General features: G+C 45.2%; 2 long non-coding RNA genes across 2 annotated transcripts; both read left to right on the top strand.

The window, feature by feature from the left end:
• Positions 1-18,975: 18,975 nt before the first annotated feature.
• LOC120993335 lies at positions 18,976-33,034 on the top strand. Its single transcript, XR_005777220.1, has 3 exons — positions 18,976-18,985; positions 21,528-21,531; positions 32,892-33,034. It is a non-coding gene; the product is annotated as an uncharacterized LOC120993335 (long non-coding RNA).
• Positions 33,035-57,416: 24,382 nt separating this feature from the next.
• On the top strand, positions 57,417-59,215 carry LOC120993334. Its single transcript, XR_005777219.1, has 3 exons — positions 57,417-57,811; positions 58,673-59,037; positions 59,126-59,215. It is a non-coding gene; the product is annotated as an uncharacterized LOC120993334 (long non-coding RNA).
• Positions 59,216-72,089: the final 12,874 nt, after the last annotated feature.

Raw genomic sequence — 72,089 nt, 5'->3', positions numbered from 1 at the left:
TTTCTCCTCCTCATCATCCAGATTGTCTATATTCCATCCACTCAAAAAAAAATTATAGGGTCAGCTCACCAGCAGGCCCTCGTCCCTAATATTTTAGAGGGTCAGCTCAGCAGCAGGCCCTCGCCCCTAATGTTTTTAGAGAGTCAGTTTCAGCAGCAGGCCCTCACCCCAAATGTTTAGAGAGTCAGTTCAGCAGCAGGCCCTTGCCCTTAATGTTTAGAGGGTCAGCTCACCAGCAGGCCCTCGCGCCCCTATGTTTTAGATGGTCAGCTCAGCAGCAGGTCCTCGAGTATAACTTTTTAAGGGTCAGCTCACCAGCAGGACCGCACCTAAAATATTTACTTGGTCAGCTCACCTGCAGGCCTGCAACTCAATGTGAATGAGGCCCTCTTTATGTGATATACAGGTTTGTATTAGAATGCCTCTTCATTGTAATTTTGGCAGGACTTTATATACAAGTAAATATACAAGAAAGATTTTTACTTTGGTTTTATGCTTAAAACCTTAATTAGATTGTGAGCCTGGTGATCACTTTAAGCCCTTTTAAGCTGAATCAGCAGCAGCATGGTGATAAAATGAGTGGCAAGGTGACATGGTGTGGAGATGGCAGCATGAGGAGGCCACATAGTGGCACTATGACTGAGTCTGGATAAAAGACTGAGGCCACAGATTGCTTAGAAAGATGCAGATTGAAACAATCTGTGAGCTGTATCACGGTCACCTGCAGATTAATGCAGACCAGGGCCGTAGCTATAGGGGAAGCAGGAAAAGCTTCAAATTTGGGGCCCTGACCCAGAAGGGGCCCTTCCAGGAGGAGGAGGACTAGAGGATTTGGTCAGGGCCCCCTCAACAGTATTACACAATGAAATTAGATGGTTGGGTTTATCGATTACAAAACCTTAATTAAATTGTGGGCCTGGTGACCAGTTTAAGGCCTTTTAAGCAGCAGCAGCATGGTGATAAAAATGAGTGGCAAGGTGACATGGTGTGGAGATGGCAGCATGAGGAGGCCACATAGTGGCACAATGACTGAGTCTGGATAAAAGACTAAGGCCACAGATTGCTTAGAAAGATGCAGAAGGAAACAATCTATGGAGCTGTATCACCGTCACCTGCAGATTAATGCAGCCATCAAATTCAAGTTGGGTTTGTCGGTTCCACCTTAGCTCACCAGCAGGCCCACACCTAAAATCTTTTACTGGTTCAGCTGACATACAGGCCCGCAACTTAAATATTTTACAGGGTCAGCTCACATACAGGCCCGTAACTCATGCTGCCTTGCTTTGAAGTAGTAGCCGTAGCCGTTTATCAGGCTCTCTCTCCGATATCGCACAATGATTCCCCGTTATCGGTGATCACCATGGTAGGCGCATAAAAGAACATCGAAAGTTGATAGAGAAGATATCCAAATGGATCGTGGACGTCACGGGGACGTGCGATCAGGCAGAAGTTATCTAGAGTCAACAAAGCGGCAACAGGGCCTCTCCTATATAACGTTTCCTCATCCAAAATACCGCAGTGACATGAAGAGGGCATTGGCTATTTGTTCAGTCCCCTTAATTCAACCATCATCTTACCCCCAGCCCAACACCCTATCCCAGGAAAATAAACACACCACACCACTGCTTGGATTTAATCGGCCACAGCAGCCGTTTATTGAAATAAATACAAAAATATATAACATAAGTTAACCAATGACGAGGGAGGTCCTAGAAGCCCCAATAACTCCATAAACGCTGGAACACCTGCGTCTCCATCTTGCCCCCAGCCGTTGAACCCAGCTCGGAGGCAGCAACTGATGGACGCGTAATTAGTTCCTACCAGCTCCTCAATGAGAGTCCAGCCCCTCCCGCGGGGCCCTCCCATCCTCAGGTACCACCATATTCCTCCTTTTCAAGGACCTCCCCCGCCTCCAAGAACGTGCAGCTTGACCACATCAACCCTGCGCGTCCCTCCACATACGCAAAGCAATTTCCACCCCACTCTGGAGCCCCAGAGCCCACAAATCCGTACCCACCGCATTCAAGTGCACTCCATCTGCTCTCCAAAATGCACCCTCCCCCTTCTCCAACACCTCATGCCGCACCACCACACCGCCATTCCTTGCCATAAACCGGCCCACTGCTCTATTTACCTTAATCCGAGCCTTATTAAGGCTTTCCACCGACCTCGCACCCCTCCACGCCTTCCGCGGCACAATGTCAGACCAAACTGTTATCAAACCCGGAAACAACGCCCAGATCCTGAGCAAGTCAAACTTAACGTCACGAACCAATTCTCTAAAAGGACGCTTGCCCAAATCATTCCCCCCCACGTGCAACACTAACACATCTGGAGGACGATCCAACCGCACAAAATGATGCACCTCCCGCAACACCCCACCCCACAACATACCTCTCACACCTAACCACCTGACCGTAGCACACTCCGGACTAATACCCAACTGTCGCCCACTCGGCCTCACATCTGCTCTGATCGCACCCCAGAACACATAGGAGTGCCCAAGAATCCACACCAAAGCCGCCACCGTCCGACCTGTGAACACAAAAAGCACAATTAAGATCCACCTACCGCCCACCGTACATCTACAATAATGCAGGCCGTACATATGACTTAAAACGCACCGACTCCCAACGCCCAATCTTCCTAATAACCTCCTCACTGGCGCCCCACCTGGCTGCCTCAGTTGCCGCACAAATTCTGAACGAATGACCAGAATAATCCCTGACCGGCACGCCCAAGAACTTCAAACACTTTTTAAAAACCGCCAGGAACTGAAACCTAGACAAATAGGAACCATTCTCATGCCTAAGAAAAGGAACCTCATTACGCTGTAGCCCTGCCCCATAAGCCACTGCACACCGCACCGGACACATACTACACTCTGCTACCGGAAACAAAGTAAAACGCTGCCCCCTGCCCTCCTGATCAGTCTTCGACCTCCGAATACAGACATACACCCTATCCCCCGCCAACTCCACATCCTCACTCCTAAGTCCCCCCGCTCTACTAACACTATCACACACCAACTCCCCCAAGCGAAAAGCACCGAAAAACGCCAAAGCAAATGCAGCCCTAAACAGCACTACCTCCCATCCAGAGCTACAAACACAACTCAACTTCTCACCCATTTGCACCAGCAACTCAAAAGACACCGGCCTCCGACAGTCCGGAACCCTGCCTGCCCCCCTACGCCAACCCTTCAACACCTGCCTAACCAAAAACCCCTTAGTCAAATCCGGCAACTTAAAACCAAACGCCACACCAGCAATCAAATGATTCACCTTTGACACAGACCACCCCTCGCTTTTCAACTGACCTAGCAACATCAGCAACCTTACATCACCATCCCCAACACCAGCCCCCCAAGATCCGTTCCAAGTTTCCCAGGTCGTCCACGCCTTACCATACTCCCTCCAAGTACCCGGGCTCAACGAATCCCTCAACAACCCCATCACTTCTCCTCCAGGATCCCCCACAGCCACGGCGGACACTCCAGACCTTCCAACTCCGCTTCTGGCGCAAGAAGCCGGAACCGCTCCCACTGTAAACGAGAAAGAGAATCCGCCACTGAATTAGACACTCCAGCCACATGTTCCGCCACCAACCACATGTTAATCGACAAACATCGCAATACCAGAAACTGTAACAGCCTAACCACCGGCGGAGAAGATGCGGACAAACTGTTGATAGCCTGAACCACCCCCAAATTGTCACAATGAAAACGCACCTTCCTGTTTTCAAATTTCTCACCCCACAACACCACCGCCATCACAATGGGAAAAAGCTCCAACAACGCCATGTTCTTCACCCACCCACGACTTATCCACGAATCCGGCCATCCTCCCGCACTCCATTGTCCCTGGCAATAAGCCCCAAAACCCACTCCCCCCGACGCATCAGTATATAACTCAAACTCCACACTATCACACAACTCCGCCATCACTAAAGACCTGCCATTGTACTGACCCAAAAACTCCGCCCACACCCTCAAATCCCCTTTCAACTCCTTACGCAACCTGATAAAATGATACGGCGCTGACACCCCTGCCGTAGCCGCGGCCAAACGTCTACAAAAAATTCTACCCATTGGCATAATTTGACAAGCAAAATTTAATTTACCCAACAATGATTGCAACTCCCTTAACCTAATCTTCTCCTTGACCAAGGCCCTACCAATCTCCATACGCAAATCAACCAACTTATCCTGTGGTAGCCTGCACTCCATCCGCTCAGTATCTATAACAATCCCCAAAAAGCACAACTCTGTCACCGGCCCCAACGTCTTCTCCTGTGCCAACGGTACCCCAAAACGCGCAAAAACCGACTGCACCGTGTGCAGCAACAAAGAACAAACCCGTGAATTCGCCGGCCCTAAACACAAAAAATCGTCTAAATAATGTATAACGGATGAACAACCTGAAACTTCCACCACTACCCATTCCAAAAATGAGCTAAAGGTCTCAAAATAAGCACACGAAAGAGAGCACCCCATAGGCAAGCACCTATCCACAAAATATTTTCCATCCCAAAAACAACCCAACAAACTCATGCTCTCCACATGTACCGGAAGCAAACGAAAAGCCGCCTCCACATCCACCTTCGCCATAAACGTCCCCCGCCCCAACCGCCTCACCCATCTTACAGCCGCATCAAAGGAGGTATACACCACCGAACAAAGTTCAGGATCTATACCGTCATTGACCGATGCCCCTTTTGGATAAAACAAATGATGAATGAGCCGAAACTTGTTCGGCTCCTTCTTCGGCATCACACCTAGCGGGGACACCCTCAATCCCAGAATGGACCCGTGAATGGACCCGCCATCCGCCCCAACTCCACCTCCTTCCTCAACTTCTCCGCCACTATACCCGCGTGAACAAGCGCAGACCTAAGATTCTTAAGAACCGTAGGCCCCGCCGTAGCCACAGATGGAATACGAAAACCAAACCTAAAACCATCCCACAACAAACCGTCCGCAACCCGATCCGGATATCTATCTAGGAACACCTGCATCTCTTCCACCCGGACCGGCGTCCGTCCCCTTTCCAGCACCCTCACCCCCCCTATTCCTTCCCCCTTTGAAGCAACGGTTAGCTCCATGGGCTCCCCCACACCCCGTGCACTCGTGCTTAAATTTGCACTTGGCCCCAAATCTGCAATTTCCTTCATTAAACAGGAAGCACAACCCTTTTGCCGATGCCGCTGCCAAAGCCCCCGGGGATGACCCCCCGGACTCCCCACGAAAGGACTGCCCAGCCCTAGGAGGCGCCGTCACCCTCAACCACAACCCAATATCCTTATGATCCCACCGGAAATCGGGTCTCACCGCCTTACGCTGCCGAAACTGCTCGTCGTAACGGAGCCAGCCCACACCCACATAAACCCTATAAGCCTCCCCAATAGCGTCCTGGTAGCAAAACAGCGCCGAACAGCATTCCGGAGACCTTTCCCCAATAACGCTTGCTAATATGGCAAACGCCTGTAGCCAATTAGCAAAGGTACGCGGAATCAATCGGTGCCTACGCTTATCCTCATCCTCCTTTTTTCCTTCATCCTTCTTACCCCTATCCAAGTTAAACCTTTCCAACGGGAGCAGCGAGAATATCTCCACATACTCGCCCTTCCAGATCTTTTCTCTCACCTCCTGCTTTAAATGAGCCCCCAGCGGCCCCTCAAAGCACACGTACACCTCACCGCGAGCCCTATCATCCAACCTCTGCACCTCCTCATCCCCCCCCGCCTGCGTCTCCACCGACACCGACTCCGCCGCAGCCACCTGCGTCCCTGCCCCTAATCCCGGCACCACTCCCCACCCCGGCAACGGAGACCCAGCACCAGCACCCATACCTGACAACCATCCCGCCAAACCACCCAAAAACTGCCCCAAACCCTTACCAAAATCACCCGCCACCCGGGAAACCCTGTGCTAACACGGACCCCCAAGCAATCTCACCAGGCACCACGGGCGCTGTGACTCCCGCTGCTGTAGATCCTGACTCCCGCCGCACAGCCACTTCACCGTCAAAGCTCCTGGATGTCGACGGCTGTTCTTCTTGGACCTCCTGCACGACCCTCTGCACCACGCTGGACGGCCGCCTGGACGAGACCGCGGAGCCCACCACTGCAAGGGGATCTTCCTCCATACCGCTCCCATCTTCACTGGGCCTGCCCTGGTATACGTCTCCCACCAGCGCAGCCCGAGGCACCCGGATGCTGTCTGAAAGCCGAGTGGACCGCCCGCTGAAGGAAGGACTGGGCCGGTCCACCGTTCCTGGTCCCGTATCCATTTGAACTGCCGCAGGGAACGGGGGAAGGGGCGTCCCGCTCCTATCAGGGCCCCGCCGAGAACCGGAATTCCTCCCACGGCGAGAGCGGCTCGCGGAAGGCTGAGCGGCTGCTCTCCGCCGCCGAGGGTCCGCAGGGGGGCTCCCTCTTCGGCGCCGGGCCCGGGGGGTGATTTCAGGGCTTAGGCGCGCCGGCGGTATACTCCGCCACGGCCGGGCAGCCTGAGCAATGGGGGTAGCCACAGGAGCAGGAAAAACTATGCAGGCACCCACCTGCTCCTGCAGCCAGCCAGGCCCCCTCACCTCCGCCTCTCGCCGCAACCTCTCCAGCATCTCCTCTACAGACATCACCGGCGCCGACATCCTGGAGTCCGTCCTGCTCGTTCTGATCCCCTGGCCACAATGACCTCACTTCCGCCTCCTTCCTGCCGTCTCCGCTCTGGCCACGCCCCCCGCCGCCCTGCAACTCGCGCCTCTTCTCCTGTACCGCCCCCACCAACCACTAACCCTTTCCTCACCTGTCCCTCAGAGCCAAGCCTCTTCATGTACGTCCTCCCCCACCGCTGCGCTCCCGTCCGGCCTGACTTTCCCTGTAATTTTTTATTACTCATTCCAATAACAGGGCATCTTAAGAGTCCTGTATTGTTATTTATCGTCACTACCTCCCCGAGTCGGGAGTGGGTAATTGCCGCATGCTAGCTGCCTTCCTTGGATGTTTCTGCTTTAAAAACTTGACCCACCATCTCCACCCAGATTTCAGCCATTGACCTCCCTTGGATGTGGAATCCCTTTCTCAAGCTCCCCCTCCGGCATGGAACCCTGATTCCCCGTTACCCGTGATCACCATGGTAGGCGCATAAAAGAACATCGAAAGTTGATAGGGAAGATATCCAAATGGATCGTGGACTTCACGGGGACGTGCGATCAGGCAGAAGTTATCTAGAGTCAACAAAGCGGCAGCAGGGCCTCGCCTGTATAACGTTTCCTCATCCAAAATACCGCAGTGACATTCACTGTAATTTTTTATTACTAATTCCAATAACAGGGCATCTTAAGAGTCCTGTATTGTTATTTATTGTCATTACCTCCCCGAGTTGGGAGTGGGCCTGTACTAGGTTGCGAGTATAACTTATATATGTATACAGCTAGACCTGCCATTAGCCTTAATACAGTTCCTATGTGTATGTGTTAAAGACAAAAGCAGAGTTATTTACTGTGACATCATGTTTTGGATGTCATATAACTGTTATATTTTGTGTTCACAGAAGCAGAAAAAGATAATATGCCTTTAAGATTAATTTTGTAATGTAAGGTAAACTCAGTGATACAGCAGAAACAACAGAAAGCATAATGTTAATCTGTTGTTACTGGGCAGAAGTCTAGACCAATCACAGCCAGCCTCACACACAGCCTGTCTGGGAATTCCCCCAGCTCCTGCTGCTAGAATCATTATTCACCAGAGACAAGAGCTGAAGAGACATTCACTCCACTGAGAGCTGAGTTTTATGGGAACAAGAGGCCAATAAAGGTATTTAAAACAAGGTATATAATGTTCATATTGTTAGTATTGTGTTTAGAACTGTATACTGAACTAGCTATATATGTGTTTAGTTACAGTTCCACCAATTACAACCATACCAGATCATACTCAACCAATCTGCAAATAGTCACTGCTAACTGCATACTTAAAGTGAACTATTAGTTAGACCTCAGATATACCTCTCAGAGAGATCATAAAGTGCTTAAATAACTTGAAAATGAGAGTACAGATACTCAAGAGAGAAATATATCCAGCATTTTATGTTGAATGACAAGATTGAACAGTTGAACCACCATCTTATGCATACCGCCATTTTGTGATATCAACACGTGTTTTGTACATGGAATATCTGCTGCGGAGGTGGCAGTGTTATATATGAAGAAAAGTTTAAATAATAAAAAAGTTATTTGAAGCATTTGGTGTGCTCTTTAAACCTACTGTTTCCATAGAACGGCGCTAGAGGAATTACAGATTAATAGATCATCTGGTTAGACTAAAAGTCAGAGATATCAAAATTCTTCTAATGCCACAGCGCAAAAGGCACTTCATAGTGCTGTGCATGCCACAGTAATTGCAGCGTGCCTGCTGCCTTCCTTCAATCTTTCTACTTTAATAACTTGACCCACCCTCTCCACCCAATCAGATTTCAGCCATTGACCTCCCTTGGATGTGGTATCCCTTTCTCAAGCTCCCTTTCTGGCATCGAACCCTGATTCCCTGTTACCCATGATCACCATGGTAGGCGCAGAAAAGAACATCGAAAGTTGATAGGGCAGACATCCAAATGGATTGTCGCCATCACAGGGTTATCTAGAGTCACCAATGCAGCAGCAGGCCCTCGCCCCTAAGGTTTTAGATGGTCAGATGAGCAGGCCTTTACTCCAAATGTTTTTGAGGGTTACCAGCAGACCATTAATCATAATTTTTTAAGGGCGTGTATGGTGCCCTCCTTTATGTGTAACAAAGGGTGTTTTGGAGTGCCGGTTCCTTGTAATTTTTGGCAGCCCTTTCACTTAGTGCATAGGCTTTATGAGTGTAGGAGTCCCACTACCTGAACAATTGTACCACAATGTGAATGAGGCCCTTCTTTATGTGATATACAGGCTATTTCAGAGTGCCTTTTGCTTGTAATTTTATTGCAGCACTTGCACTTTATATACAATTGAATATACAGGAAAGAATGTTTCCTAACAATTTTTCCTGTAAAATTTATTTTTTGTGGGGTTTTGTGTGTATTTTTGTCAGTCTGTAAAAGTGGCGTACAACTCGGACAACATGGTTCCCAGCAGCGACCTGGGAGTCCAAGATGTATCCAGACATTGTCCCCATGGTGTTCCCGATTGATTTCAGTGGTGTTTCTGTCACTTTCTGACCTTTTCCAATGGACCAAGCACCCTCCCCTCTTCAGAGCAGGGGGTGCCTGGTTGTCTCCCATTGACTTCCATTATACTCGGGTGCTCAGCCGAGCACACGTATATAGCAATCTGTTCGGCCCGAACACCCGAATACTTTGGTGCTTGATCATCACTAATGGTCTATCCTAAGGATAGGCCATCAACATTATAATCCTGGACTATCCGTTTTTGGTACAAACAATTGCATTACTATAAATTCTGTCATACCCTACTGATACGGTAGGTACAATGATAACAAAAACAAGTATGAGGGGAAATAAAGGATTGAGAATGATACGGGAAAGGAAGGTGAGAATAGGGAAAAGGATGGGATGTAGCAAGAATTGTGAAATGTATTTTGCAGGGATAGGTGTTTTACTGATATGAAGGTCATCTGTATTTTCTCAAAGATCTACAGTATAGGGGGAGATGTATTAAGACAGGCGCTTTCTGCCCTGGTCTTGATATCCCCTGCCCTGCCTGAAGATGCAGCAGATTTATGACAAGGCATAGGCTTTTTCATATATTAGGCACATCCTCCAGCAGTCCATGCGCCAAAACAGAAATCTACAATCTACAAGAAATCTAGTTCAGAGTTGCTGTAGATTTCTGGCTTCATTTGCACCAAAAAACTGGTGTAAATGAAGATAAATTTGTCTTGGTTGTTGGCCATGCCCCTTTGCCCCTTTGCCACCCTCCCTATGCCACCTTTTGGAAAAGTGGCGAGGTTAGCATAAAAAGTGAAACTTTCAACTTTTTTTTCCAAAAGACACATCTAAAAAATCTCAAACACACAGCTTGTGACTTTTTAAAACCACTTTTCTGGCACAAGGGAGATGATAAATCTCACCCCTTTTTATTCTTGGTTTATTTTGTAATCAATGGCTCAATAAATAAGTATACTTAGGCCTAGTTCACATGTCAGTGTTTTGGTCAGTGTTTGGTCGGTGATTTCTATCAGTGATTATTAGTCAAAACTATGAATGGGTCCTACACATACAATGGAAAGATTTACACCTGTTAACTGTTTTTGACCCACATTTCATTTTTGCTCACAAATCACAATCACTGACCAAACACTGACATGTGAATTAGGGCTTATGATGAGATCTAAATTCCCAAGCTGTTTCATTCTTGCAATCTGATTTAGTTTATTGATTCTGAGACTGTGGGAATGTATATTTATTTCCATTATATTGGAATAAGAAGGTGTGCAAAATCAAACAGGGTTTTTACTAAGCATAAGGGTTCATTCACATGACCATATGGTCGCCGTGATTCTGTTGAGGACCACAAATAGTGGTCTGCAATGTACGGGCACCGGCCTTGTGAATTCCGTATTGCAGTGAGTACCAATTGACTTCAATGGGTCCGTGATCAGCAAGATATGGCGAAAGATAGGACGGACTCGAAGCACGGACTCGAAAGCCCACAGAAGTGTTTCGGAGTGGGCTTCTGATCCGTGCTTGCACTCCGTAAAAGATAGGAAATGTCCTATCTTTCGTCATATATTGCAGATTGCGGACCTATTTTCAAGTCAATTTGTGGTCCGGAATATGGGCATGGAGCCCTTACGTTCATGTGAATGAGCCTTAAAGGGGAAAATTTATCCCAGTCTATGATATCCCCTGTTCTGCCAGAGGAAGTGCCTAAGGTATGATGAGAGGCAGGCCTTGTCATAAATTAGGTGTATGCTCTGGCAGTCCATGCGCCTAAATTAAAATCTACAGCAGCTCATTGCTGTTGCAGTTTTCGGTCTTCATTTATGCCAGAAAACTGGAATAAATGAAGATTATTGTGGTGGGACTTCTGGCCACAACCCTTCCTGCCCTCACCATGCCCCATTTTGGAAAATGGTGAGGGTGGCATTTAAAAAGTCCAGAAAAATGGCATGGGGAAATGGTAAGGTCCCCCCAAAGTCTCTTCGGGAATATTAGCTGGGAGCAGAGAAAGAACTTTTTCAGGAGAAGCACCTAGCTCTGTGTTGCAAAGCACATTTATGTTATGAAAAATCTGTTGCCAAAATGTGTGGATCTCAGAGCATTCTCTCCAGATGTGCAAAAAGGTTCTTGTATCTCACTTATACCTCCAATAGGTCTCTCTAGTAGTGCTGTACTGTTTTAATCTAAATGGGGTGAGATAAACAGCGCTTCTCAATGCAAACATAACATTGCTGATCACCTGCTTAGGCTAGTTTCACACTAGCACTAAAATGTTCAGAGGAACAGCCTGCTTGAGTTCATCACATCCGGCATAGCCGGAAACTGCCGCAGCATCACCATTGACTATTGACTACAATGGGACCTGGCAGGGATCCAGCCTGTTTCCGCCATTAGTGCCAAGATTCGGCCGGACAAATAACATTGAAAGCAGCATTATTTGTCCAGCTGAAGCCCGGCACTAATGCCGGAAACAGGCCGGATCCCATTATAGTTAACGGGCTCCGGTGGGGAAAGGTAGTTTACAGCTATGCCGGATACAATGAGCTCTGTAAGACTGTTCCTCTGCTGAAACAACCTGCTGGAACATTTTGGCGCTAGTGTGAAACTGGCCTTACGCAGAAGTCATGGGAAATGCCACAATAATTATGAATATTACCATCATTATCTTATCTCACTGAATATTCATTTATACTGATGAAAAAAAAAATAATCTTATTACTGTGTATATTCTGACCATACAGCAATGCACTCTCCTAAACATACAGGGACATTGCTGGGCGCAGTCATTTTTTAAGGGCACTGTGATGCGATAGATATTGAAGGAGACACCATCTGTGTGGTACTAGTATTTTAAGGAGGACTGTTTTCGCAGTATAGTATTTGGGAGCACAGTGGGCACAATATTGGGGGTGGCAGGATGGGGTGTTTAGGAGGTTGGAGGATGATGAGAAAAGTAGGAAACTGAGATGTCTGTTTGTCAAACTCTGCAGAGACGAGAGATGGCTATAAGAAATAATCATGGCGGTCTGGTCTGAATAGAGAAGATGAGGAAAGAGAATATCTACATCAGAGGAGACATCAATGGCTGTAAGAGTTATTTTAGGGGAGCAGCATGGAGCCTGCAGGGGGTACGGGGCCCCCGTTCTCGTTTCTACCGCTGGGACCTCCATTGATCTGATAGTTATCCCCTATCCTGTGGATAGGGGATAACTTGTACCTACCGGAATACCCCATTAACATGGTTAACCACACTCACTTTTCCCCCCACTTTTCAATACTGGAGTGAATGGTCTCACAATTTTTGCACAAGTGACCCTAAAAAGTCACAAAGACCCTATTTTGTGACTTTTTGAAGTAAAAATTCTGGGGGCAGGACTTGATAAACTCCCCCTTTGTATCTGTAAATTGTAATCCACAATGGCAACAAAATAGCGGTCATTTACTAAAGATTGGAATTTGACAGTCTTAGTAAAAATCCTAGTGGTGGAATATCTGACCAGTTTATTTAGAGGCGCACACTTCTTAATAAGTTTGCATCTTATGCTGTCCGGAACTGCAGTAGATTTCTGGTGTAGTGTAATATGCGGCAGTTTTCTGGTGCACATGTTCTTAAATGATTAATGCTGTGGAGCCCCTGCCAGCGGCCCATCTTCTCCTGCCCACAGCCCTCCCCTTTTTGGAAAAGTAGCAAGAATGTTGGAAAAAGTCAATAATTTTGTTGCAAAATTTGCGATTTTTCTACACCAAAAAACTGGCGAAAAACATTTGTACTCCTAATCTCTGTATAAGTCTGATACTGGCTAGTTTTTCAGGTAATGGCCTGTCCTGTCTCAGTCTTTCAATGGTTGCTCCGTAGACATACATGGGTATTGACCCCCTGCAAAGCTACTTAGGCCTCTTTCACACGGGCGTGACGGATTCAGTCTGGATGTGTTTAGGGTGAGTTCAGTGAAACTCGCACCATTTTGAAAGCAAGTTCAGTCAGTTTTGTCTGCGATTGCGTTCAGTTCTTAATTTTTTTCCGTGCGGGTGCAATGAGTTTTGATGCGTTTTTCATGCACGTGATAAAAAACTGAAGGTTTACAAATAACATCTCTTAGCAACCATCAGTGAAAAACGTATCGCACCTGCACTTGCTTGCGGATGCAATGTGTTTTTCATAGAAGTGAATGGGGCTGCGTGAAAAACGCATTGAATCCGCAAGCAAGTATATAGAACATACTGCGATTTCAACGCAACGCACCAGTGATGCGTGAAAAACAACGCTTATGTACACAGACCCATTGAAATTAATGGGTCAGGATTCAGTGCGGGTGCAATGCGTTCACGTCACTCATTACACCCTCGCGGAATACTCGCTCATGTGAAAGGGGCCTTAGTGTCTGGATGTCAATGGAGGCTCTATCTGCTGTGTTCCTTACTTGTTGGTGGTACACTATGTGCTCATTATGTTTACCTCTCTCAATTGACTATCACAGCACACTATCCAACATGCTGGCTCTTCCACTGCCTCATGGCGGTACTCTTGGGGCAGCTGCCAAATGATTAGAAGGCTGCCGATGCCTTCCCACAGGTACTTGGTTCCCTTGGGTACCTCGAGGCACCTCACTGCTCCAAGAGCATCTCCCAGAGACACAGCTCTCTTCTCTAGTGCTTCATTTTGGTCCCACTGTACTTCCATACTTTCAGTCACTCCAAGTTTTCTTCCCTCTGGAACAAGCAACCCTTTTTATATCTCCCCATAATCGTTTACATTTCTCTTCTTCATGTGAATTAATGAAAAGACATTTGCAATAATTGACATGAAGTTGCTTCATATTTTATTCTGCAGCAGCATTTAACTTGAAGGCTTTTATAACACTGACTAATGTTTTTCCAGAATGCCGAATAGTATCTGGATAAAGGATGTCTGCCTTACACCACTACACCCACTTCATTGATCGTTCTAGCCTTCTTCAGCCCTGTTATGGTTTTAAACTTGACACTAGCGCTGAAATGTTCCGGCAGAGGAACAGCCTGCCTGAGTTCATCCTATCCGACATAGCCAGTAACGGGCGCAGCACCACCAGGTCACCAGACTATAATGGGACCTGGCAGGGATCCGGCTTATTAGTGCCAAGATTTGGTTGGAAAAATACTGTTGCAAGCAGCGTTTTTTGTCTGGCCGAAGTCCAGCACTAATGCCGGAAACAGGCAGAGGAAAGGTAGTATCCAGCTATGACGGATACGATGAAATCCAGCAGACGGTTCCTTAGCCAGAAGGGCCTGCCAGAACATTTTGACGTTAGTGTGAAACTAGCCTTACACAGAAGCCACTGGAAATTCCACAATAATTATTAATATTACTGTTATTATATCTCATTGGATATTAATTTATACTGATGAAAATAAAATCGTATTACTGTGTATATTCTGACCATACAGCAATGCGCTATCCTAAACATACATTTATTTTTATTGACTTTATTCTGTGCAGAAACTCAGCAAAATGTCACCCCCAGACCCAGTGACCTGGAGAACCTACCATCCACATTACATCCCAATCACACAGTCCTGAATCCTGAAACATCTAAATCTAGAGCTGAACAAGGTATTTTATTATTGTACTGATCAAGATTACTAGGACTGTTAGATTTTGTAGACTGATAAACTGAGATTTTTATGTAGAAAACACAACATGGCGTCACTTTATAACAGCTGACAATAATCAGACTGGTGGAGCAACTATTGTCCTGTCATCTGTTGTCCCTGCAACTGCTACAAATAGTAACCAAGGTTAGTATGTTATCTTTCTGTAACACATAGTACAGATAATGCCTTTTGATATTATATGGAGTATAACATAACTCTATATATTTGTATTGTCCAATAGCGACTTTTTTTTCTAAAACAAATTGACAAAAATTGTCTTAATAAATTGCTAAGAATTGTCTTTTTGTCTTCAAAAAATTACAGGAAATTGTCTTCTTGTCGTCAAAAATTGTTGAAAATTCTCTTGTTTCCATTATTTCTAAAAAGAACCTGAGCCACTACTAAGAATTGTTGCTGTGTGCTTGGCCTCTCAGGCAGCCAAGCACATTTGCTTTGCTCAGCTCTATTAAAATTATTAGGAAAGAGCTGGTTGCCTGCTATGAGACATTCTGTTTCCCTTTTTGAAAGGAGACAGAAGCATGTGACAAGTATCTTGTTATGCAAAAGTACTGATTGAACGGTTCAAAGCTACCACCAGGGGAAAATCTTATTATGAAAAAGCATTGATTGAACAGTGTGAAGCTACCACTTGCATTCTCCTAAACATACATTTATTCTAATTGAGTTTCTTTATTCTGTGCAGAATCTTACCAAAACATCACCCCCAGACCCAGTGACCTGGAGAACCTACCATCCACATTACACCCCAATCACACTGTCCTGAACTCTGAAACATCTAAATCTAGAGCTGAACAAGGTTTGTTATTATTGTACTGATCAGGATTACCAGGACTGTTAGATTTTGTATACTGATAAACTGAGATTTTTGTGCAGAAAACACAACATGGCGTCACTTTATAACTGCTGACAATAATCAGACTGGTGGAGCAACCATTGTCCTGTCATCTGCTGTCCCTGCAACTGCTACAAATGGTATCCAGGGTTAGTAAGTTTTCTGTAACTGTATCATACAGAGCTAGTAATAGCAAAGTAATAGCTAGTGATAGCATATGTGTATTTTCAAGCCACTGGTAAAGCCCCATTCACACGGCAGTGTTTTGGTCAGTGATTTCCATCAGTGATTGTGAGCCAAAACCAGGACTGGAGCCTCGACAGACATAAGGTATAAGGGAAAGATCCTGTTCTGTGTTTAGAGCCTGGTTTTGGCTCACAATCACTCATGGAAAACAATGACTGTGTGAATGAGGGCTCATGCACACAAGCATGTGTGGCCTGTGACCGTGTTGCGGCCCACAAGAGACGGTCCACACTGCAAAAATATAGGACAAGTTCTATTTTTTTGCAGTGCAGAGGCAGGGACCAAAATCCCACGGTAGAGCTTCATAGTGCTTCCATGGGCTTCCGATCTGTGCCTCCACTCTGAACCACTCCATATCTTGAGGATTGCGGACCCATTCAAGTCAATGGGTCCACATCCGTGATACGGAGCACACACGGCCGGTGCTTGTATATTGCAGACCTACTGTTTGCGGTCCACAATATGGGCACGGACAGGCTATGGTCATGTGCATGAGGCCTAAGTAGGGTGGCCACTGGCTTCACCCTAGAAAGCTGGATTTCACCAGCCACGCCCTGAAACCGCTAAACCACGCCCTGTTCTTTCACGTTCTTTGTTAAGCCACTCCCCCGCTCTGTTCAGCCACGCCCCATCACTGGTAAAAAATGGTGGGTGGGAGAACTTTCAGACCAGAAGGTGGGCTGGGGGCAGCCCTTGGTGCTTCTCTCACCCTCAGTCAGCCACAGGGAGCCATGTCTGTGGGCTCTAGTGACTGACTGGAGGTGAGAGCCTCAGACAGTTAATATGCTGCTGCAGCTCACGCTCACACAGCGCAATGCTGCTGTCTGAGCGTGAGCTACTGAAAAAGAGGACATCCCTGTGTCCGTCCAGAAAACCGGAATGCGCAGCCTAAAACCGGACATCTGGCCACCCTAGGCCTAAGGCATAATATAGTGGAATATATCAGTTCATTCCTACCCACAAGGATAGACACACATCTTAATCATTCTATTATCATGGAGCAAGTTTGGTAATATGAAATGTACAAATCTAAATATCAATAGCTGAAATATCATGAAAACAGTAAGACATATATGCAGGAAGAGCTTTGCTCCAGAACATCCAGTAGGTGGCAGACTAGTAATAAAGAATATATACATTTGCTATCTCCACTACAGACAGCGGCCAAGGTTGGTTTCACTAATGTGTTCTAATATAAGTAATATATGTTGTGCGTATTCTGTGATGTTTATAAAAAAAAAATGTTGGTGACAATATGACTAGAAGTCACAACAGTTAAATCAGACATATGATACTCATATTCATTTTTACATTCCTTCTCATCTCTTTGTGATCTGCAGCACTGTATCCCTGCATAACTGCTGCATATACAGTTTACATTGTATACTGTATAACTGTTTTACTTTTGAGCAACTGGTGGAAACCAGTCATGCAACCAGGATACAGTGGCACATAGGGGGAGATTTATCACACAGGGGGAGATTGATATCCCCTGCGCGGCCAGAGGAGGCATCATAAATTAGGCTGCTTTCATACTTGCGGCAGAGTGATCCGGCAAACTGCATGCAAACGGACAGCATTTGTAGACGGATCCGGATGCGGATCCGTCTCACAAATGCATTGCAAGAACGGATCCATCTGTCCATTTGTCATACGGACAAACGGATTTGTTTCTAAATTTTTTTCACATTTTTAAAGGTCTGCGCATGAGCAGACCAGAAGGACGGATCCTGCATTGCAGTATTTTTAATGCCGACTCCTGCACTAATACATTTCAATGTAAATTAATGCCGGATCCGGCATTCCGGCAAGTGTTCCAGAATTTTGGACGGAGATAAAACCACAGCATGCTGCGGTATTATCTTCGTCCTGAAAAGTCAAAAAGACTGAACTGAAGACATCCTGATTAGAGTTGAGCAGACACCTGGATGACCCGAACTTGACCCCGAACCCGAACCCCATTGAAGTCAATGGGGACCCGAACTTTTAAACACTAAAATGGCTCTAAAAATGTCACGGAAAGGGCTAGAGGGCTGCAAATGCTAGCAAAATGTGGTTAAGAGCATGGCAAGTGCTCTTCAAACAAATGTGGATAGGGAAATGACTTCAAATAACATAAAATACGTACAAATTTATGTAAAACATAAAACTAATAATCTTGATCTAGGAGGACAAGGTCCATATGAAGTGGGATGTTGAGGAGGCGGTGGATGTGGCGGTGTAGGTGGAAGTGGCGCTGGCGGAGGAGGAGGATGTGGCGGTGTAGGTGGAAGTGACGGTGGAGGAGGAGGAGGTAGCCTACACTGCTTTTTGGTTTTAAATTCATTTTTATTTTTTTAAATTCGGGTACACCCCAAAACATTGGGAAATATAGGCCATGTGCCCAATTTGGAGACCCAAAAGTTGCAGGGAGCAGAACCATCAGTCAGTTCGTGTACAAACATACTGCCCCACCATGTCGCACGTCCCCGTGATGTTCACGATCCAATTGGATATCTGCTCTATCAATTTTCGATGTTCTTTTCTGAGCCTACCATGTTAATCACGGTTAGCGGCGAATCAGGGTTCCACGCCGGAGAGGGAGCGTGAGAAAGAGAGACCACATCCAAGGTAGATAAATGGATTACATTTTTTTTTAAGAGCGGAAATATGGGAAAAGTTATTGAAGCGCAAATGTGGGACAAATTATTGAAGCGCAAATGTGGGACAAATTATTGAAGAGCAAATGTGGGACAACTTGTTAAAATTTAAGCATTGAATGAAAGGAGGTGGCGCGCATCAATTAAAGAAGAACTTCTGAAATTTTATTCCCTGTCACCTATGCAGAGCAGGGGTTTATTCACGTCCAAATTTGTGAAATATCAACCCAAGAATGTAACAGAAAAATTTGTGAAATTTATTAACCTGTCTACTTGGTAGAGCAGGGGTCTATGACACCCAAATATTGGTGAATTTTACCTGAAAATGTAACAGACAAATTTTGTTTTTGTTTTTTTACCTGTCTACTAGGAATAGCAGTGGTACATCACACCCAAAAATTGGTGAATTTGACCCAAAAATGTAACAGACAAATTTGTGAATTTTTTTAACATGTCTACTAAGTATAGCAGTGGTACATCACACCCAAAAATTTGTGAATTTCACCCGAAAATGTAACAGACAAATTAGTGAATTTTTTTAACCTGTCTACTAGGTAGAGCAGTGGTACATCACACCCAAAAATTGGTGAATTTCACCCGAAAATGTAACAGACAAATTAGTGAATTTTTTTAACCTGTCTACTAGGTATAGCAGTGGTACATCACACCCAAAAATTTGTGAATTTCACCCGAAAATGAAACTGACAAAGTAGTGAAATGACATAAAATAAAATACATACATAAAATACGAGTTTGAGGAGGCGGTGGACGTAGCGTTGTAGGTGGAAGCAGCGTTGGAGGAGGATGAGGTAGCCAACACTGGTTTTTGGTTAAATTATTATTTTTTTATTAGGGTACACTCCAAAAGAGTGTGAAATATCCAAAATACAAGAATGAGCAATTGCGCTGTAGTATAACAATGGCTCGTTAAGGCCGGTATATATGTCTATTCTGCACAAGGTACAGACAAGTCCTGTGGGATCCATGCCTGGTTCATTTTAATGAACGTGAGCTAGTCCACATTGGCTGTGGACAGGCGGCTGCGCTTGTCTGTGATAACGCCCCTGCCGCGCTAAACACACGTTCAGATAATACACTGGCTGCAGGGCAGGCCAGCACCTCCAAGGCGTAAAGGGCAAGCTCAGGCCATGTGCCCAATTTGGAGACCCAGAAGTTGTATGGGGCAGACCTGTCATTCAGTACATGTAGGCGTGTGCACACATACTGATCCACCATGTTGGTGAAATGCTGCCTCCTGCTAAGACGTTCCATATCAGCTGGTGGTGCTGGTTGTTGTGGTGTGCTGACAAAGCTTTTCCACATTTTGGCCATGCTAACCCTGCCTTCTGAGGTGCTGGCGGTGCCCCAGCTGCGTTGGCGACCTCTTCCTCTGTCTTCGCCTTGTGCTTCCACTGTGCCCCCGATGTCAGATGGGAATGCAACCAGCAGCGCGTCTACCAGCGTGCGCTTTTACTTGCTGTCACGGGGTTCCGAAGGTGCACTCGGTCCCCCATTGCCCGCAGAACTGTTGCTTAGCTTTTGGAATGAGGTTCTGTGTTTGACCTCATTCCCAGGGCGGCTTTACTAGCTGGGTGGCTCCTTGCTCCTAAGTCTGCCTTGAGCGCCGAGCTGATCACTCGGTGCTCGACTGGTTGGTCTGTCGGTCATGTGACGCTGGCCACGTCACATGACCCTCACTCCCCACTATAAATACAGGCAGCCTGCTGGCTACAGGTTGCCTGTTAATTTCTAGGTTCCTGGTATTTGTTGGACTGCTGAATACTTACCTGATCCTGTTCCTTGACCATCCTTTTGCCTGATCCTCCTGTACTGCGCATCCGTCCTGGTATTGTGACCTCGGCTCCCACCTGACTACTCTCTTAGGACTCCTCTTGTACTTCTCTGCTCTCCTGGTATTTATGACCCCGGCTTCTCCTGACAATTCTCTGCTTGCTCCATTTGTACTTTGCAGCTTTCCTGGTATTGACTCGGTCCGTTCACGTCCTGTTGTTTGTCTGTCTGTCATCCCTGTACTTACTCCAAGTTAGGGATTGCCGTCCAGTTGTCCCCTGTCATTAGGACTCGCGAGGCAAGTAGGCAGGGCCAGGAGTAAGGGTGGAGCGCAGTGGTCACTTCCCTCCCCCCTGTGTGTGTGTGTACGCGACCATTACACTTGCGCATCTTACGATCACGCCCCAGTGAGGGAATTAAGGACGGTACATTGTCCTTGTAACGGGGATCCAGCAGAGTGGCCATCCAGTAATTAGCACAAGTTAGAATGTGGGCAACTCGGTGGTCGTTGCGGAGACACTGCAGCATGTAATCGCTCATGTGTGCCAGGCTGCCCAGAGGCAACAAAAAGCTGTCCTCTGTGGGAGGTGTATCGTTTGTGTCCTCTGTATCCCCCTAGCCACGCACCAGTGATGGCCATGAGCTGGTCTGGGTGCCACCCTGCTGTGAACATGGTTCCTCTTCCTCCATCTCCTCCTCCTCATCCTCCGCCTCGTCCTCCTCCAGAACTGTGCCCTGCCTGGACAATTGTGTACCTGGCGTTTGTGGGTGCAGGAACCCACCCTCTGAGCCACTTGTGAATGACTGGCCGGAAACCCTACGAAATGATCCCTCTTCCTCCTCCTCCTCCTGTGCCACATCCTCTTCCATCATCGCCAGCAGCGTTTATTCAAGGAGGCATAAAAGTGGGATAGTAACGCTGAGAATGGCGTTATCGGCACTGGCCATGTTGGTGGAGTACTTGAAACAGCGCAACAAGGAACACAGGTCTCGCATGGAGGCCCAGTCATTGGTGGTGAAGTGGTGCTGTTCCGCAGAGCGACTAACCCGTGCGTGCTGCAGCTGAAACTCCACTATCGCATGCTGCTGCTCGTACAGTCTGGCCAGCATGTGCAAAGTGGAGTTCAACTTGTGGGCACGTCGCATATGAGGCGGTGAGCGGGAAGGCCCGATTTACGCTGCAGCGCTGACAGGCGAGCAGCAGCAGGGTGAGAACGCTGAAAGCACGCACAGACGGCCCGCACTTTCTGCAGCAGCTCTGACATATCGGGGTAATTTTTAAGATATCTCTGCACCACCAAATTCAGCACATGCGCCAGGCAAGGGATGTGCGTCAAACCGGCTAGTCCCAGAGCTGCTACGAGATTTCGCCCATTATCGCACACTACCAAGCCGGGCTTGAGGATCACTGGCACCAACCACTCATCGGTCTGTTGTTCAAGGCCCATCCACAGCCCCAAACAGATACATTTTAAAACTTCCTGCTGACATTTACCCCTGGCTGTGCTGAAGTTAGTGGTGAAGGTGTTACGCTGAGCAGATGAGGAAGCGGAGTAGGAGGAGGAAGCAACAGGAGGCAAACTGAAGCGCCTTGCAATCCTCAGTGGTGGAAGGACATGCGCCAAACTGCTATCCGCCTCAGGCCCAGCCGAAACTGCATTTACCCAGTATGCTGTTATGGAGATATAACGTCCCTGACCGTGCTTACTGGTCCACGTAACCGTAGTGAGGTGCACCTTGCCACAGATGGCGTTGCGCAGTGCACACCTGATTTTGTCCCCCACTTGGTTGTGCAGGGAAGGAATGGCTCGCCTGGAAAAGTAGTGGCGGCTGGGCACGACATACTGTGGGACAGCCACCGCCATAAGGCCTTTAAAACTCTTCGTCTCCACCAGACGGAATGACAGCATTTCAAAGGCCAGTAATTTAGAAATTCTGGCATTCAGGGCTAGGGATCGCGGGTGGGTAGGGGGGTACTTCCTCTCCCTCTCCAGTGTTTGGGAGATGGAGAGCTGAACGCTTCCGTGGAACATTGTGGAGATGCTTGGTGACCCAGGTGGTGGTGTTGCTGGCAGATCCTCTGTTTGCGGGGTGGCAGGTGGCATTGTCACTCCAGAGGTGGATGAAGAGGCCGAGACTGCAGCAGAAGAGGAAGCAGGAGGAGCCAGAGACCTTTCTTGGTTTTTCATGTGTCTACTCCACTGCAGCTCGTGCTTTGCACTTAGATGCCTGGTCATGCAGGTTGTGCTCAGGTTGAGAATGTTTATGCCTCGCTTCAGGCTCTGATTGCACAGCGTGCAAACCACTCGTGTCTTGTCGTCAGCACATTGTCTGAAAAACTGCCACGCCAGGGAACTCCTTGGATCTGGCTTTGGTGTGCTCGGTCCCTTGCTGCGGTGGGCAGTAGCAGGCGTACTGTCTAGGGGACGACCGCTCCGTTTTTGAACCCTGCTCCCTCTTCCGCTGTGCTGGTGGCTCTGTGCAACCACCGCCTCTTCATCCGAACTACATAGGTCACTCGCATGACCTTGATTCCATGTGGGGTCGAGGACCTCACCGTCCTCCACATCATCTTTCACCCAGTCTTCACCCCTGCCCTCCTTGTCAGTCTGCACACTTTCGAAAGCCCCAGCAGTTGGCACCTGTGTTTCGTCATCATCCGAGACGTGCTGCGATGGTCCTCCCATGTACTCATCTTGAAACATAAGTGGTTGGGCATCGGTGCACTCAATCTCTTCCACTTTTGGGGCAGGGATAGGTGGATGGCCCTGGGAAACCCTGCTAACAGAGTTATCAAAAAGCAGAAGAGACTGCTGCATGACTTGGGGTTCAGACTGCTTGGCTGATTTGCAAGGGGCTGAGGTGAAAGACTGATGGACATCAGCTGCCCATTTGCCCAAAATGGTTGTTTTTCAAATAACTGAATAGAACCACAGTATCTAAAGTGTGTATCTCACAATGACATATGCAGCAAAGGCTGCAAAATTAAGTTTTTAGCCCAAAATGGGTGTTTGTTTAATAACAGAATATGACAGCAGTATATAAACCTTGAATTTCACAGGTTTTGATGCAGCAAGGGCTGTAAAATTGTGTACTTTGCCCAAAAAGGGAGTTTTATTAATAGAAGAATATAACCACAAGATCTAAAGTGTGTATCTCACACGTACAGATCAGGACTAGGCCGCAATTAAAGTTTTTTGCCCAAAATGGATGTTTTTCAAATAACTAAATAGAACCACAGTATGTAAAGGGTGTATCTCACACGTACTGATCCAGACTAGGCCGCAATTAAAGTTTTTGGCCCAAAATGGTTGTTTTTCAAATAACTGAATAGAACCACAGTATCTAAAGTGTGTATATCACAATGACATATGCAGCAAAGGCTGCAAAATTTAGTTTTTTTCCCAAAATGGGTGTTTGATTAACCGCCTCCAGACCGCCTAACGCAGGATCGCGTTCCGGAGGCGGCAGCTCTGCGCAGAGTCACGCATCTATGCGTCATCTCGCGAGACGCAAGATTTCCTGTGAACACGTGCACACAGGCGCGCGCGTTCACAGGATCGGAAGGGAAGCGAGTGGATCTCTAGCCTGCCAGCGGCGATCGTTCGCTGGCAGGCTGGAGATGCGATTTTTTTAACCCCTAACAGGTATATTAGACGCTGTTTTGATAACAGCATCTAATATACCTGCTACCTGGTCCTCTGGTGGTCCCCTTTGCTTGGATCGACCACCAGAGGACACAGGCAGCTCAGTAATAAGTAGCACCAAACACCACTACACTACACCCCCCCCCTGTCACTTATTAACCCCTGATCACCCCATATAGACTCCCTGATCACCCCCCTGTCATTGATCACCCCTTTGTAAGGCTCCATTCAGACGTCCGTATGTTTTTTAAGGATCCACGGATACATGGATCGGATCCGCAAAACACATACGGACGTCTGAATGGAGCCTTACAAGGGGGTGATCAATGACAGGAGGGTGATCACCCCATATAGACTCCCTGATCACCCCCCTGTCATTGATCACCCCCCTGTCATTGATCACCCCCCTGTAAGGCTCCATTCAGACGGCCAAATGTTTTTTACGTATCCACGGATACATGGATCGGATCCGCAAAACACATACGGACGTCTGAATGGAGCCTTACAGGGGGGTGATCACCCCATATAGACTCCCTGATCACCCCCCTGTCATTGATCACCCCCTTGTAAGGCTGGCTCCATTCAGAGGTCCATATGTTTTTTTCGGATCCACGGATACATGGATCAGATCCGCAAAACACATACGGACGTCTGAATGGAGCCTTACGGGGGGGTGATCAATGACAGGAGGGTGATCACCCCATATAAACTCCAGGATCACCCCCCTGTCATTGATCACCCCCCTGTAAGGCTCCATTCAGATGTCCGTATGTGTTTTGCGGATCCGATCCATGTATCCGTGGATCTGTAAAAAACATACGGACGTCTGAATGGAGCCTTACAGGGGGGTGATCACCCCATATAGATTCCCTGATCACCCCCCTGTCATTGATCACCCCCCTGTCATTGCTCACCCCCCTGTAAGGCTCCATTCAGACGTCCGTATGTTTTTTACGGATCCCCGGATACATGGATCGGATCCGCAAAACACATACGGACATCTGAATGGAGCCTTACAGGGGGGTGATCAATGACGGGGGGGGTGATCACCCCATATAGACTCCCTGATCACCCCCTGTCATTGATCACCCCCCTGTCATTGCTCACCCCCCTGTAAGGCTCCATTCAGACGTCCGTATGTTTTTTACAGATCTACGGATACATGGATCGGATCCGCAAAACACATACGGACGTCTGAATGGAGCCTTACAGCGGGGTGATCAATGACAGGGGGGTGATCACCCCATATAGACTCCCTGATCACCCCCCTGTCATTGATCACCCCCCTATAAGGCTCCATTTAGACATTTTTTGGGCCCAAGTTAGCGGAAATTGTTTTATTTTATTTTTTTCTTACAAAGTCTCATATTCCACTAACTTGTGTCAAAAAATAAAATCTCACATGAACTCACCATACCCCTCACGGAATCCAAATGCGTAAATTTTTTTAGACATTTATATTCCAGACTTCTTCTCACGCTTTAGGGCCCCTAAAATGCCAGGGCAGTATAAATACCCCACAAGTGACCCCATTTTGGAAAGAAGACACCCCAAGGTATTCCGTGAGGGGCATGGCGAGTTCCTAGAATTTTTTATTTTTTGTCACAAGTTAGCGGAAAATGATGATTTTTTTTCTTTTATTTTTTTTCTTACAAAGTCTCATATTCCACTAACTTGTGACAAAAAATAAAAACTTCCATGAACTCACTATGCCCATCACGAAATACCTTGGGGTGTCTTCTTTCCAAAATGGGGTCACTTGTGGGGTAGTTATATTGCCCTGGCATTCTAGAGGCCCTAATGTGTGGTAAGTAGTTTGAAATCAAAATCTGTAAAAAATGGCCGGTGAAATCTGAAAGGTGCTCTTTGGAATGTGGGCCCCTTTGCCCACCTAGGCTGCAAAAAAGTGTCACACATCTGGTATTGCCTGACACTTTTTTGCAGCCTAGGTGGGCAAAGGGGCCCACATTCCAAAGAGCACCTTTCGGATTTCACCGGCCATTTTTTACAGATTTTGATTTCAAACTACTTACCACACATTAGGGCCTCTAGAATGCCAGGGCAATATAACTACCCCACAAGTGACCACATTTTGGAAAGAAGACACCCCAAGGTATTTCATGATGGGCATAGTGAGTTCATGGCAGTTTTAATTTTTTGTCACTAGTTAGCGGGATATGAGACTTTGTAAAAAAAAATAAAAAAATCATCATTTTCCGCTAACTTGTGACAAAAAATAAAAAGTTCTATGAACTCACTATGCCCATCAGCGAATACCTTAGGGTGTCTACTTTCCGAAATGGGGTCATTTGTGGGGTGTTTGTACTGTCTGGCCATTGTAGAACCCCAGGAAACATGACAGGTGCTCAGAAAGTCAGAGCTGCTTCAAAAAGCGGAAATTCACATTTTTGTACCACAGTTTGTAAATGCTATAACTTTTACCCAAACCATTTTTTTTTTACCCAAACATTTTTTTTTATCAAAGACATGTAGAACAATAAATTTAGAGAAAAATTTATATATGGATGTTGTTTTTTTTGCAAAATTTTGCAACTGAAAGTGAAAAATGTCATCGATTAATAACAAAAAAAGTTAAAATGTCAGCAGCAATAAAATACCACCAAATGAAAGCTCTATTAGTGAGAAGAAAAGGAGGTAAAATTCATTTGGATGGTAAGTTGCATGACCGAGCAATAAACGGTCAAAGTAGTGTAGGTCAGAAGTGTAAAAAATGGCCTGGTCATTAAGGGTGTTTAAGCTAAGGGGGCTGAAGTGGTTAAAGAAAAAAAAAAAAAAAACATCCCTGACTCTTGGTAGTGTGAATGAGGTGGTGGAGCAAGCAGGTATGCAAGCTCCCTGTAATACTCGTTTTCTCCTTCCAGCTATGGTGGCGCTAGAATTTTTTGTTGTTGAAGTATTCATTGACTGTGGTGCTGGGGTAAACCTTTTTGATTTTCTTTTTCTTCAAAATCTGGGTCTAAGTACTTGCACTTTAGAAAGAGAGATCTTGGTTTTCGCAATTGATTCTTCCCCTCTTTCTCAAAGGAGTCTCACTTATATTGCTCATGGTATTCAGTTAAGGGTGGGTGATTCACATGTTGAGATCATGTCTTGTTTTGTCATGAAGGACTTGCCCGCTCCTAAAGTCTTAGGTTTACCGTGGTTGACAAAACGTTAACCCAATTATAGATTGGCAAGCAAGACAGATCATTAGTTGGAGTGAATTTTATTCGGACAATTGTCTTGGCACAGCTATCTCTGGTGTGTCTACTACTGCTTTACCTCAGTATCTCTCAGATTTTGCGGATGTCTTTTCGGAGGGTGGGGCTCAGGAATTGCCCCCTCATTGTGACTATGATTGTCCAGTTAATCTCATCCCAGTGGCTAAGTTGCGAAAGTCTCGGCTTTACAATCTTTCTCAACCTGAAAGAGAGGTTATGCGGAAGTATATTGCCGAGAGTTTGGCAAAACGTCATATTAGGCCATCTAAGTCTCCGGTTGCAGTTGGTTTATTTTTTGTAAAGAAAAAGGATGGATCACTGAGACCTTGTTTGGATTTCCGGGAATTGAACCGTATTACGGTCCGTGATCCGTATCCCCTTCCTTTGATCTCCAATCTTTTTGATCAAATTGTTGGAGCCAAGGTGTTCTCTAAGTTGGATTTAAGAGGGGCCTACAATCTGATCAGAATCAAGGAAGGGGATGAGTGGAAAACGTCCTTCAACACACACGGGGGTCATTTTGAGAATCTGGTGGTGCCTTTTGGGTTAATTAATGCACCAGCGGTATTTCAGCGATTCGTCAATGACATTTTCCATCATTTTGTGGGGAGGTTCGTGGTAGTTTACTTAAAGACATTCTAATTTACTCTCCTGATCTGAAGACCCATCAGGATCACGTGAGACAGGTTTTGTCGATCCTTCGGGAGAATAAATTATATGCCAAATTGGAGAAATGTGTGTTTTCTGTGCAGGAGCTTCAGTTTCTGGGATAACTGCTTTCTGACTCTGGTTTTCGTATGGACCCCGAAAAGGTCCGGGCGGTTCTGGAATGGGACCGACCAGAGAATCAGAAAGCTTTGATGCGGTTTTTAGGGTTTACTAATTATTATAGAAAATTTATCTTGAACTATTCTACCATTGTAAAACCTCTGACCGATATGACTAAGAAGGGCGTCGATGTCTCTGTCTGGTCCGATGAGGCATTGCAGGCCTTTTCGGCTATTAAGGAATGTTTTGCATCTGCTCCCATTCTGGTGCAGCCCGATGTGTCTCAGCCATTCGTGGTGGAGGTTGATGCATCAGAAGTGGGGGTTGGAGCTGTGCTGTCACAGGGTTCATCTCCTAGCAAATGGGTTCCGTGTGCTTTTTTTTCCAAGAAGCTCTGGGTCGCCGAGAGGAATTATGATGTAGGACAGGGATCAGCAACCTCCGGCACTCCAGATGTTCTGAAACTACAATTCCCAGAATCCTCTTTTCATTTCTGTGGGCATTACAAGAATAGCCGAGTAGATTTGCATGCTGGGAGTTGTAGTTTCACAACAGCTGGAGTGCCGAAGGTTGCTGATACCTGATGTAGGAGATAGGGAATTACTGGCCATCAAATTGGCCTTTGAGGAATGGCGTCACTGGTTGGAGGGGGGTCTCATCCCGTTACAGTATTTACTGATCAGAATTTGGCTTACCTGCAATCTGCCAAGCATCTGAATCATAGACAGGCTAGATCAGGGCTGGCCAACCTGCGGCTCTCCAGCTGTTGCAAAACTACAACTCCCAGAATGCCCAGACAGCCTACAACTATCAGCCTACAGCATGGCATGGTGGGAATTGTAGTTTTACAACAGCTGGAGAGCCGCAGGTTGGCCAGCCCTGGGCTAGATGGTCACTGTTCTTTACCAGGTTCAATTTTGTGGTTACTTTTCGCCCGGGGGTTAAAAACGTAAAGGCAGATGCGTTGTCTCACAGTTTTCTGAGGGGATGTGATTCAGAGGATCCTGCTCTGATTTTGGCTGATGGGGTGGTGGTCTCCGCTCTGTACCCCGAATTAGAGATGGAGGTGTTGGGAGACCCAGGAGGGGGCTCCTGGTTCTTGTCCCCCAGGGAGGTTGTTTGTTCCTGATGGACTGCGATACAAGGTATTCAAGGAACATCACGATACTGTCCTTGCTGGACATCCTGGTGGTAAGTCCACCTTTGATCTGGTGTCCCGGAGGTTCTGGTGGCCCGGGTTATGTAAGAGTGTTGAGGATTACGTAGCAGCCTGTGAAACCTGTGCATGGTCAAAGGTTGCTCACACTCGACCTTCTGGTTCACTTCTTCCTTTGTCTAGTCCGTCTCGTCCTTGGACGCACTTGTCTATGGACTTTATTACGGATCTGCCGAGTTCCTCCGGGAAAACAGTAATTTTGGTGGTTGTTGACGGTTTTAGTAAAATGGCTCACTTTGTATCGTTAGCTAGTCTGCCCAATGCCAAGACTCTTGCTCAGATTTTTGTTGATAATATCGTGAAATTACATGGCATTCCCTCGGAAGTGGTTTATGATAGGGACACGCAGTTTGTCTCCAGGTTTTGGCGGGCGTTCTGCTCTCGGCTTGGCATTCAACTTTCATTCTCTTCGGCTTTTCACCCTCAGTCGAATGGGCAGACAGAGCGTACTAATCAAAACCTGGAGACCTACTTGTGGTGCTTTGTGGCTGAGAATCAGGAGGACTGGTCCTCATTCTTATCCCTAGCAGAGTTTGCTTTGAATAACCGTAGGCAGGAGTCCACGGGTAAGTCGCCATTTTTTGGCGCATACGGTTTTCATCCTCAGTTTGGTACCTTTTCTGGGACTAGTTCCTCTGGGATGCCAGAGGAGGAGAGATTTTCTTCTGCCTTGTCTTCTATCTGGCGAAGGATCCAAGTGAATTTGGAGAAGATGGGTGAGAGGTATAAGCGAATGGCTGACAAGAGACGTATGACTGGTCCGGACCTGTGTGTGGGTGATCTGGTGTGGTTATCTACTAAAAATATTAAACTGAGAGTACCATCTTGGAAACTGGGTCCAAGATTTATTGGACCTTACAAAATATCTGCGGTGGTCAATCCAGTAGCGTTTCATCTGGATCTTCCGCAGACTTAGAGGATCCATGATGTGTTCTACAGGTCTTTACTGAAGAAATATGTGAAAGCGGTGGAACCATTGCCATTGCCTCCTCCCCCTGTTCTAGTTGATGGAAATTTAGAGTTCGAGATCTCTAGGGTTCTCGACTCAAGAGTTCTTCGGGGTTCCCTTCAGTACCTGGTACACTGGAGGGGATACGGCCCTGAGGAGAGGATGTCGGTTCCGGCTGTGGATGTTAGTGCCAGCCGACTGGTGAGGGCTTTTCACAAATCCCACCTGGATAAAGTTGGGCCGGGGTGTCCGGAGGTCACCCGTGGAGGGAGGGGTACTGTCATGCCCTGCACAGGTTATGTGCGGAGGTCTGCCAGGTTAGCAGCACGTGTGTAGCCTTTTGTTTTTGTTTTGGAGTGAGCTGTTTCCGCCTCCCTTCAGGTGCACTGGGTGGGGTCGTTGGTATCAGTTTAAATTACGCCCACTCCCAGTGTCCTGTGCGGGTTATAGCTTCTGTCTTGCTGAGAGGAAGGAAGGATTTGCTGTTCCTGCTCACTTACAAGATAAGTTGGTTTTGTGTTTCTTGTTCTTGTCTGTCTGGGCTGTTAGAGAGACACCTCCCCCCTCCAGGTCTTGAGGGAGCAGACTGCCTCTTTCCCCCTTTCACCATCTTAGGGATTTTAGGGTATCTTCAGCCCAGGCACGGGGACACGTTCATTCCCACCTTCAGGGTCTGAACGTGGGCATAGAAGTCTAGGGAGAGCTGGTAGGGATTTGTCAGGAGGTGACCTTTATCCCCAGCTTCTTGCCTAGACACTGGTTTGGTTGTTTTCTGTGTATCTTGTATCCTGTCCAGCGTGACACAGAGGCAGACACACAAAAAAATGCCACACTGCTGAGCTTTGCAATGACGGCATTCTGGTGGTGGCAACAGCATGCGTTGATTAGCGTGCTGTCTGGCTGACCCCGGGTGCCGATACATGCTGTCTGACTGTGCCACTAGCTCCTTGCGACGACCTCCCCCTGCTTCCAACTCGTCTCCTCCTCCTCTCTGTCTCCCCATCTGAACTTTCCCCCTGTTCTTCTTCTCTTCGAGCGGGCACCCACATGACATCCACAGACACATCGTCATCATCAACCGCTTCACTTGTATCTGACAACTCAGCAAAGGAAGCAGCAGCGGGTACAACATCATCATCATCACACCGTACATCCATGTGTGTAATGCTGCCTGACTGAGACATATCCCTGTTATGTACATCCTCTGGCAATAATGGTTGCGCATCACTCATTTCTTCAAACTGATGTATAAATAACTCTTCTGACAGATCAAGTGAAGCGGCTGTGGTGCTAGTGTTGGTGGTGGCAGCGGGCGGGTGAGTGGTAACTTGAGAGGTGCCCGAAGCTGAGCTGGATGAGGATGGTGCGTCAAGGTTCCGAGCGGAAGCTACAGAAGATTGGGTGTGCTGTGTAAGCCAGTCAACTATGTCCTCAGAATTTTTCGAGTTCAGGGTACGTGGCTTCTGAACACTGGGCATTATTCTAGGGCCAAACGAAATCACAGCACCATGACCACGACGGGGTGGCCTGCCTCTGCCTGTCATTTTTTTTTTTTATTAGTGGTACTATGCGTGCAAGGTACTGTGCCAGCCTATATGAGTGGTGGGCAGTGGGCACAGTACAGTCTGTGGGCCTGACACACACTGGCAAGCAACTGCAATTATATTACAGAGAAAAAAAATTATGACTTTTTTATCTGCAAGGTACTGTGCCACCCAATATGAGTGGTGGGCAGTGGGCACAGTACAGTCTGTGGGCCTGACACTCCCTGGCAGGCAACTGCAATTATATTACAGGAAAAAATTGAATGACTTTTTTATCTGCAAGGTACTGTGCCACCCGATATGAGGGTAAAAAAAAAAGGTACTGTGCCACCCGATATGAGTGGTGGGCACTGGCAGTGGGCCCAGTACAGTCAGTGGGCCTGACACACACTGGCAGGCAACTGCAATTATATTACAGAGAAAAAATTAAAGGACTTTTTTATCTGCAAGGTACTGTGCCACCCGATATGAGTGGTGGGCAGTGGGCACAGTACAGTCTGTGGGCCTGACACTCACTGGCAGGCAACTGCAATTATATTACAGAGAAAAAATTTAATGACTTTTTTATCTGCAAGGTACTGTGCCACCCGATATGAGTGGTGGGCACTGGCAGTGGGCACAGTACAGTCAGTGGGCCTGACACACACTGGCAGGCAACTGCAATTATATTACAGAGAAAAAATGTAATGACTTTTTTATCTTCAAGGTACTGTGCCACCCGATATGAGTGGTGTGCACACAGTACAGTCTGTGGGCCTGTGGCCTCTCACACACGGGCAGGCAACGGCAATATATATATATAAAAAATTTTAGACTGATGTACCAGCCCTAAAAAGGGCTTTTTCGGGTGCTGTCAGGACGCTGTCATTACAGCAGATGAGTCTTTGAGGACTGGAGTGGACACAGAACACTGGCCTAGCTAACGATTTCCCTATTAATTCAGCAGCAGCAGCACTCTCTCTGCTCTAACACTGCAGCTTCAGAATGAATCTAAGATGGATGCTGTCCTTGCTTTTTGATAGGAGGTGGGAGGGTCTGGGAGGGAGGGTATGCTGATTGGCTGGAATGTGTCTGCTGACTGTGAGGTACAGGGTCAAAGTTTGCTCAATGATGACGTATAGGGGGCGGACCGAACATCGCATATGTTCGCCCGCCGTGGCGAACGCAAACAAGTGATGTTCGCCGGGAACTGTTTGCCAGCGAATAGTTCGGGACATCTCTAGTACCCTACTCAACGGCAGACACTCGGCATCACGACACATGTTTACATATACATACACCATATATATGCAACACACATAAATACACCATATACATAGTACACATACATAAATACACCATATATACCCCACAAACACATACCACCCAACTAAGGAGCTAAACTACCCCCGGACGAAGGCACGACGCAATGCGAGTCGGGGTAGCGCCATCCTGGTTTGCACACAGTATCTTGGGTGAGTTCCATGCAGCAGTTTCTAGGACTTTTATGTACGGGAATGCCTGTGATTTTGCTCCCTGCTACTATATTACTTCAGCCTCCTATTTAACCCGTGTTGATTGTCATTATGGATACTTGACACTTGTTATTGCTGCATCATATATATTATTTGGAACATACCCGTGTAATAAAACAAAAAATTATGTATGATTTAGCAATATACTCTCATACTGTATTTATTCTGTGTGCTGCCAGGATTGTGTTTTACATATTTTGTGATTAATAAAATACTATACTTTTTACATGTACTTCTTGAGCTCCATTATTTGTCTTTTACACATAAATACACCATATACGTAGGACACATACTGTGAGACAGTGACAGGACTGTCTCACATAGGTTAGATGCAAGGAAGGGGTGGATAGTGCGGTCCACACCCCTATTCCACCACAGGTGAGACAAGCTGGAGGCACTCATGCTGGCATAAAGCACCTCCCAGGGTGTCAGTAAGAGGGGGAGTGTGTTACCCGTGGACAGAGGCCTGGAGGCTCTGTGAGTGTGGTCTCAGCTGGGCAAGGCTGAGGGACCATGAGGCTGGAAGATAGCCTGGAGTTGGGGGACAAAGCGATGCCTGGGAGGGTCGCAGGGCCATAGTCAGGTGGACTACTGAGTCCCAATCCCCCACAAGAAACAGAGAAACATAGAAACATAGAATGTGTCGGCAGATAAGAACCATTTGGCCCATCTAGTCTGCCCAATATACTGAATACTATGGATAGCCCCCGGCCCTATCTTATATGAAGGATGGCCTTATGCCTATCCCATGCATGCTTAAACCCCTTCACTGTATTTGCAGCTACCACTTCTGCAGGAAGGCTATTCCATGCATCCACTACTCTCTCAGTAAAGTAAAACTTCCTTATATTACTTTTAAACCTTTGCCCCTCTAATTTAAAACTGTGTCCTCTTGTGGTAGTTTTTCTTCTTTTAAATATGCTCTCTTCCTTTACCGAGTTGATTCCCTTTATGTATTTAAAAGTTTCTATCATATCCCCTCTGTCTCTTCTTTCTTCCAAGCTATACATATTAAGGTCCTTTAACCTTTCCTGGTAAGTTTTATCCTGCAATCCATGTACTAGTTTAGTAGCTCTTCACTGAACTCTCTCTAGAGTATCTATATCCTTCTGGAGATATGGCCTCCAGTACTGCGCACAATACTCCAAGTGAGGTCTCACCAGTGTTCTGTACAGCGGCATAAGCACTTCACTCTTTCTACTGCTTATACCTCTCCCTATACATCCAAGCATTCTGCTGGCATTTCATGCTGCTCTATTACATTGTCTTCCCACCTTTAAGTCTTCTGAAATAATTACTCCTAAATCCCTTTCCTCAGATACTGAGGTCAGGACTGTGTCAAATATTCTATATTCTGCCCTTGGGTTTTTACGCCCCAGGTGCATTATCTTGCACTTATCCACATTAAATTTCAGTTTCCAGAGTTCTGACCATTCTTCTAGTTTTCCTAAATCCTTTTCCATTTGGCGTTTCCCTCCAGGAACATCAACCCTGTTACATATCTTTGTGTCATCAGCAAAAAGACAAACCTTACCATCGAGGCCTTTTGCAATATCACTTATGAAGATATTAAACAAAATCGGTCCCAGTACAGATCCCTGTGGAACCCCACTGGTAACATGACCTTGTTTTGAATGTTCTCCATTGACTACAACCCTCTATTGTCGGTCACTCAGCCACTGCCTAATCCACTCAACAATATGGGAGTCCATGCTCAATGACTGCAGTTTATTGATAAGTCTTTTATGTGGGACAGTGTCAAAAGCCTTACTAAAATCTAGATATGCGATGTCTACTGCACCTCCACCGTCTATTATTTTATTCACCCAGTCAAAAAAATCTATAAGATTTGTTTGACATGATCTCCCTGAAGTAAACCCATGTTGTTTTTCATCTTGCAATCCATGGGATTTTAGATGTTCCACAATCCTATCCTTTAATAGGGTTTCCATTAATTTGCCTACTATTGATGTCAGACTCACTGGTCTATAGTTGCTTGATTCCTCCCTACTACCTTTCTTGTGAATGGGCACGACATTTGCCAATTTCCAATCTTCCAGGACGACTCCTGTTACTAATGATTGGTTAAATAAATCTGTTAGCGGTTTTGCCAGCTCACCACTAAGCTCTTTTAATAATTTTGGGTGTATCTCATCAGGCCCCTGTGACATATTTGTCTTCACCTTAGACAGCAAACTTAGAACATCTTCCTCTGTAAAGATACATGCATCAAACGATTTATTAGTCATTCTTTCTAGTGGAGGTCCTTCTCCTTTTTCTTTTGTAAAAACTGAACAGAAGTATTCATTAAGGCAGTCGGCTAGCCCTTTATTCTCTTCTACATACCTTCCGTCCTTTGTTTTTAATTTAGTTATTCCTTGTTTTAATTTCCTTTTTTCATTTATATATCTGAAGAATGTCTTATCCCCTTTTTTCATAGACTGAGCTAGTTTTTCTTCTGCCTACGCTTTAGAAGTTCTTATAACTTGCTTGGCCTCTCTCTGCCTAATCTTGTAGATTTCCTTATCTTCATTGCTCTGGGTTTTTTTATAATTACAAAATGCTAGCTTTTTATTTTTAATGATTTGGGCCACTTCTGCTGAGTACCACAGTGGTCTCCTCCTTTTTTTGCTTTTACTGACAAGTCTAATGCAATTTTCTGTTGCCTTCAATAATGCACCTTTTAAGTAGTCCCATTTCTCCTGGACTCCATGTAATCCGTTCCAGTCTGATAAGGACTCATTTATGACTAATTTCATTTTTGAAAAGTCTGTTTTTCTAAAATCTAAAACTTTTGTTTTTGTGTGGTGGGACTCTTTCACAGTTCTTATATTAAACCACACTGACTGGTGATCACTAGATCCCAAGGTTTCGCCTACAATGACATCATATACCGAATCCCCGTTTGTGAATACCAAATCCAAAATGGCCTCCCTCCGGGTTGGCTCCTCAACCACTTGTTGTAGAGATAACCCCAGTAGGGAATTTAGAATATCTGTACTCCTGGTAGAACTTGCTATTTTGGTTTTCCAGTTTATATCTGGAAGATTGAAATCTCCCATAATGATAACTTCTCCTTTCATTGTCATTTTAGCTATTTCTTCAACTAGTAGATCATCTAGTTCTTTAACTTGACCAGGTGGTCTATATATCACACCTACACGAGTTACTGCATGGTTAGCAAACTGCAACGTAACCCAAACTGACTCTATGTTGGCCTCACCAACTTGTATTAGGTTAGATTTAATGCTATCTTTCACATACAGGGCCACTCCTCCTCCTTTCTTGCCTTCTCTGTCTCTTCTGTATAAAGAGTACCCTGGTATGGTTATGTCCCAGTCATTTCTTTCATTAAACCATGTCTCCGTAACAGCCACTAAATCTACATTCTCAGATGCCATTATTGACGCAAGTTCATTGATTTTTTTACCTAAACTGCGAGCATTTGTAGACAGGACTCTGAGCTTATCATTTCTTAACCTCTGTGCTTCTGACCTGTTCTGGCATTGTTTCGGGGGGCAATTGGACTCTTTTATTTTCACTCTTTTGCCCCCCCTTCCTAGTTTAAATACTCTTTCGCAAATTCTTGGAGTTGTTCACTAAGTACATTTGTTCCTTTGAGAGAAACATGCAACCATCCTTTTTGTAAGTTCCTTTCTATTCCAAGTAGAGCTATCATGAGAAACAAAGCCAAATCCTTTGCTCTTGACACCATTTACCAAGCCATATGTTTGAACTCCTTTATGCGCCTCTGCCTATCATTCTGAACATTATGCACAGGCAGAACTTCAGAAAATGCAATGGTGGATGCAAAATCCTGTGCGTCATTACCAAGTTGTGATAAATGATTTTTTCACCTCTGACACTTCATTGCAAGCCAGGTCATTTGTCCTAGATGGACAAGAACATCCACGTCCCCTTCCTGCTTTGCTTGCTTAACAATATTAATAATACGTTCTTCTATCTCTTCTAGCAGTAGCCCCCAGGGAGACATCTCAAACAAAACCATTTTCTTTAAGCTCCACACTTCTTATGATTGAATCACCCAGCAACAGCTGCTTCCTTTGAGACTTCACTTTATCTTTTTTTGGTTGCATACATTAGACATAGGAGTCGATGGGTTTCTCACCCTCTGTGCTTGAGTCCCATATCCATGTTGTCCTACATTCTGAGAGTGCGGTGGTGTGCAAATGAATTATGGAGAACACCGACTGTATGGACATGTCTTCTATCCACCACTCTAAGACTTCCAGAACCTACATTAACCCATCTGCCATTTCTGGGGGTCCTCTGTGGCAGTGGCATGCAGCAGTCTAGCTGGAGTTTGTTTATCAGATATTTTAAATATTTCAGCTTTCAAAAATGCAATTCCTGCTGCAGTAAGGAGAACTGTCTACAGATCTGACAGCATCGAAACTCCAAAGAGTGGAACATGAAATAAATGCACAACAATTCCTGCACTGAACCAAGTCTGCCATTTTAAAGAGGAGAAAAAAAAATAAAAAATTTGTAACTTTAAATTAAACAAATCAAACAAATCTTACCTTTTTTTTTGTATTGTTTCCACCTTCCAGCCTACCTCCTTACTATCTCCTGCAATATCTCTTTACTAGTACTTAATGTAGTACTTGAAGCTAGTACTTGCAGCTAATGAATTAGGCCAGCTAATGAGTCTGTCTCTATATATACACACACTCCTTCCCAAACTCCTCCCCCAGCAACAAATGTAACACCTTAGTGAGCTAGGCTCATTAGCAAACGCACAATAGCAAACAGCTGACCGAATTCCTTACCTCTTCTCAAGCAATGATCAGCAAAAACAACACAGATGAGCCAGTTGGAGACAGGGCAGTTTCTAGGTTATTTTACCAACAGGGCGGACATTAAAAAAGCGCCCCCCCCCCCCCCCCCAAACATTAAATAACAATGACTTAACCAATGTTGCATAGCATACACAGAACAGAAAAGATTTTGCCCTGCCCATGGCCTGTGCCTGGTATCGCAGCCTAGCTCAGTTCTGTTGAATGGAACTGAGTTACAATCAAATCCATATCTCATTACAGGTGAGGGTGGTGGAGTTTGTAATCATGGACAACCATTTTAGGTATTTTGGTCTTTATCTACAAAGTGCCTGGAGCAAACTTATTCTAAAAACATTTTCTTACTGTGCAGCTGTAGTCCAGTTGGTGTAGTTCAGATGGTGCTGTCCAGATGTGTAGTTCAGATGGTGCTGTCCAGATGGTGTAGTTCAGATGGTGCTGTCCAGATGGTGTAGTTCAGATGGTGCTGTCCAGATGGTGTAGTTAACTTGCTGCAGATCTGTGTGTTTCCACTTCTGATGCAGAACAAGCAAGAACCTGTGAATAAAGGAAAGATGACACTATGTAAAAATGCTTACCGTAGACCAATCTTCAGCAAAGACCAATAGAATTGATATGTCTCTTACCGGTATCTTCATTATGTTGATCTTCCATCAAGATATCTAGTTTTAAACAAAGTTCACTTTTCTTGACTTAGCTGCTGCAAAGGCATCTATTGCTGCAGAATAATCTGTATATTTTGCCATCTCACTCTCAATAGATAGGATTGCTAGAGCCGATAGCCTGTCTTCAGACATAGTAGAACGCAAGTATGTTTTTATTAGCTTTAATTTGCTAAAGCTCCTTTCACAATTTGCAACTGTCACTGGAATGGTTAATAAAATTCTCATTGCAATCCATATATTTGGGAATAGGTCATGGCATTGGGTATCTTGTATGTGTTGCAAAACTTCAAGTGGTCTGATAGAATCTTTGCTTATAGTTGGTTGGATATGCTGTAGCTCTTCACATAGCTGGATGCCATTTATATCATGCTGCAGTCTACCATCGTCAGCAGTGTGGCTTAATATTTGCTCCAAGTCCTTACATAGACCTAGAAGTTTGTCTTTTACTGGCAAATCTAAAATATTATATAGAAAACCCCATTGCTTATTATGTCTGGATAACTGTAAAAAACGGGTCTCTAAGGATTCAGTCATGTTGTCGATCAGGGGGTAAAAGACAGACACCTTATAATGCTGTTCTGGATCTGTAACAGGTTCATCCTGACTTTCATAATCAAACATTCTTTTCTTTTTACTTGGCCTTTTCTTCACAATGAAACATGCTTCAATGCCCAAATCCAGAGCAATTTCTGATGCAGTTATTTTTGCAGAATTCAAGCCTGAGGACCTATACTTCTGACATACTGAGTACAATTTTCAGTAAATCGTTGCAACGAGTTAGTTCCATATCTCTAGACTGCATTTCCTTGCTGACTATGTTCACTTGAAATAGCACATCATACAGTACCAAATAACAACTGTCAAAAGAAAACTGAAGTCCTGCAGCATAAGTGAAAGGGATTTAGCTTCAGATGAAAGTTTTGGATCATCAGTGTTTTCCTCTAAATCTATAAGAGCTTCATAAATCTCAGTATACTGGTAACGGACAGCTTTCAAGCTTTCAACTCTGCATTCCCAGCGTGTGGCACACACTTTCTTAAGTGTTATATTTTTTACATGGTCACTTATTATACACCATCTTTTAGACGAAGAAGCAAATAGATTATAAAGCCTTTGCAGAGTGCCAAAAAGGTTCACAGACTTAACAGATGATTTGGATGCATCTGCCACTACAAGATTCAAGCTGTGGCAACCACATGGATTGAAAAATGCTCGAGGGTATTCTCTTAAAACTCTGGTTTGCACACCTTTGTTAATGCCAATCATATTGGCCCCATTATCATACCCTTGGCCTCTACAGTTGTCCATATCAAGGCCACAATTTGATATCTCATCAAAGAGAAGATTACTCAGACCCTTCACCTGAGGTATCATTAGCTGGTCGGTAACCAATAAAATGTTCACCTACTGATAGCTTTTCTCCTGCGAGATCTAAAAACCTTAGGGTATATGATAGTTGTTCAATATGACTAACATCTTGGGTGCAATCCAAATAACAGAGAAGTATTTAGCTTTCTTTACATTTTGTAATATGTTGTTTTTAATTTGAGAGGCCATTAAAATGATAATTTCATTTTGAATAACATACCACAGTAATGGACGAAGGTTTGCTGAGACATTATTCTTTGTATATGGTCTTTCATCACTGGTTCAAATTTAGCCAAAAGTTGAATAAGACAAGAAAGTTGCCATTATTCGGAGTATTTAATTTGTTTGATGACCCACGAAATGGCAAATTGTTGCTTGCCAAAAATTGTGTAACTGCCATAATTCTTTCAAGAACATCTCTCCAACGTTTAGTTTCTTGATTCATCTGGGTTTGTAAATTTTTGTCAATGCCTTGTACCTTTTTCAGATTGTTTTCTGCATGAATCCATTTCTGATGGCTAGAAATATGGGCAGGAGAAGATTCATGCATTGTTAGATATTCGCCAATGTGCTGCCATTTATTAATGCCTTCCATTCCAAATTTTGATTTTGGACTGGGGTCAAATAACTTACAGCAAAAGCAGTAAATTCTGTCGGTAGACAAAGAATATTGAACCCATCGCCTAGGCACCTGCTCCTTGTTTGGCAAAACTAAAAAGCCATAGAAACCGGAAAAATGCCGCTTATTATGATCTTTTGGGTAAACAAAATTAGCAGGGGGCAGAGGCTGTGGTCCTTGTAGTACAATAAGGTCTCTTAATCTACTGTTGATTATCCTTGGCCATAGTCCTACATCTTGATATGTGGTCACACTATCCAAATGGGCAGTGTTCCCAGCAACCGGGGTGTCTGACTCTTCACTACTTTCCTGCGCACACTCAGCATGGCCTTGAGACTGTGAAACCTGAGGGCTTTCTGTAGATGTTGTAGGCTGTATTATGACAGTGTCTACGGTTTCATCTTCAGATTGTAAAACATCAGAACAACCTTCTTTGTGTTGGGAAAGAACATTTATAGTAAATTCTTGCTGAATAGACAGATCTTCAGTTGATGTACACTGTAGATCTGTACTTGCTAATTCTGCATCTTTTTTTAAAAACATAGCCATTGTTTTTGCAGCTTTTTCATCTTCAAATTTTTGTTGTTTTCTTTTCTTTCTGTTTTGTGCTCCTGAAAGTTTTGGTGGGGCCATTTGTGTTGCTTTTGAAAAAAACAAAAAGTGTTGGTAACTACAGTTGTACATGCCCTTTTGTTTTAACAATAAAAATGCCAATTTCTGAACATCTGAAAATCAGTGTTTGGTCTGTAATTTCCATCAGTGATTGTGAGTGAAAAGTAGGAGTGGGTCAAAAACATAGAACAGAGGCAAAGTTTTTTTTATTATACCTTTATCTCGGTGTAACATTCATTCCTGGTTTTGGCTCACAATCACTCACCAAAAACAGAATGGGTGTAAGCAGCCTAATTATATACAATTGTATTTGCATTGCTATTTTTGTTTTAGTACAAATATGTGTTATAAGAAAACACTGAGCTGCCTACAATCATATCCATATTTCATCACATAGGTACGGGCGGTGGAGTTTCTATTCATGGACAGACATTTTAGGTATTTCTTTAAAAAGTGTCTGTAGCTACACTAAGGTGTATTTACACTGCTTGAACATTGGGCCAACCACCTGCCACAAGCATTCATCGAAACGCTTGTTCCAGATAATCGGCCAGTGTAAAGTTGCAACAGATCATGCGATGAATCCCTGTTTAAAATGATGAGGGGTATGGACGCCTGAATCAAAGTTGTCAGCAGCTAGTGTTGTCTATACAGTCGTCTGCCTAAAGAGAACAATGCTGGCTTAAGAGAAAAAGCGATAGCTCGTTCTTATATCAGGAGAAGAGACAGTCGTGTGTAAATGCAATGTCGACTGAATGAGCAGTAAATCCACTTTGTGCAATAGATTTTTTTTCTTACTGTGAAGTTGTAGTCCAGTTGGCGTAGTTCAGAATGTGCCGTCCAGTTGGCGTAGTTCGGAATGTGCCGTCCAGTTGGCGTAGTTCGGAATGTGCCGTCCAGTTGGAGTAGTTGAGAATGTGCCGTCCAGTTGGCGTAGTCCAGAATGTGCCGTCCAGCTGGCGTACTTAGGTTACTGCAGATCTGTGTTTCCACTCCTGATACAGAACAAGAAAGAACACGTGGATATGTAAATGCTTCCTTCCCACAGACTGAGTTTCAGCTACCACCAACTCTCTCTCCCACCGCTGAACTATACAGTCCAGCAGCCTCCACTAGGATCAGAAATTATCTAAAATGAACACGTTTTTGCCAAGATTTGTCCATGGGCTTTGCCTGGTATTGTAACCTAGCTCACTTTTGTAGAATAGAACGGAGCTGTGTGAGGGCTTGATTTTTAAGTGACACCGTGTAGTTTTCATTTTGGGGTCCATCATGCTTTTTGTTCCCTTTCTTTGGTGGCAAATAAACAAAAACCAACAATTTTGTTTTGTTTTTTAAGCCATTGTTCACTATGTTAGTAATGCAGGCTACAGAGCCAGCTGCTCTACCATGAATGCTTGCTGTTGGCCAGGTTAAAAATGCTGCAGCCCCACCAGTTTGTGCTACGCATCACAAATGAAAGATATGGTGCAGAACGGAGGCACAGAACCTCAAAGAAGCACTATGGAGTGCTTCTGTGTGGTTTCTCACCATGCTCTTGCACCACAAAAAAATAGAACATGTTCAATTTTCTAACTAACCAAGGTTAGTGATGTGGATGGATCAGTGGAAACTGATGGGTGTCGCAATGTGTGAAAACGCCCATAGTATAAAAATATAAAAATATATTTCCCATACGGTAAACAGAAAAACGGAAAAAAGCGCCCAAATGGCCGATTTGCCGTTTTTGGACGCTTCATTTCCTCAAAAAAAATTAAATAAAAAGCGATCAAAAAGTCCTACACACCCCATAATGGTATCAACTAAAAGTTAAGATTGCCCCGCAAAAAATAAGCCCCCATACAACGCCATACACTTATATACAAATACGTTATAGCGGTCAAAACATGGCGACAAAAAAATAAATAAAAATTTCCCACTTTTGAATTTTTTTTCACTATCAAAACGCAAGAAAAGCTATACATATTGGGTTTCGCCGGATTCGTACTGACCTGTAGAATAAAACTAAATGGTCAGTTTTATCGCAAATCAAACGTCGTAATTTAGAAACCCGTAAAACTGTGGTGAAATTGCTTTTTTTTTGCAATTTCACCCCATTTGGAATTTTTTTCCCGCTTCCCACTACACCGTATGCATTATTAAATGATGGCGTTGGAAAGTACAACTTGTCCCGCAAAAAATAAGCCCTCATATGGCTATGTGAACGGAAAAATAAAAAAGTTATGGCTCTTGGAAGGCATAGAGCGCAAAACAAAAACGCAAAAATGAAATGAAAAAACCCTGTGTCCTTAAGGGGGTATGCTGCATAGCTGATATATATATATTTATTACTGACAATATACGTGTCAGCTATGCAGCATCCATGTGTATGTATATATATATATATATATATATATAAGAGAAATGGCGGCACTGGACAAAAGTGCTTAGGCGGGTGCAATGTTCAATGGGGACTGACCATAAGCCCCAAGATAATATGGAAAAACGAACTGCACTCCAAAAAATAAATCAAAAAAAGATCATTTATTGACCCATGCGGTGCAACGTTTCATCTCTGAACCTAGAGCCTTTCTCAAGCTTGAGAAAGGCTCTAGGTTCAGAGCCGAAACGTTGCACCAGAAGGGTCAATAAATGATCTTTTTTTGATTTATTTTTTGGAGTGCAGTTCGTTTTTCCATATTATATATATAGCAGGCTTATACAGCTGAATATGAATAGTACATATGTACAATTATGCTCAGCGCTGTAACTGTACATATAAATTATAATTATACTCAGTATATTATCTATAGTATCATCTGAGACTGAGTATAATTATATATACAGCAAAAGCACTGAGCATAATTATATATATGCACATGTACTATGCAGCTATATATAGGCCTGCCATACTGTCTGTTTTTAACTTAATACTTCTTTAACTGTACCTAACCTGCTGGGGGGCCTGGGCTAGCCTAGTGCCACTTCCTGACTGAATCTGCTGGTGGAGGACCGGAGGCTGAAATCCTGGAGGATTCTGTGCCAGTGCAGTGAGTGACTGAGCAGACAGACTGGAGAGACTAAGAAAATGGCATCCGCCTCGCTCTTCTGCTCCCGCCTGAAGTAATGGACGCACGCAGCAGCGTTGCCTATGACGTCACCCCGCACAGCGCACTGGTCTTGGGGCGTTCCGGACATGCTGCCAGGCCCTGCCCCTTACAGCTTACAGGACAGCCGAGCCTGCAGCCAGAGGCCCAGAACCATTAGCAATATGGAGCCGCAGCGTAGTAGCACTTTTAACTTTGCCTGCGCTGCGCTCCCAGCCAGTAAATAGATGCCCACGGGCCACGGCGCCCCCCTCTTCTTGCTGGAGACATGCGCCCCGTGCGGTTGCACCCCTCGCCCGGCTGTAGAAACGGCCCTGGTTGGAGACTCTAAGCCAATCTCTTGCAGTATGTCTTGAATCTCTTCAGTCTCCTGCAATATCTCTTTACTAGTACTTAATGTAGTACTTGAAGCTAGTACTTGCAGCTAATGAATTAGTTAGTTAGACACTGGACTGGAGACAGTGGGTGTACTGTGCTCTGTACAGCCAGAAGGCTGTGGGAAAGCTGCATGAGTTCATGTGTGTGTAAACGGTGACTTAGGTGAGTCAGGAATACTGTGTTTAGTTAGAGCCTGGACGGGCGAGTGTTTATTGTTTTGCTTTTGCTGGTGTGCCACAATAAATGCACTGTTTGGACCTTAAACCTGGTGTCCTACAGCCGTATTTGTGAGGACGATCCTCTGAAAGAAAGCTACCACTCACAATACATAAATACACCATATATACCCCACACACACATACCACCCAACTAAGGAGCTAAACTATCAGCAATGGAAGCAAACATCTCCAGCTGCCCTGCCACCACCAGAGCACCGGATTGGGACTCAGCAGGTAACACGGTTCTCCGATTCAGTTGTAATTTTAACAACCGGATCTGGAGAACTGGAGGGAACTGGGTGAATCCCATGCCAGGATGCCACCAGTTTGCAACTTTTTTAAGCCACTTTTCTGGTGCAAGTGCAATGAGCAGGACACTTGGTCAGTGGGGATGCTAGGCAGTTGGTCAGTTTATATGTGTATAAGTTTGTGATGCCAGTTGCAGCTTGCGCAGGTACTGTAGCAGGGCCCTTTAAGATGTTATGAGCTCACGTACCAGGTGAGGAATGCCAGAGGGGGGTATTGTCTCTGTATAGCAGATATGGTAGTGTCAACAGTGTCTCCTACCTTGGTAATGCTGGACTCCTGTATCCTGGCTCACATGCAACAAATTGAGTGTTGGTAATAGGAGTAATTGAGGAATGATGGAAATCCACACAGATAATAGGGTCCAACTTGTCTTTACTTGGTGTTATGCAGCTTTGATCCATACAGTGTACAGCAATAGTCTAGGGTCCCAGCAGGTTTTGGCAATATGTGGCAGGAATTTATATGTATTCTGCATCTGATTATATGCCTAGAGAAACTGGCAGGTATCTATCTTCTGCTCTGTCTGTAGTCTGCTTTGTATGGGTCTGACTAGCTGGTGAGGTAATTATCTTCTCGTTGTCTTAGGATCTTTACTTACAGGACTGCTCGCAGGGTATGATGTCTTCTTCCTGGAGATCTATATGTCTATATATGGCTGCTTTCTTTGTCCACAGCTGAGGTAAGAGACTCAGGCTGGGAAGGTTGATCTTGGGCCTCAGCCGAGACTTGAATCCTTGGTTGGGATCCCTGTTTCTGGGAGCTCCTACTAACACAGCCTTCCCCAGCAGGGGGGCTGGTTACACTGCCTAGAACTTTCCTTCCTCTCCCTGAAGTAGGATGTGGGAACATTCCACTCCTCCTCAGAAAGGGGGGAGCTAGCCTGGAATGGTCTATTCCAGTCTAGATCTATTAACTAACCATGGTCTGCTTACATATTGCTGCCACCTGCTGGTGTACATGGAGAATTACAGCAAATATACAATACAAGCCTGGAAATACATCAATGCACAGTTAAATCACACCTGATGACAATACATAAACACCTAACATGTTGTAGCAGGGGGAAAAGAGTTTAGTGACATACTCTGGGATGTTACACAAGGTTGATAATAAATCTCTGCCACAGTGTTTTTTAGAGCACAGTCATGCGAATGCAGCCTAAAGAAGCAGATACCAATTTGGCAGGTTCTCTGCTACGTATGATCCCATCCACCTGCTTTATAGGTAACTGCAGGACATTAGCAAATTCTAGCAATATGCAAATACTTCTTCTGGTGGGACAATCCCTGTAACCCCCCACTCCAAATTTACCTTACCCCCAAGTGATAAAATTGCTACATAGGTGACATGGAAATAAATTTAAACATTGCCATTTTGCCGATCATACTGCTGGCAAAACAAAAAATAATCAAAGTCTTAGTGACCAACACACCAGGGGCTAGATGTTCAGGGGCTGGAATGGGATCCATGTATAGGACAAACAAGAAGTCCCGTTTGTTTAGTCGCTGAACTCTTTTTTTACTCATTAACTTGGATGCTTATGACCATTTCACCGGATATAATTGCTTGCCCTTCCTTGGATCACTTTTAGTAACTGCTGCATACCAAGCATGCCCCTCAAGACCTGTTTCAGAGATGGTCTGACCTAGTCATTCACCACCATTTTATCCTTCTCAGATCCTTAAACTTGTCCTTTTTTCTTACTTCCAATGTATCAAATTCTTGAGTAAAACCGTTTACCATGTTCTCCACAACGATGAGTGCTTTCGTGGGGTTCCGTGCCTCCATTCCGCACTGCAGCTCTGGATTGCAGACCCATTCAAGTGAAAGGGTTCGTATCCATGATGTGGGGAGCACACGGCTGGTGCCCACATATTCCGAACCTGCTGTTTGGTATCGCCGTAATTGCATTGAGCCACAGATTAAGGACATCATATCATTTTAGTGCACAGTGAACACTGTAATATCAAAACCCCAAAAACCTTGTCAGAATATTATTTTTTTTTTTTAAATTTAACCCAACAATTTCAATTTAAAAAAAAATCAACGTATCCCGCAAAAAATAAGCCTTCATATGGCTATGTGAACTGAAAATTTAAAAAGTTATGACTATTCGAATGAGGTGAGGATTTTTTTTTTATGCAAAAACAAAAATGGGCATAGTATTTAAGGGGTTAATGGTGGTTTGCCTAAAGCAATCATGCGCCCACTATGTGGAACTCAAATCCTGACCTTGGGTAAATGAGCAGTCCTGAGACCCCTTGAGGTCTCTACATACAAACTTTGTCTGGCACACTGTTTTGTAAACAGTATATTTTACCACTCGCAATTTTTCTTAATAATGTTTTTCAGCAAGAAAGAAAAAAAAAATGCCACCCAATTAAGAAAAATCCCAATAGTAAAAACACTTGTGTAGCCTGCATTAGAGATGAAAGAATTTCTCAAATTCAATTCGGTTGGCTCGCCGAATTTTCCAAAAAGATTTGATCCGAATTTATTCATGGTGAATCTCGTTGAAAAACAGCTATTTCCTGGCTGCAGAGAGCCTGTATAGTAGTGTAGAACATTGTGCCTTGCAGAAACACGCATAGGGAGTCTGCTGTGGTAGTGAAATAATACTGTGAGTCAATATGACACGCAGAAGACGGGCATCTCTCGTAGAATCGTGCACACTTCACTTATTTGGGCAGTTATGGGGAGAAAACTGACCAAATAACTCAATTGTGAACTCAGCCTTACAGGTACTCCTTTTACACCGTCATCAGCTGATTCCACATAGATTTCTACAGAACGTGTTCTATTAAACGCTTATACAAGTAGAGCCCCCCGGACAGAGTGGAGATGATGTCAGCAGTAAGTTTGTGTTGACGTCACTGATTATTTTGCCCTTCCTCTGATCTGTCAGAACAATAACCCACAAAAAAACGAATTCTGTCTGTTGAGCTTCCGCCTTCACTTGGTCAGCATTTGGTCAGTAATATATCAGTATTGCTGAAGCAAAAAAAAATAAAACATGAGTGATTCAAAACAGAGATGACATGTGAATGGAATATTTGCATTTCTTCTGTGTTCTTTACGCACTCCTGATTTTGGCTACTAAATCATAAGCCAATTCTGATGCAATATAGGGACCATGTCATACAGGCCTTACAGCTGATACATAAGCAGGATACGTTGTGCATCTCATTTTTCCTTCCTTCTGACAGATCAGAAAAAGGGTCAAATAAATGATGATGTCAACCAGGGAAAAAAGGCAAAATAGTGGCCCAGTTATGGAGTGGGTAGGGTGGCAGCAGCATGAGGAGACCACAGAGTGACCCAGTGACATAGTGGGGAGATGGCAGCTGCATGAGGAGACCACAGAGTGGCCCAGTGACATAGTGATGATCTGGCAGCAGCATGAGGAGACCACAGAGTGGTGAGGCGGCAGCAGCATAAAGAGACCACAGAGTGGCCCAGTGACAGAGTGGTGAGGTGACAACAGCATGAGGAGACCACAGAGTGGTGAGGTGACAGCAGCATGAGGAGACCACAGAGTGGTGATGTGGAAGCAGACGTAATCTTTTTACTATTAATAACCCCCCAAAAAAAGTATAACAATCAAAATTCACTGCAGAACGGCTAATAGGACGTACTTATCTTTCCTATTAATACACCCGTTAAATGGCTTTAGTACAATGTAACTTCACCGCTGAATGGCAATTATGACATATATCTTTTCCTTTTTTTTAAAATATTAATTCCCCCCCAAAAAATGGAAAACAACGTAAAATCAATGCAGAACGGCTAATAGGACATACCTATATTTCCAATAATACACCCCGCAAATGATCCCCAATTAGTGCAGCAAGGTACACTGCCTGTCCAAAAAAAAGGTCGCCACCTGGATTTAACTAAGCAAATAGGTATGAGCATCCATGGATAATTACTGCATGGGCAATTATCTTTCAGCTAGCAACAAGTTATTTAACCCCAACTGGTGCAATGAGTTACTTCTCATTTCTTAAACAACCGTGTCGAAAGAAACATCTCGTGGTCGTGGAAAAGATGTTAGTCTGTTTGAGAAGGATCAAATCATTGGCATGCATCAAGCAGAGAAAACATCTAAGGAGATTGCAGAAACTACTAAAATTGGATTAAGAACTGTCTAAAGCATTATTAAAAATTGGAAGGATAGTGGGGACCCATCGTATTCGAGGAAGAAATGTGGCGGGAAAAAAATCCTGAATGATCGTGATCGGTGATCACTTAAATGTTTGGTGAAATCAAATCGAAGAAAAACAACAGTAAAACTCAGGGCTATGTTTATTAGTGAAAGTAAGAGCATTTCCACACGCACAATGCAAAGGTTACTCAAGGGATTGGGACTGAACAGCCTTGTAGCCATAAGAAAACCACTAATCAGTGAGGCAAACCAGAAAAAAACGCTTCAATTTGCTAGGGAGCATAAAGTTTGGACTTTATGGAAGAAGGTCATGTGGTCTGATGAGTCAAGATTTACCCTGTTCCAGAGTGATGGGCGCATCAGGGTAAGAAGAGAGGCAGATGAAGTGATGCACTCATCATGCCTAGTCAGTGGCGCACCTACAGGGGGGGTCCAGCGGGTCTGGACCCCCCCCTAGGCGATATGTCCCGTTTTAATTTTATTGATTTTTTTATATTATTTATACATTTTGCAGCTTCCATCCCGGCAGCATTACTAATTTCCCTTCCCCCAGGCTCTCAGCTCAGCCTGGCACCGCCTACCTGATCTCCTGCTGCTTGCTGCCTTCTGGCTCCTCCCCTCTTCCTCCTTCTTCCCGCCGAAAGCTGTTGCCGACGCCGTCGTCTTGCTGGCACCATCTTCTAAGTGTGCATTGAGCCAGCCAGGCACCGAGGGCGGCCCCCCACACGATTTTTCGCCGTAACCGTAAGCCTAAAATCATTAAAGACTAGAGCGACTCAGCGAGGTGGTGGATGGCTGGACAGTCTGGACTTCAGACCCCAGTATCTGCTCTCTCTCTCTCTGCACCTTAGTTTACAATGAGTGGTGACAGACTCTGCTCTGCTGCAGGAGCAGATACTGGAGTCTGTAGGGGTTCTTCTGAAGAACTTCTTCACATCATATAATGTAAGGGTGCAGCCTGCAGGAGCAGATACTGGAGTCTGTAGGGGTTCTTCACATCCTATAATGTAAGGGTGTAGCCTGCATGATCAGATACTGGAGTCTGTAGGGGTTCTTCACATCCTATAATGTAAGGGTGCAGCCTGCAGGAGCAGATACTGGAGTCTGTAGGGGTTCTTCACATCCTATAATGTAAGGGTGTAGCCTGCAGGAGCAGATACTGGAGTCTGTAGGGGTTCTTCACATCCTATAATGTAAGGGTGTAGCCTGCAGGAGCAGATACTGGAGTCTGTAGGGGTTCTTCACATCCTATAATGTAAGGGTGTAGCCTGCAGGAGCAGATACTGGAGTCTGTAGGGGTTCTTCACATCCTATAATGTAAAGGTGCAGCCTGCAGGAGCAGATACTGGAGTCTGTAGGGGTTCTTCACATCCTATAATGTAAGGGTGCAGCCTGCATGAGCAGATACTGGAGTCTGTAGGGGTTCTTCACATCCTATAATGTAAGGGTGCAGCCTGCATGAGCAGATACTGGAGTCTGTAGGGGTTCTTCACATCATATAATGTAAGGGTGCAGCCTGCAGGAGCAGATACTGGAGTCTGTAGGGGTTCTTCACATCCTATAATGTAAGGGTGTAGCCTGCATGATCAGATACTGGAGTCTGTAGGGGTTCTTCACATCCTATAATGTAAGGGTGCAGCCTGCATGAGCAGATACTGGAGTCTGTAGGGGTTCTTCACATCCTATAATGTAAGGGTGTAGCCTGCATGATCAGATACTGGAGTCTGTAGGGGTTCTTCACATCCTATAATGTAAGGGTGCAGCCTGCAGGAGCAGATACTGGAGTCTGTAGGGGTTCTTCACATCCTATAATGTAAAGGTGCAGCCTGCAGGAGCAGATACTGGAGTCTGTAGGGGTTCTTCACATCATATAATGTAAGGGTGCAGCCTGCAGGAGCAGATACTGGAGTCTGTAGGGGTTCTTCACATCCTATAATGTAAGGGTGTAGCCTGCATGATCAGATACTGGAGTCTGTAGGGGTTCTTCACATCCTATAATGTAAAGGTGCAGCCTGCAGGAGCAGATACTGGAGTCTGTAGGGGTTCTTCACATCATATAATGTAAGGGTGTAGCCTGCAGGAGCAGATACTGGAGTCTGTAGGGGTTCTTCACATCCTATAATGTAAAGGTGCAGCCTGCAGGAGCAGATACTGGAGTCTGTAGGGGTTCTTCACATCATATAATGTAAGGGTGCAGCCTGCAGGAGCAGATACTGGAGTCTGTAGGGGTTCTTCACATCCTATAATGTAAGGGTCTAGCCTGTATGATCAGATACTGGAGTCTGTAGGGGTTCTTCACATCCTATAATGTAAAGGTGCAGCCTGCAGGAGCAGATACTGGAGTCTGTAGGAGTTCTTCACATCATATAATGTAAGGGTGCAGCCTGCATGAGCAGATACTGGAGTCTGTAGGGGTTCTTCACATCCTATAATGTAAGGGTGCAGCCTGCTGGAGCAGATACTGGAGTCTGTAGGGGTTCTTCACATCCTATAATGTAAAGGTGCAGCCTGCAGGAGCAGATACTGGAGTCTGTAGGGGTTCTTCACATCATATAATGTAAGGGTGTAGCCTGCAGGAGCAGATACTGGAGTCTGTAGGGGTTCTTCACATCCTATAATGTAAAGGTGCAGCCTGCAGGAGCAGATACTGGAGTCTGTAGGGGTTCTTCACATCCTATAATGTAAGGGTGCAGCCTGCATGAGCAGATACTGGAGTCTGTAGGGGTTCTTCACATCCTATAATGTAAGGGTGCAGCCTGCTGGAGCAGATACTGGAGTCTGTAGGGGTTCTTCACATCCTATAATGTAAGGGTGTAGCCTGCAGGAGCAGATACTGGAGTCTGTAGGGGTTCTTCACATCCTATAATGTAAGGGTGCAGCCTGCAAGAGCAGATACTGGAGTCTGTAGGGGTTCTTCACATCCTATAATGTAAGGGTGCAGCCTGCAGGAGCAGATACTGGAGTCTGGGGGTGTCTATAGGGGTGCAGTGCAGATACTGGAGGTGTCACATCATATAATGTAAGGGTGCAGGAGCAGATACTGGAGTCTGGGGGTGTCTATAGGGGTGCAGAGCAGATACTGAAGGTGTCATCATATAATGTAAGGGTGCAGGAGCAGATACTGGGGTCTGGAGGTGTCTATAGGGGTGCAGAGAAGATAATGGAGTCTGGAAGTGTCACATCATATACTGTAGGGGTGCAGCCTCTGCACCCCCACAGTATATGATGTGACTGTGACACCTCCAGATGCCAGTATCTGCTCTGCACCCCTATAGACACCTCCAGACCCCAGTATCTGCTCTGCACCCTTATAGTATGATGTGACACCTCCAGATCCCAGTATCTTCTCTGCACCCCTATAGTAGCCTGGATGCGGCACCATCTTCCTGCACCAACTAGTCAAGTAAATCTACTCTGTCCTCTGATCCTCTCTCTTCTTTTTCTTGGCTGGGCCTCCTTTCTGTATTACAGAAAGGAGATGCCCGGGGAATTAAAAGAAGCAGAGTGATTGACTACATAACCTTCCAGGTTACCTCACTTTGTATTGTTAAAGCCCTAAAGGGGGCCCCCCCCCCCCCCCCAAGAAAAAATAATTACAGCAAGAATAATACACAAGTCAAGAGGAGATTCCCAGCCAAGAAAAATCAGAGTACTAAGTTACTGACTACATGGCCTATAACATGCTTACCTCACTTTGTATTGATAAAGCCCTAAAGGGGATCACCCACCCCAAAAGAAAAAAAAAATCACTTTACAAATACACTATACAGAGTCTGTGTGTGTGTGTGTATATAGTGTTGTTGTAAAGTGATTATTTTCCTTTGGGATGGGTGATCCCCTTTAGGGCTTTATCAAGACAAAGTGAGGTAAGCTGGGTACAGGCCATGTGAGTTTTGTGACCACCTACCATCTTATATCCATGGCGATCACTTGTAATGTTGTAATCTATATGTGTATTCTTTTCACTAAGATAAGCAGCATCAGAAGTACTTTGAGTACCCCTTTATACCTTTTTATATGTAAAATATCCCACATTATATCATAAAAATCCTCTGAGGGACATTCACATTGTAACTGTGGCATCTATAGGACAAAGTGGCCCTCTATGGTGACATTAAAGGGTTTATACAACCCCTATAAACTCCCCCCCCCCCCCCATGCCTAGGTCAGTTGCTAGGATAGCCTTTTATAGCTTGGGCTATATGTCTTTCCACAGATATTAAACTTCTTTTTGGGAAGATCCCCACCGGAGCTGAATCACCTGCCATTCTGCCAGTGTCCACCAATCCTTGACGACCACTAAGGAAGCTACAACTCACCCAAGGGAACTCCATCCCTTCTACGTTTCAGGTATGCTTTGGCAGTCGTCTGACATGGGTTTCTTTTCCTCCTTTTCTAGTCGGTTGCTAGGATAGCCTTTTATAGCTTTTGCTATATGTCTTTCCACAGATATTAAACTTCTTTTTGGGAAGATTCCCACCGGAGCTGAATCACCTGCCATTCTGCCAGTGTCCACCAATCCTTGACGACCACTAAGGAAGCTACAACTCACCCAAGGGAACTCCATCCCTTCTACGTTTCAGGTATGCTTTGGCAGTCGTCTGACATGGGTTTCTTTTCCTCCTTTTCTAGTCGGTTGCTAGGATAGCCTTTTATAGATTTTGCTATATGTCTTTCCACAGATATTAAACTTCTTTTTGGGAAGATTCCCACCGGAGCTGAATCACCTGCCATTCTGCCAGTGCCCACCAATCCTTGACGACCACTAAGGAAGCTACAACTCACCCAAGGGAACTCCATCCCTTCTACGTTTCAGGTATGCTTTGGCAGTCGTCTGACATGGGTTTCTTTTCCTCCTTTTCTAGTCGGTTGCTAGGATAGCCTTTTATAGCTTTTGCTATATGTCTTTCCACAGATATTAAACTTATTTTTGGGAAGATTCCCACCGGAGCTGAATCACCTGCCATTCTGCCAGTGTCCACCAATCCTTGACGACCACTAAGGAAGCTACAACTCACCCAAGGGAACTCCATCCCTTCTACGTTTCAGGTATGCTTTGGCAGTCGTCTGACATGGGTTTCTTTTCCTCCTTTTCTAGTCGGTTGCTAGGATAGCCTTTTATAGATTTTGCTATATGTCTTTCCACAGATATTAAACTTCTTTTTGGGAAGATTCCCACCGGAGCTGAATCACCTGCCATTCTGCCAGTGCCCACCAATCCTTGACGACCACTAAGGAAGCTACAACTCACCCAAGGGAACTCCATCCCTTCTACGTTTCAGGTATGCTTTGGCAGTCGTCTAACATGGGTTTCTTTTCCTCCTTTTCTAGTCGGTTGCTAGGATAGCCTTTTATAGCTTTTGCTATATGTCTTTCCACAGATATTAAACTTATTTTTGGGAAGATTCCCGCCGGAGCTGAATCACCTTTACCCCGACATAAGAACATCTTTGATCAGCTATATACTTCCCCTTTCATATATCAGGTATGTTAAGTGATAGTTTTTAAATCAAGTGAGAAGCTGTGACATGAAAGTCATAGGCAGTAACTGTAATGTAAGGTCAGGGCCAGATGGGGTGGATTTGTATCTGGTTAGCCAGTGCAAAATCATTGGCAACTAACCTACTGCAATATACAGAAGGTTATACTAATATATATAACCCATATATAAATATCACATAGCACAAGTTACTTGTGCTGAAGATTTTTATTCTTAAAAATGTCAATAGTTGTTGAAAAATGGCTTGTTGCTTTCTATGTTTGCAATGCAAAGATTGATATCTGCGATTATCGCAGCACTAAATTGATGCCTATAGCCAAGGGAAAACGTTACAGATTTCCGCTGTGAATACCACCGGTGTGACCCTAGCCTTATAGTGTATTTGTCAAATACATTTTTTTTTAAAATAAAAATTTTCTGTATGTTACACAGGCAACCCCCTTTCTTCAGAGCAGACCAGTGTACTTTTAGGATGAGTAAGAGAAAAATTACAAGCTTTTTTAATGTCATTGCACCAAAAAGTGCAAAAGTTAGACAGGAGGATAGTAACAACAAGACAACTAATAACACAGACGTTTCTGAGACAGATCATGAAAAGGTAATTGGCCATTCAAAATCTCGTAGCCTTTCACAGGAGTCAGAGGTGATTAGCAGCATCCCTAGCGTGGCTGTCACATCAAATATGAAGGAAATTGGCAATTGTAACACTCTAAACAGGCTCACATCTGATAGAAAACTAGACTTTCTAAATGAAATATGGATTCCTGAATTAACATATAATTTTCCATCTAAAAATTCAGGAAAGAAGCTCCGATTTCAGCATTCTTGGTTCCATAAGTGGGAATGGGTGGCTTACTCTGAAGTGAAGAATGGTGCCTTCTGCAAATACTGTGTGATGTTTGCTCCAGAGGAAGTCGGTATACACAATGCAATATCTACTGGAAGATTGGTTAAAGAACCTTTTTGCGACTGGAAACATGCTATAGAGGCTTTCAAAAAACATGAAGGTACCAAATATCATCTCGATGCAATATCCTCTTACAACCATTTAAGGCTCTTACGTCAGGGTAAAGGTGATCCAGTCAGTGTCCAGTTTGACAAGTCCATGAAGGAACAAGCTAAGAAAAATATAGAAAGAATAATGCCAATTATAGAGACCATTATCTTTTGTGGTCGTCAAGGATTGGCTTTACGTGGTCATAGGGATTTTGGATCATTCGAGCTAAGTGAAACTCCCCCTCAGAATGAGGGAAATTTTAGGGCATTACTACGCTTCCGTGCCAGTGCAGGTGATTCCGCTCTAACGGAGCATCTGATGTCATGTGGAAAAAATGCTACTTATATTAGCTGGAAAACACAAAATGAAATTTTGTCTGCTTGCAATACAGTGCTTTTAAAAAAAATAGTAGACAGGGTAAATGCAGCAAAATGTTTTTCGGTTCTGGCAGATGAAGCAGCTGATATCAGTGGGACAGAGCAGTTCTCTTTGGCAGCACGTTTTGTAGAAAATGACGTTGTAGAAGAGTTCCTTCAATTTGTTCCTGTTGTAAATACAAGTGGAAGACACTTAGCAGAAACCATTCTACATAGCCTTTCTGAATTTGGCATTGAGATAAAATACCTTCGAGGTCAAGGATATGATGGCGCTAGCAGCATGGCAGGGAAATTCCAAGGTGCACAGGCATATGTTAATCAACAGCATCCAACAGCTCTTTATGTTCACTGTGGTTCTCACTGTCTCAATCTGGCAATTTCTGACTCCTGTGATGTACCAGAAGTGAGAAATTGTCTATCAGTGGTTGGAAAACTGCATGATTTTTTAAACACACCGAAAAGACATCAAGTTATGGTAAACAACATTGAAGAAGTGCATTGCTCTGAAAGCAAAAAAAACAAGGCTACTGCAAATGTGTGCTACCAGATGGGTAGAAAGACACAACTCTGTAAATGTTCTTGTTGAGTTGATGGATGCGGTTATACCATCTCTTGAAGAAATTTCGTTGTGGTCTGATAAAGATACCTCATCTAAAGCGGACATTCTACATACTAAAGTATGCAGCCCAAGTTTCCTCATTACAATTCATGTTGTAAATCATCTTTTTGGGGTAACAAAAAATTTAAGTGAGTATCTACAGAGTGCAAATATGAATTTACAGAAGGCTCTAAAACATGTGGATAGTGTTCTACAAGTTCTTCAAGACTACAGTCTTTCTGCAGATAGTGAATTTAAAGCTATTTATGACAAAGTTTCTAAGAAGGTGTCTGAGCTCGGTGGAGAAATAAAAATTCCAAGATGTTCTTCCCATAAAAGGTCACAATACCGTTGTAACATTCCCGCTGAAAACCCTGAAGAGTATTACAGAAGATCCATTTTTCTTCCCTTCTTGGCAAGTATGCAGTCACAAAATAAATTAAGATTTACCAAGCATTCTGATATATTAAACAAGTTTTCATGTTTAATGGCTTGTAAAGAAGACCAGAGTGAAGAGGCTTTCCTGCAGCTATCCAAATTTTATGCACAGTCCAATAGCAATTTCTCTACAGATGAAAGTGTATTATTATCAGAGTACCGGCTCTGGATGAACACTGTGAACAGTCAGTCTTTTTCTTCCGTGTTGGAGGCTTACAAGACCTGCTGTGATTTGCCGTTCTACCCGCATATTAAGGACTTGTTTAAGATCTTTATTACTTTGCCTGTAACAACTAGTACAAGTGAGCGATCATTTTCTGCTATGAAGAGGCTAAAATCCTACTTAAGAAATACCATGGGAAATGAACGACTTAATGGCCTTGCTTTACTGAACATCCACCGCCACCTAAGTGTTTCTTGTGAGGAAGTCCTTCAAGAGCTAATAAAGAAACCGAGACGGTTGGATTTTGTTCTTTAAGGTAAGTTAAAGTGTGACTGATATGTCCTCTATTTATTAGAAAGTTTTATACGTGTCAGCTCCACAGTCTTGTATAACCCAAATAGTCTTATATGGTCAGTCAGTAAATTGACCTGCATTATAAGCATGCCTTTAATGCACAGAGATCTTAATATGTGAGATTCAACCGACCTTTAATGTTAAAGGGGTTGTCTCACTTCAGCAAATATAATTTATTATGCAGAGAGAGTCAATACAAGCCACTAGCTAATGTCTTGGGATTGTCCATATTGCTTCCTTTACTGGCTGGATGAATTTTTTTCTATCACAGTATACACTGCTCATTTCCATTGTTACGAGTCAACCACCTTGATCAATAAAAGAAAACAAGCAGTATATAATGTGATGGAAAAATGAATAAAGCCAGCAAAGGAGGCAATATGGATAATAATATATTAAGTGCCCTGTATTAACTTTCTCTACGTGAAAAATGCCTCTTGCTGAGAGAGACAACCCCTTTAACTACTTCCAAACATGACTCCAATTAAATATACTGGTATGAGAAGAAAAATTAACCTTGTACAAAAATTTGATAGTGGGCTTTGCTAACGTATTCTTAATTTTTTTGTAACCAGTGCTACATTTGTATTTAGGACTATCAGCTTATATATGGATTATAACAGTGGTTTAATCTAGTCTGTATGTGTATTGCATTAATGTTGGGTTGTTGAAGATAGTCCTTTATGCTCAAATTTTCTTTTTTTTAAATTTGTGTATTTTTTAATTTCTACTTTTTGGGTTGTGTTTTGGGTTTACAAACTCCAGTTAATACATTGTTTTCCACTATAACCGGATGCTATGGTGTTTTTGCTTTCATTTGCAGAACTAATTTTATTTTGGTTACAATCACCTGTAGAGGATTGTATAGCTTTGAGTATCTGCCGGCCATCCGCCTCTGTTGCTTGAAGCCCAATGGCTGGAAGACCACAGGAGCCACCAATGTTTCTTCTTGGTCCCATTTTGGAGCATCAATATTTTGGATGACCCCCCAAATGATGTAATGGAGTTAATAAATGCAGATTTTTTTTGACCATTGTGAAGATGTAGCCAAGTCTTCTTTGGGGAAACACTGCTGCCAACCTGCTATTAAAGACATGCATCCACCATTTTTGCTGCCTGCCAGAGTTGCACTGCAGCCCAGCAGGACCAATCGGGACTGTAGCTGAAAGCTAGACAGTGTTCAGCAAGGTAGTCAAATGGATTGGAGGTGCCTCTTGTGGTATTTCTCCGTTTTGTTTTGACTTGATGCTCATGATGCTTTGCTTTCCCTTCACAGATCACCTACTAGTCTGCCATGTTGAAACACTGCTGCCAGCTGTCAAGGTCTACAAAGAGAAACTGTCAACAATTTCATGTTGCACAATCTGAGGGCAGTGAGGTATTGATAGAGTCCCTGAATCCGGCATGCTATCACATTGTGTTGTCTAGCCAGCAGTTATAAAATGATCCTTACCACCTAGGTACTCACTAGTCCTTGATATGCATAAGCTTGTCTCTCCCCCACAATCTTGTTGCCTGTAGAGAGCAGGATTATTATAATGCTGCTCTATACAGGGAACAAGATTGTAATCATAACCTGACAAAGTGTCTAGCCATTAAATATGTAACATGTTGTTCTGTTAATCCTGCTGTAAGAACAGTTATATCATTTCAGCTGTATGGTGGGAGTGGCCTAGTAAAAGTGGGAGTGGTTTATAATAATAGGCGTGGTCTCATTTTTTTGCGGCAGCATTTTTTCATTTTTTCCACCAGGACCCCCCCTAGACAAGATTCCTGGGTGCTCCCCTGTGCCTAGTGCCTATTGCACAAGCCTGTGGGGGCAGTGCTATGATCTGGGGTTGCTGTAATTGGTCAGGTCTAGGTTCAGCAACAGTATGTGCTCCAATAATGAGGTCAGCTGACTACCTGAACATAGTGTATGACCAGGTTATTCCATCAATGGATTTTTTATTCCCTGATGGCACGGGCATATTCCAAGATGACAATGCCAGGATTCATCGGGCTCAAATTGTGAAAGATTGGTTCAGGGAGCATGAGACATCATTTTCACACATGGATTGGCCACCACAGTGTCCAGACCTTAACCCCATTGAGAATCTTTGGGATGTGCTGGAGAAGGCTTTGCGCAGCAGTCAGACTCTACCATCATGCAAGATCTTGGTGAAAAATGTATGCAACACTGGATGGAAATAAATCTTGTGACATTGCAGAAGCTTATTGAAACAATGCCACAGTGAATGCTTGCAGTAATCAAAGCTAAAGGCGGTCCAACAAAATATTAGAGTGTGTGACCTTTTTTTTTTGGGTGGTGACTTTTTTTGGTACAGGCAGTGTATAATAGAATTGCTCCTATTACCCAGGATCTACACACTTCTATTGCACCCTGTTCTCCTTTTATATTGTAGAGGATGCTTCCCTATCCATTCCCTACACCTTGACTAATCTTTCCCTGAACTTGTAAATCATTTTTTCAGCACAATGAAGTCTTTCCTAGCACTGTCCCTAGCGCCTACTAACATCTGTCCCTGCACTAAGTACACTGGAAAATCGCAGAACCCAAGATGGCTGATGCTATTTATAGGGCTGTGACATCACAGGGGCTGGCTGGCTGCTGATCGGCTGCATGCATGGCATTGTGGATGATCCCTCGTTCCCAGAGTTCCTTGCTCAAAGTCCTAACATGTGCAGCAGCCATCTTAGGAAAAAATGCGATTCGTTACCACGAAACGTGAGGAAATTTGGCTTCGGTGCGAATCTAATTTTTCCTGAACTTCGGATCGAATTCCACTTTGTCAACTTTGATTTGCTCATCTCTAGCCTGAAAGGTAACTGGTAGCTGATGAACAGCATATATACGGTATAATCAGGTCCGTGAACAAAGTATCTAGTGAACATCCTTCCCCTCAAAGTAGATTGTTCAGTCTGACCAGTGGTCAGACAGCTTAAAGTGTTGATTTTGTCATGTTGTAGGTTTAGATTTAGGGGGGAATTTATCATTGCCAAATTTATGAACATGATGCATTGTTTTTTATAAATTCGGCACAAGTGCAATGCTGATGCGCTTATTTCTGTGAATATGCGCCTATTTCAGTGAAGGTATGCCTGGGGGATGCCTGACGTGGAGTTGCAACAGATTGGAACACCTGGATGTTCGGATTCGAGAAGTTCGGCCGAACTTCCCGGAAATGTTCGGGTTCGGGATCCGAACCCGACCCGAACTTCGTCCCGAACCCGAACCCCATTGAAGTCAATGGGGACCCGAACTTTTCGGCACTAAAAAGGCTGTAAAACAGCCCAGGAAAGAGCTAGAGGGCTGCAAAAGGCAGCAACATGTAGGTAAATCCCCTGCAAACAAATGTGGATAGGGAAATGAATTAAAAAAAAAAAATTAAAAAAAAGAATTAACCAATATCAATTGGACAGAGGTCCCATAGCAGAGAATCTGGCTTCACGTCAGCAGAGAATCAGTCTCTTCATGCCATAGCAGAGAATCTGGCTTCATGTCAGCAGAGAATCAGTCTTCATGTCATAGCAGAGAATTAGGCTTCACGTCACCCACCACTGGAACAGGCCACTGTCACATATTTAGGCCCAGGCACCCAGGCAGAGGAGAGAGGTCTCGTAACAGAGAATCTGGCTTCATGTCAGCACAGAATCAGTATTCATGTCATAGCAGAGAATCAGGCTTCACGTCACCCACCACTGGAACAGGCCACTGTCACATATTTAGGCCCCGGCACCCAAGCAGAGGAGAGAGGTCCCGTAACAGAGAATCTGGCTTCATGTCAGCACAGAATCAGTCTTCATGTCATAGCAGAGAATCAGGCTTCACGTCACCCACCACTGGAACAGGCCACTGTCACATATTTAGGCCCCGGCACCCAGGAAGAGGAGAGAGGTCCCGTAACAGAGAATCTGGCTTCATGTCAGCACAGAATCAGTCTTCATGTCATAGCAGAGAATCAGGCTTCACGTCACCCACCACCGGAACAGGCCACTGTCACATATTTAGGCCCAGGCACCCAGGCAGAGGAGAGAGGTCCCGTAACAGAGAATCTGGCTTCATGTCAGCACAGAATCAGTCTTCATGTTATAGCAGAGAATCAGGCTTCACGTCACCCACCACTGGAACAGGCCACTGTCACATATTTAGGCCCAGGCACCCATGCAGAGGAGAGAGGTCCCGTAACAGAGAATCTGGCTTCATGTCAGCACAGAATCAGTCTTCATGTCATAGCAGAGAATCAGGCTTCACGTCACCCACCACTGGAACAGGCCACTGTCACATATTTAGGCCCCGGCACCCAGACAGAGGAGAGAGGTCCCGTAACAAAGAATCTGGCTTCATGTCAGCAGAGAATCAGTCTTCATGTCATAGCAGAGAATCAGGCTTCACGTCACCCACCACTGGAACAGGCCACTGTCACATATTTAGGCCCAGGCACCCATGCAGAGGAGAGAGGTCCCGTAACAGAGAATCTGGCTTCATGTCAGCACAGAATCAGTCTTCATGTTATAGCAGAGAATCAGGCTTCACGTCACCCACCACTGGAACAGGCCACTGTCACATATTTAGGCCCCGGCACCCAGGCAGAGGAGAGAGGTCCCTGCACTAAGTACACTGGAAAATCGCAGAACCCAAGATGGCTGATGCTATTTATAGAGCTGTGACATCACAGGGGCTGGCTGGCTGCTGATCGGCTGCATGCATGGCATTGTGGATGATCCCTCGTTCCCAGAGTTCCTTGCTCAAAGTCCTAACATGTGCAGCAGCCATCTTAGGAAAAAATGCGATTCGTTACCACGAAACGTGAGGAAATTTGGCTTCGGTGCGAATCTAATTTTTCCTGAACTTCGGATCGAATTCCACTTTGTCAACTTTGATTTGCTCATCTCTAGCCTGAAAGGTAACTGGTAGCTGATGAACAGCATATATACGTTATAATCAGGTCCGTGAACAAAGTATCTAGTGAACATCCTTCCCCTCAAAGTAGATTGTTCAGTCTGACCAGTGGTCAGACAGCTTAAAGTGTTGATTTTGTCATGTTGTAGGTTTAGATTTAGGGGGGAATTTATCATTGCCAAATTTATGAACATGATGCATTGTTTTTTATAAATTCGGCACAAGTGCAATGCTGATGCGCTTATTTCTGTGAATATGCGCCTATTTCAGTGAAGGTATGCCTGGGGGATGCCTGACGTGGAGTTGCAACAGATTGGAACACCTGGATGTTCGGATTCGAGAAGTTCGGCCGAACTTCCCGGAAATGTTCGGGTTCGGGATCCGAACCCGACCCGAACTTCGTCCCGAACCCGAACCCCATTGAAGTCAATGGGGACCCGAACTTTTCGGCACTAAAAAGGCTGTAAAACAGCCCAGGAAAGAGCTAGAGGGCTGCAAAAGGCAGCAACATGTAGGTAAATCCCCTGCAAACAAATGTGGATAGGGAAATGAATTAAAATAAAAAAAAAAAAAAAAAAAAAAATTAACCAATATCAATTGGACAGAGGTCCCATAGCAGAGAATCTGGCTTCACGTCAGCAGAGAATCAGTCTCTTCATGCCATAGCAGAGAATCTGGCTTCATGTCAGCAGAGAATCAGTCTTCATGTCATAGCAGAGAATTAGGCTTCACATCACCCACCACTGGAACAGGCCACTGTCACATATTTAGGCCCAGGCACCCAGGCAGAGGAGAGAGGTCCCGTAACAGAGAATCTGGCTTCATGTCAGCACAGAATCAGTCTTCATGTCATAGCAGAGAATCAGGCTTCACGTCACCCACCACTGGAACAGGCCACTGTCACATATTTAGGCCCCGGCACCCAGGAAGAGGAGAGAGGTCCCGTAACAGAGAATCTGGCTTCATGTCAGCACAGAATCAGTCTTCATGTCATAGCAGAGAATCAGGCTTCACGTCACCCACCACCGGAACAGGCCACTGTCACATATTTAGGCCCAGGCACCCAGGCAGAGGAGAGAGGTCCCGTAACAGAGAATCTGGCTTCATGTCAGCACAGAATCAGTCTTCATGTTATAGCAGAGAATCAGGCTTCACGTCACCCACCACTGGAACAGGCCACTGTCACATATTTAGGCCCAGGCACCCAGGCAGAGGAGAGAGGTCCCGTAACAGAGAATCTGGCTTCATGTCAGCACAGAATCAGTCTTCATGTCATAGCAGAGAATCAGGCTTCACGTCACCCACCACTGGAACAGGCCACTGTCACATATTTAGGCCCAGGCACCCAGGCAGAGGAGAGAGGTCCCGTAACAGAGAATCTGGCTTCATGTCAGCACAGAATCAGTCTTCATGTCATAGCAGAGAATCAGGCATCACGTCACCCACCACTGGAACAGGCCACTGTCACAAATTTAGGCCCCGGCACCCAGACAGAGGAGAGAGGTCCCGTAACAGAGAATCTGGCTTCATGTCAGCAGAGAATCAGTCTTCATGTCATAGCAGAGAATCAGGCTTCACGTCACCCACCACTGGAACAGGCCACTGTCACATATTTAGGCCCAGGCACCCATGCAGAGGAGAGAGGTCCCGTAACAGAGAATCTGGCTTCATGTCAGCACAGAATCAGTCTTCATGTTATAGCAGAGAATCAGGCTTCACGTCACCCACCACTGGAACAAGCCACTGTCACATATTTAGGCCCCGGCACCCAGGCAGAGGAGAGAGGTCCCTGCACTAAGTACACTGGAAAATCGCAGAACCCAAGATGGCTGATGCTATTTATAGAGCTGTGACATCACAGAGCTGGCTGGCTGCTGATCGGCTGCATGCATGGCATTGTGGATGATCCCTCGTTCCCAGAGTTCCTTGCTCAAAGTCCTAACATGTGCAGCAGCCATCTTAGGAAAAAATGCGATTCGTTACCACGAAACGTGAGGAAATTTGGCTTCGGTGCGAATCTAATTTTTCCTGAACTTCGGATCGAATTCCACTTTGTCAACTTTGATTTGCTCATCTCTAGCCTGAAAGGTAACTGGTAGCTGATGAACAGCATATATACGGTATAATCAGGTCCGTGAACAAAGTATCTAGTGAACATCCTTCCCCTCAAAGTAGATTGTTCAGTCTGACCAGTGGTCAGACAGCTTAAAGTGTTGATTTTGTCATGTTGTAGGTTTAGATTTAGGGGGGAATTTATCATTGCCAAATTTATGAACATGATGCATTGTTTTTTATAAATTCGGCACAAGTGCAATGCTGATGCGCTTATTTCTGTGAATATGCGCCTATTTCAGTGAAGGTATGCCTGGGGGATGCCTGACGTGGAGTTGCAACAGATTGGAACACCTGGATGTTCGGATTCGAGAAGTTCGGCCGAACTTCCCGGAAATGTTCGGGTTCGGGATCCGAACCCGACCCGAACTTCGTCCCGAACCCGAACCCCATTGAAGTCAATGGGGACCCGAACTTTTCGGCACTAAAAAGGCTGTAAAACAGCCCAGGAAAGAGCTAGAGGGCTGCAAAAGGCAGCAACATGTAGGTAAATCCCCTGCAAACAAATGTGGATAGGGAAATGAATTAAAATTAAAAAAAATTAAAAATAAATTAACCAATATCAATTGGACAGAGGTCCCATAGCAGAGAATCTGGCTTCACGACAGCAGAGAATCAGTCTCTTCATGCCATAGCAGAGAATCTGGCTTCATGTCAGCAGAGAATCAGTCTTCATGTCATAGCAGAGAATTAGGCTTCACGTCACCCACCACTGGAACAGGCCACTGTCACATATTTAGGCCCAGGCACCCAGGCAGAGGAGAGAGGTCCCGTAACAGAGAATCTGGCTTCATGTCAGCACAGAATCAGTATTCATGTCATAGCAGAGAATCAGGCATCACGTCACCCACCACTGGAAAAGGCCACTGTCACATATTTAGGCCCCGGCACCCAGGCAGAGGAGAGAGGTCCCGTAACAGAGAATCTGGCTTCATGTCAGCACAGAATCAGTCTTCATGTTATAGCAGAGAATCAGGCTTCACGTCACCCACCACTGGAACAGGCCACTGTCACATATTTAGGCCCCGGCACCCAGGCAGAGGAGAGAGGTCCCGTAACAGAGAATCTGGCTTCATGTCAGCACAGAATCAGTCTTCATGTTATAGCAGAGAATCAGGCTTCACATCACCCACCACTGGAACAGGCCCCTGTCACATATTTAGGCCCCGGCACCCAGACAGAGGAGAGAGGTCCCGTAACAGAGAATCTGGCTTCATGTCAGCACAGAATCAGTCTTCATGTCATAGCAGAGAATCAGGCTTCACGTCACCCACCACTGGAACAGGCCACTGTCACATATTTAGGCCCAGGCACCCAGGCAGAGGAGAGAGGTCCCGTAACAGAGAATCTGGCTTCATGTCAGCACAGAATCAGTCTTCATGTTATAGCAGAGAATCAGGCTTCACGTCACCCACCACTGGAACAGGCCACTGTCACATATTTAGGCCCCGGCACCCAGACAGAGGAGAGGTTCATTCAACTTTGGGTTGCCCCGCAATATAATGGTAAAATGAAAATAAAAATAGGATTGAATGAGGAAGTGCCCTGGAGTACAATAATATATTGTTAAGGGGAGGTAGTTAATGTCTAATCTGCACAAGGGATGGACAGGTCCTGTGGGATCCATGCCTGGTTCATTTTTATGAACGTCAGCTTGTCCACATTGGCTGTAGACAGGCGGCTGCGTTTGTCTGTAATGACGCCCCCTGCCGTGCTGAATACACGTCCAGACAAAACGCTGGCCGCCGGGCAGGCCAGCACCTCCAAGGCATAAAAGGCTAGCTCTGGCCACGTGGACAATTTGGAGACCCAGAAGTTGAATGGGGCCGAACCATCAGTCAGTACGTGGAGGGGTGTGCACAGGTACTGTTCCACCATCTTATTGAAATGTTGCCTCCTGCTAACACGTTCCGTATCAGGTGGTGGTGCAGTTAGCTGTGGCGTGGTGACAAAACTTTTCCACATCTCTGCCATGCTAACCCTGCCCTCAGAGGATCTGGCCGTGACACAGCTGCGTTGGCGACCTCTTGCTCCTCCTCTGCCTTCGCCTTGGGCTTCCACTTGTTCCCCTGTGACATTTGGGAATGCTCTCAGTAGCGCGTCTACCAACGTGCGCTTGTACTCGCGCATCTTCCTATCACGCTCCAGTGCATGAAGTAAGGTGGGCACATTGTCTTTGTACCGGGGATCCAGCAGGGTGGCAACCCAGTAGTCCGCACACGTTAAAATGTGGGCAACTCTGCTGTCGTTGCGCAGGCACTGCAGCATGTAGTCGCTCATGTGTGCCAGGCTGCCCAGAGGTAAGGACAAGCTGTCCTCTGTGGGAGGCGTATCGTCATCGTCCTGCGTTTCCCCCCAGCCACGCACCAGTGATGGGCCCGAGCTGCGTTGGGTGCCAGCCCGCTGTGAACCTGCTTCATCCTCATCCTCCTCCACCTCCTCCTCATCCTCGTCCTCCTCGTTCTCCAGTAGTGGGCCCTGTCTGGCCACATTTGTACCTGGCCTCTGCTGTTGCAAAAAACCTCCCTCTGAGTCACTTTGAAGAGACTGGCCTGAAAGTGCTAAAAATGACCCCTCTTCCTCCTCCTCCTCCTGGGCCACCTCCTCTTCCATCATCGCCCTAAGTGTTTTCTCAAGGAGACATAGAAGTGGTATTGTAACGCTGATAACGGCGTCATCGCCACTGGCCATGTTGGTGGAGTACTCGAAACAGCGCAACAGGGCACACAGGTCTCTCATGGAGGCCCAGTCATTGGTGGTGAAGTGGGGCTGATCCGCAGTGCGACTGACCCGTGCGTGCTGCAGCTGAAAATCCACTATGGCCTGCTGCTGCTCGCACAGTCTGTCCAGCATGTGCAAGGTGGAGTTCCACCTGGTGGGCACGTCGCATATGAGGCGGTGAGCGGGAAGGCCGAAGTTACGCTGTAGCGCAGACAGGCGTGCAGCGGCAGGGTGTGAACGCCGGATGCGCGAACAGACGGCCCGCACTTTATGCAGCAGCTCTGACATGTCGGGGTAGTTGTGAATGAACTTCTGCACCACCAAATTCAGCACATGCGCCAGGCAAGGGATGTGCGTCAAACCGGCTAGTCCCAGAGCTGCAACGAGATTTCGCCCATTATCGCACACCACCAGGCCGGGCTTGAGGCTCACCGGCAGCAACCACTCGTCGGTCTGTTGTTCTATACCCCGCCACAACTCCTGTGCGGTGTGGGGCCTGTCCCCCAAACATATGAGTTTCAGAACGGCCTGCTGACGTTTACCCCGGGCTGTGCTGAAGTTGGTGGTGAAGGTGTGTGGCTGACTGGATGAGCAGGTGGAAGAAGAGGAGGAGGAAGCTGAGTAGGAGGAGGAGGAGACAGGAGGCAAAGAATGTTGCCCTGCGATCCTTGGCGGCGGAAGGACGTGCGCCAAACAGCTCTCCGCCTGGGGCCCAGCCGCCACTACATTTACCCAGTGTGCAGTTAGGGAGATATAGCGTCCCTGGCCGTGCTTGCTGGTCCACGTATCTGTGGTTAGGTGGACCTTGCCATAGATGGCGTTGCGCAGTGCACACTTGATTTTATCGGATATTGGTTGTGCAGGGAAGGCACGGCTCTCTTGGAGAAGTAGTGCCGGCTGGGAACAACATACTGTGGGACAACAAGCGACATGAGCTGTTTGAAGCTGTCTGTCTCCACTAGCCTAAATGACAGCATTTCATAGGCCAGTAGTTTAGAAATGCTGGCATTGAGAGCCAGGGATCGAGGGTGGCTAGGTGGGAATTTACGCTTTCTCTCAAATGTTTGTGAGATGGAGAGCTGAACGCTGCCGTGTGACATGGTTGAGATGCTTGGTGACGCAGGTGGTGGTGTTGGTGGTACATCCCATGTTTGCTGGGCGGCAAGTGCCAACGTCCATCCAGAGGCGGAGGAAGAGGCCGAGGCGGCGGCAGCAGCAGAAGAGGCCGAGGCGGCAGCAGCAGAAGAGGTAGCAGGGGGAACCTGAGTGAGTTCCTTGTTTTTAAGGTGTTTACTCCACTGCAGTTCATGCTTTGCATGCAGGTGCCTGGTCATGCAGAGACCAGGCTCTGATGGCACAGCGTGCAAACCACTCGGTCCCAGATGGCGGCGGTCAGTAGCAGGCGGAGTCTCTTGGCGGCGGGTGTTCTGATTTTGCCCACTGCTCCCTCTTTGTCTTTTGCTACGCTGTTGGCTCGGTCTCACCACTGCCTCTTCCTCCGAACTGTGAAAGTCAGTGGCACGACCTTCATTCCATGTGGGGTCTAGGACCACATCGTCCCCTGCATCGTCTTCCACCCAGTCTTGATCCCTGACCTCCTGTTCATTCTGCACACTGCAGAAAGACGCAGCAGTTGGCACCTGTGTTTTGTCATCATCAGAGACGTGCTGAGGTGGTATTCCCATGTCCTCATCATTAGGAAACATAAGTGGTTGTGCGTTAGTGCATTCTCTCTCTTCCACCCCTGGGGAAGGGCTAGGTGGATGCCCTTGGGAAACCCTGCCAGCAGAGTCTTCAAACAGCATAAGAGACTGCTGCATAACTTGAGGCTCAGACAGTTTCCCTGATATGCATGGGGGTGATGTGACAGACTGATGGGCTTGGTTTTCATGCGCCATCTGTGCGCTTTCTGCAGAAGACTGGGTGGGAGATAATGTGAACGTGCTGGATGCACTGTCGGCCACCCAATTGACTAATGCCTGTACCTGCTCAGGCCTTACCATCCTTAGAACGGCATTGGGCCCCACCAAATATCCCTGTAAATTCTGGCGGCTACTGGGACCTGAGGTAGTTGGTACACTAGGACGTGTGGCTGTGGCAGAACGGCCACATCCTCTCCCAGCACCAGAGGGTCCACTAACACCACCACGACCATGTCCACGTCCGCGTCCTTTACTAGATGTTTTCCTCATTGTTACCGTTCACCACAATAAGAAAAATATTATTCAGGCCAATGTATTGAATTAAAATTCAGGCCTTTTTTTACAGACACCTAACACTGTCTGGCTATCTATTTAGGTACCGTATTACACTAATACAGGCACACCAGTAATGACAGATTTAGCTGTATATAAATGTGAGGCCTATTTTTTAGGCGCTGTGTGACAGGTATACGTTTAATCACAGAATTAGACTTGTATCTGCACTGTAGCGTGTGTGTTAAGTTTTTCAGAATGACCCTATCAGCACCTTGAATCTAATATACCCTTTTAGGGATAGATTTAAAGTAAGTCTGATACAGCAGAAACCACTAATTTTGAGAATTGCAAATTTGGGAATTGTTTTTCAACCCAGAACAAAAACTGTGCTTTTACGGTCACTAAAAATAACTTGACCAGCTAAAACAGTACTGATTTGGAGAAATATAAATGTGAGGCCTATTTTTTAGGCGCTGTGTGACAGGTATACGTTTAATCACAGAATTCGACTTGTATCTGCACTGTAGCGTGTGTGTTAAGTTTTTCAGAATGACCCTATCAGCACCTTGAATCTAATATACCCTTTTAGGGATAGATTTAAAGTAGGTCTGATACAGCAGAAACCACTAATTTTGAGAATTGCAAATTTGGGAATTGTTTTTCAACCCAGAACAAAAACTGTGCTTTTACGGTCCCTAAAAATAACTTGACCAGCTAAAACAGTACTGATTTGGATGAATATAAATGTCAGGCCTATTTTTTAGGCGCTGGGTGACAGGCTCAACTTGCCCCTGATGTAGTATATGGCCAAAAAATAACCACACTATTGATGGTTAAATGCACTTGATGAAAGCTTGACCCTGATGTAGGATATAGCAAAAAATAACCACACAATTGATGGTTAAATGCACTTGATGAAAGCTTGACCCTGATGTAGGATATAGCAAAAAATAACCACACTATTGATGGTTAAATGCACTTGGGTGACACAGGCTCAGCCTGCACCTGATGTAGTATATGGCCAAAAAATAACCACACTATTGATGGTTAAATGCACTTGATGAAAGCTTGACCCTGATGTAGGATATAGCAAAAAATAACCACACTATTGATGGTTAAATGCACTTGGGTGACACAGGCTCAGCCTGCACCTGATGTAGTATATGGCCAAAAAATAACCACACTATTGATGGTTAAATGCACTTGATGAAAGCTTGACCCTGATGTAGGATATAGCAAAAAATAACCACACTATTGATGGTTAAATACACTTGGTGGTAGCTTGTGCTGGCGCACCACAAGCCACAAAATGGCCGCCGATCACCCCAGAAAAAAGTGACTGAAAAACGCTCTGGGCAGCCTAAAAACACTGAGCAATTGAATAGAAGCAGTTCAATGATCCACAGCTGTAGATCGATCACTGAATGAAGTCTTTTGGAGGAGTTAATCTGCCTAATCTCGCCCTAATGTCGCAGCTGCTACCTCTCCCTACGCTTGTATCAGCAGAGTGATGTGCAGCGCTACGTGACCCAAGCTTATATAGAGGCTGGGTCACATGCTGCACTGGCCAATCACAGCCATACCAATAGTAGGCATGGCTGTGATGGCCTCTTGGGGCAAGTAGTATGACGCTTGTTGATTGGCTGCTTTGCAGCCTTTCAAAAAGCGCCAAGAAGGCGCCGAACACCGAACCCGAACCCGGACTTTTACGAAAATGTTCGGGTTCGGGTCCGTGTCACGGACACCCCAAAATTCGGTACGAATTCACTCATCCCTAGTCACAAGTACTTTGGAGTATGAACATTTGTGGATATTTTTCTCTCTTGCTGCTATGCAAAGCCATCAACTCACTACTTTATTGCACTTTGAATGGTTGACACGCACTTTGATTTATGTGGTTGTGTGCACATATACTGTTTTATATTGTTGAATTGCATTTATGTTCATTGTGATATATCTTGTTTATATGCACTGTTATAGCTGCACTGCTCCATGGAATTGGTTAATGCACAGTCAGCTAAGGCTACTTTCACACTAACGCATTTTGGCCGGATCCGTTATGGATCTGCAAAAACGGATCCGTTACAATAATACAACCGCATGCATCCATCATGAATGGATCCGTTTGTATAATCTGTAACATAGCCAAGACGGATCCGTCATGAACTCCATTGAAAGTCAATTGGAGACGGATCAGTTTTCTATTGTGCCAGATTGTGTCAGAGAAAACGGATCTGTCCCCATTGACTTACAGTGTGTGCCAGGACGGATTCATTTGGCTCAGTTTCATCAAGCGGACAGCAAAA

This window comes from Bufo bufo, chromosome 3 (genome assembly GCF_905171765.1).
Source record: "Bufo bufo chromosome 3, aBufBuf1.1, whole genome shotgun sequence".
Lineage (NCBI taxonomy): Eukaryota > Metazoa > Chordata > Amphibia > Anura > Bufonidae > Bufo > Bufo bufo.
This window is presented reverse-complemented; position numbering and strand designations above follow the sequence as displayed.